The 60,948-nt window shown below is 36.9% G+C and overlaps 1 protein-coding gene across 1 annotated transcript; it reads right to left on the reverse strand.

Annotated features, from left to right (window-relative positions):
* Positions 1–38,523: 38,523 nt before the first annotated feature.
* Positions 38,524–42,715, reverse strand: LOC134529687 (uncharacterized). The gene is made up of 2 exons (XM_063364046.1): positions 42,550–42,715; positions 38,524–39,673 (listed from the first exon to the last, which is right to left on the reverse strand). Exons 1-2 carry the CDS (start codon positions 42,565–42,567, stop codon positions 38,948–38,950), a joined length of 744 nt encoding a protein of 247 aa, XP_063220116.1. The 5' UTR covers positions 42,568–42,715; the 3' UTR covers positions 38,524–38,947.
* Between the last annotated feature and the right edge of the window lie 18,233 nt (positions 42,716–60,948).

Here is a 60,948-nt window from a genome sequence, read left to right on the forward strand (position 1 = left end):
TCAGCACGGAAAAAATTGCGGGTTTTGGTATGGAAAACGATTTCAAGGTCCCTATTTACGAAGACGGAAAATTCGAAGTTAGCGTGCCACTGTCCATGCTTCTCGGATTCACAGAGGACTATAAAAAAATATTAATTCAAGCCCTTCAAGAACTCGTGCTCATTCTCGCGACTTCGCACCTTAACGCCATCATTGGAGCACCGGGAAATGACCCTCAGCCCGTGATAGTCACCGTTACGAGCATAGAATGGTTTGTACCGCACATAACCGTCAGCACGAAGGAAAGAGTACGACTGTTGAATTTTGTCAAGAAGGAAAAACTGGTAGAGATTGCATTCCGCACTTGGAATCTTGTAACGTGTCCTGTATTAGCTCAAAATCGTCAGAATCATTGGGTTGTATAAACGTCCTCCAGTATGGAAAAACCGAGATACATAATTTTGTCATTACAGACAAACCGACAAATGAATCCCAAGACTGACAGATCGGTTTTCGACCACTGTTTCCTGGAAAACGTAAAAGGGTTTTTGAACAGTAAAAGTTATCCGTACATTGTCATGAACATGGACTTTGATAACGGCGGCATTTCTTTTCTTTTTCACATGTACTGCACCACACCTTACCTCTATTCATAAAATATTTGAGGTTATGAACAAAGGCAGGCGGATGCTGAAAGCTCGTGGACCAAGGCTCATGAAGTGTTTCGATGTGCAGAGGGGTTAGTTAGAGTATCAACAGGGCTGACTGGTCATGCACACTCACAATAAACTATAAGAGTATTATTCAATGATTAAATAAAAAGGACAATTTCAGATAAATAATTTTATTTTTTATGTAAATTATTTTTTTAAATCTCAACACTCTGACCATATTATATTATCACTAGTATTTTAAATTATTTCTTACATGATACTGATTTTATTATGTTTAAGTTTTATCTTATCTGGGGCCCCTTACAAAAACGAATAAATTTTTTTTGTTTACTATTAAAACAAATTAATAATTACATGATGAATTCCTTACAAAACAAAATTTTTTGTTTATCAAAATATCTTTAGTCCATGTTACATTGTTTCGTTGCTTGTAAATTACATATTTTAAATAGACTTTACATTGGTTCAAAAAAAAAATTCTTTAAGATAGAAGAGAAGACAAAGTTTGACGAGAAGTCCGATGAGGTTAAGTTCACGAAATTTTCACATTATGTAGAGTTGATTAAAAAAAATGTTAGTAGTTCATGCCAAAAATAATGAAATAGTCGTCGGCTTTCCTGAATTAGGTGCGGTCACATCATTTTGCTTCCGGGCTGCCGGGGACAGGCCCCCAACACCACAGCACAAGTTGGTTCAAGTGTACCGCATGACCGGTATCGTGGATTACCGCGTGGCCGGTATCGTGGAACCGCTAATTAACATAAAATAACAAAGAATATTAACACGCCCGGTGTTACAAATATTACCCTACGTTATTGAGACATAAAACAACAAAACTTACCACTTAGTGCGGTTGTAGATGCTTAATGCATCTTGAAAACTTTAAATCACACAAGAACGAATTTTTGAGTTACTACATCATGGCGTCAAAAGTGCTGGAAAAGACCGTTTGTGGTCAGTAAGTGCAAGACGAAGAAGGACATTGAACATGGCACTCGTAGAGAGTACTTTTTAGAAAATCAAAAGATCGATAATACATTAATTCTATTACAAAAAGATTGACTTATAATTTGATTAATATACCTTCACATATTTACCATAATAATTAAATTGTAAACACATTATTCATAATAGATTCAAAAAAAAATACATTGACACAATAAAAAAAACTTGATGTTCAAACATTTAAATTACACATAATTATAATTATTACAACTTCGTTCAAAATTAACCTTTAAATCTTTAAATGACATATTACCATTAACAAATACCAAAATAAAACACTGAAAACGTGTGGAAACCAGTTCGCCCAAAAAAAAAAGAAAAAAAAATTATAAATAAACAAGTTGAGCAAGTGCCACCAACATTACAACGGCACATACTCCCCCCCTCAAAGCAGACGCTACCGGGAGACAACAACAAACTACACCATATATCCCACAAAAAAAAATTAAAACTAAATCCTTGACCACAAAAAAAAAAACAAACCCATTACATACATATCATAATAAAAAAAATTACAAACTATTCCACATTGGAGGATGAAGCTACGGGTATTAAGATGGTTCCCGAAGGGATAGGAGGTGAGGGATTAGAAGGGGTGGTCGAGATGGACCTAAACTTGAACCATAGAGTAATACATAGGATAAAAATGCAAAGAAAAACGAAGACTGACAAAATCAAAGCAATGACATTAAAATGAGAATTAGTTTCGACATACTGGTGAGGACGTAAAAGCTTAACAATGTCGTGGAATGGAGCACCACTAGGCTGAGAAATCAAAAGTTTGTTAATATCTTCCACAATTGAAAAATTGAAGGATACATTTGGTAACTTGGAAAATGTCAGCTGACTTAAATTGACATTAAATTTAGGTACATGTACAATGGGTAGAGACATATTAAAAGTGACAGAGGAACTGACTGAACCAAAGGTTTTAAAGAAAGGACTAACAAGGACTAACAATGTCACCACGTACGACGAACAAGTGGTAAAGACGGAGTTAGTGGTAGAAACGAATGACCACGAATATGTTTTTGTCAACCAGATTATGGTAGACCAAGATCCAAGAGCCAAGATCTTGAACTGGATGCTAGAAGACCGGGAAAATGTTTTGGTGCAGTTCATAGATTATGGTAGACCTTGATTTTGTTTTGCGAAAAGTATGAGTAAAAGTACTCCTTTTGTTCCTAGGAATTTTTTGAAGAACTACAGAATCAAATTTCCTGCCTGGTGTCAAGAAACAGCGCTGGAACAACAGTCAGAGATTTATCCAGTTGATACTGTTTCCACCTTGACACTACTTAGGCGAGCGTACGATGACCACATACCTCCGAGAAACCAAACTCGAAGCTAAAGTGGGAATTAAACCCGACGACGAAGACGAAGAAGACGAATACGAAGACGAATAAGACAACGAATGAATGAATAATTGTTTATGATCTGTAGGCTACAAAACTTTCCTTGAGTTGATGAATAACGACGAAGACGAAGAAGAATACGAAGGCGAATGAATGATTTCAAGAGCTGTTTTCACTAAGAATGACATTGTTGACCTGAATTACCTTATTTAAATCTGATTCTAAGTCCTTGTTTGCATGTTCCAACTGAAGCAAATTGAAATTCAATACAATAGAATAAAAATTGTCTGAAAACAGAAGATCATCTTCTTTTTCAAAGAGAACACCAGTATGAGTTGTTGTTACCGTAATGTTAGCTGAAGTTAAGGCGAAGACACAGAGAAGAATACCAAGTGGTCCAAACATGGTGTACAGACATCAATCAACGGAGTGGACCAAGAGAGCGGACCGCTGCACTAAAACATAAAACATAAAGAACAAGTGCGGATAGCATTGCATTAGGACAAAAAATTCTAACATCCTCCTCTACCAATGATTCAAAATAGAAACCTATAAACAAATGAATACTTGAACATAACACTTCAAACTAGGAAAACCCTACAACCAAACTTATTCCCCAAAACTAACATACAAATAATTAAGACTTGTCGCGCGACAACTTAAAACTAGGTACCATGGTTTTTTATATTTTTATTTTTTATGTGCACATACATGTTATTACATTACTTTTACCTTTCTTTTCTTAACTTTATTCATTTTCTTGTGTAGTTATGTATATTATGTATATAGATATAGTGATATAGTAATATAGGCCTATATTGATTTATTAAAAAAAAGTTTCTTGGGACTCAAAGACTAGGATCGGTGGGTGATCAGGCCACGATCGCCTGAGCCAAAGGCCCAAACAAAACTGGGGTGCAATTTCCCCTAACTTACTGAAGATGATGAATGATATTTCTTTAAATGAGAAATGTGGGCTCTGGTAACATAGGATCCAGTGTCTGGATCGCACAAACTTGCCGTAACTGGGGTTAGAAAACGCTGTATCTGGTAAGGACCTGACCAGCGAAACGATAACTTTGCCATTCTTTTATCTACTTTTTTACTGATTGGGTGTGCTCTGCACAAGACGAGATCACCTCGTCGAAAAGGATTATCAATTCTGTTCCTGTTATATTTGACTCTATATCTCTCATGAGAGCGCTTGAGATTTCTAAGGGCGGCTGCCCAAACTTCCTTTATGTTTTTTTGGTCATCTGGTAACAATTCATTTAAAGACCAAAGATTTGCTAAGGGATTATTAGGAGTGAAAGTGAACATCAAATTATATGGTGTAGACTTATGTGATTCATGTCGTGAGTAATTAAAAGCCATCTGAAGCCAAACTAAATGTTTGTCCCAACTATTCTGATCTTCGGCATGAAAAGCGATTAACGCTGATCGGAGGTTTCGATTGAACCTTTCCGCATGCGAAGGTGGCGGATAGTACGGAGACAGACAAATGTGACGTATACCATGGGTGAAACACATATTCTTAAATACTTTAGAAGTGAATTGAGATCCGTTATCTGAAACAATTGAAACAGGTATACCAAAATTTTGAAAGATATTGGTTTGAAGAGCTTGTATTGTTGAGGGTGCATCAGCTTTCTTTAACGGGATCAACCAAACAAATTTTGAAAATGCATCTACACAAACTAGCAACATATTATTTCCTTTTCTACTTCTTGGTAATGGTCCCACAAAATCGATAAATAATTTCTGCATTGGTTTATCCGAAACTTCTGAAGACAACAAACCTAAATGTGTATTTTGAGCTGGCTTACTAAGGGCACAAAGTTGGCACTGCTTAACTCTCTCTGCAATTTCACCATACATGCCTTTCCAAACAAATTTTCTTCTGATAGCCTCAATTGTTTTATAGGTACCCAAATGTGCACCAATGGGTGATGAATGAAAATACTGTAAAACAACAGGTTTCAAGACTTGAGGTAACACAATACGTTTCTGATGATTTCGAATTCTAGAATATAAGACACCATTAGATAAAAAATAAGATTTTTGGGGTATTCCAAATTTTAAATTTTGAACAATCTTCCATAATTCTTGATCCTCTTCTTGATGCAATTGAATGTTTTTGAATGTTAAAGGAAAATCTGTTAGAAGAACTTTACATTTGTTTTCCTCCAATGAGGGATTATGTTGTGTCTTATCAAACATACGTGAAAGAGCATCTGCAACAACATTTTGAGATCCTCGGATATGTTGAACTTTAAATTTTAGTGAAGAAATTCTCATTACCCAACGACCAATTTTGCCTAACTGGCGGGGATGTGCAAGAAGCCATGATAATGCCTGATTGTCCGTTTCTAAAAGAAATTCAGCATGTTCTAGATAGGGCCTAAACTTGTCAATACCGAAAACTACTGCCAAACATTCTAATTCATAAATTGATGATTTCTGTTCTTGCTGAGTGAGAGTTCTAGATGCGAAGGCTATAGGTTGTCTAACACCGTCAAATTCCTGGGCCAAAACGGCTCCTATTGCTGAACCAGATGCATCTGTTTGCAAAATGAAAGTTTTAGAAAAATCCGCCATACGAAGAACTGGTGGACTTATTATGTCTTGTTTTAATGATTCAAAAGCCTTTTGTTGGTCATCACCCCATTCAAACTTTGTGTTTTTCTTACGTAGCTTATTAAGTGGAATTGCCTTTTCCGCTAGGTTAGGAATGAATTTGCCAAAAAATTGTATCATACCAATAAAACGTGCAACACCTTTTACATCTCGTGGAGGAGGAAACTCTCTAATAGCTTTTGTTCGTTCAGGATCAATGGATATTCCACGTGAAGAAATTTTATGTCCTAAAAATGAGATTTCTTGTACTGCAAACTTAACTTTCTGTGGATTAACAGTAAGACCAGCTTTTTCAAGTCGAGACAGAACTTCCTTTATGTGTTGGAGATGGTCATCAAAATTTTCAGAGTAGATGACGAGATCGTCTAGATAATTATATACGAACTTGAATTTAACGTCATGAAAAATTTGGTCGAGTAAACGGGTGAGAACTTGTGCGCCTGTTGCAAGACCAAAGGGCACACGAGTGAACTGATATAGGTTCCATGGTACACAGAAACTTGTAATAGGTTTAGATTCCTGTTTTAGAGGTATTTGGTGATAAGCTGAATTTAAGTCTATAGTAGTGAAGAATTTGGCCTTGGAAAACCAGTGAAAGGCTGAATGTAAATCTGGTAATGGAACTGATTCAATTTCGATTTTTTGATTCACACGGCGGAAATCAACTACCATGCGTTGTTTACCATTGGGTTTTGGTACTAAAAATGCAGGACTTGCATACTGAGAGGTAGATTGTTCAATTACTCCTTTATCTAACAATTGTTGTACCTCTTTTCGTAGAAGATTCATCTGGGGTGGTGCTAAACGATAAGGATGACTTTTAACGTATCCATTGTCATGGAGTTTAATTTCATACTCGAGAAGATTTGTAAGTCCTAAATCAGAAGTGAGAACTTTAGGAAATTTTTCACACAAATTTTTGATTGCATTACGTTGATGCTCAGGTAGATGACTCAAAGAATCAGAATTTTCATCAGAACTTTGTTTAACACTAATTTCAGCAAGGCTATTATCCAACTGGGATACACCTACAAAAGGAACTTTGAGGTTAGGTTGAAATTTAAAGAAAATATGTTTCTCCTGCATATCAAGAATAAGACCGGATTTTGTCATGAAGTCAGCGCCGAGGATGACGTCTAAACCAACATTTTTTGAAACTAAACAAGGGAACATCCACGTGAAATGTGCTATTTTCAACTTTATGACAGCACAACAAACGATAGGCAAAATTTCATTAGATGCAGTGTAACACTTAAATTGACCATTATCAATAGATTTAACAAGATTAGCTTCTTTCAGTTTATTGAACAATTGATAAGAGATAATAGACCGTGTGGAACCTGAATCCACAAGAGCTTGTTCTACAAACGTACCAAAAGAAACACTGACACGAGGAACTGGAACAACATTGGATCCTACTAAATTAGGTGAACTAGAATGATTACCCTGATCTGGAACTTTTCTCCTTTTTATCGGTGTACCAAAATACTTTTGAAAACAACGTGCTACTTTCATCTGCTGAAAAATGTGAGCATTATATTGTCACGTGCACCTAGCCGGTGCCACCGCCATTTCTGTCACGATCCACCTTCAGAGGGGGGGGCGAGAATCGTAGCTCTTTACATAGAAACAACTCGCTTGGCATCAACTAGTCTTAACTTCATAAAATACTTTACTGTACCTAGGATCATAGGTTCGTCATCCCGTACAGGATGTCTGGTGAGAGCTGAACTAAGGAGTTTTTGCAAAATAACATAATACTTAATTAAAATTATTTTATTCTTAAAGTCAAATACTCAACATCATTTTAAAGAACATTTAAATAGCGGGATTACAATTTAAAACAATAATCTCTTTACTTCCTTAACGATTGAACGACCTTACAAGAGAGAGAATGAGAGAACTTCACTAAACACTTCCCTAGTCCTTCCGAATACCTCAAATCATAATTAATACTTAAAATTAAAACAAAGATAAGTCCATACTCACATTTTCCGAAAAGCCTTTCTTGATCGATTACTTAAAACTAACGTAGGGGCCTCTCCTGCCCTTGAAATCCCGAACGAACATTACATTTTAAAAACTATGACGCGTGACCCCTGACGAGGGCCATAGCCTCCGCCCGAAAGCTTGACGACTACATTATGACCTAACTTAAATTAAACGACTCGTGGCCTCTGGCGTCGGCCATAGCTTCCGCCCGAAAGCTTGAATTCCTACATCACGAACGAACTAACAACTCGTGACCACAGGTGAGACGCATAGCCTCCGCCTGAGTGAGCCTGAATTCCTACATCACGAACGAACTAACAACTCGTGACGACAGGTGAGACGCATAGCCTCCGCCTGAGTGAGCCCCGAGTCACCAATCACTTGCGCTTAAATTCGCGCGCCCTGCCGCGCCTAGCATAACAAAAGCTCGTTACTGAAGTCAAATTTACTAAACAACTAACTAGAACATCTGGGAAGACTACCCCCCCTCTACCCCGATGTGCAGGCCACACCGCGCGGCTTGTTACGACAGCGCGCCCCAGTAACTGCGGCCCGTGGCTGCGCCAGCGCGCGGCCAAACAAACAAACAAAATTCTGCAAGCCCGCAGCGCGCCGCGCCGGCCCCGTGCCCCAATTACATGGTCACGCCACTTGCGCTGACGAGTGAACAGAGCAGCCAGCCCAGAGTCCCGTCAGTAAAGTCCCTAAATTTGATTTCAACAACCCTGCAAAATTTCAACCCGCGACATAACCCTCCCCTCACAGAGCTCGAGCCCCATCGAGCTACCTCAAAATTACAAATTGTCTTTTTCCATTAAACCATAACTATAAATTCCTCATTTCACAAAAATAATAATTTTCTTAGTTCCTTGCTGTCTGAACATACATCTAGATTCTGCATAAGATTTATTTTAAAACAACAAGTATTCATAAAATTAAATGTAAAACTTTTATCTGGTTTGTTCTCACAGGAACCTTCAGAGGCTCGAGTTCTCAATTCTAAAAAAAATTGTTCTGTTAGTGAAGCTCTCTTTACAAATTAAATTACTGTTCTTAGTTTCTCAGTATTCGTTAAACAATGTGCAAATTCTTGACAATTATTAATTTTTTTTTCCAGTTTCCGTTTGTCACAATACTTCTTTTGTTCTTAAAAAAAATTAAGTGTCCTTACAAAATTATCAGTGTTTCAAATTAATTAAACTCTTATCTCGTGAAGGTTGGTGCAACTCCTCGAAGTCAGTGTTGTCAAGAAGAGTAGCTCCCTGGGCTGGCCATCAGCAAACACCAATAAACTCCAACAGCTACTGGACTGGCTTCCAGGGCAGCTCACAACTTCTCCCCACATCTGCTTCGGAGTTGTGCCATCCTCATCACGAACAGATTACAATTCTGAAACATCATCAACAGGCATTACCATCACGCCTGACAAATACAAAACTAACTACTAAACTGCAATCGATGGGCAAGGATGTAAACACACAAAAAAAATAAAATTAATTAATTCAACTGCTAACATAAAGTATCCCACCCTTAGCATAATCTAATCAGGCAAATAATTTGATAGGAAAAACTTAAGGAAGGGAAACATGACCTCCAATGATTTTCCCTAACTCTTGAGTCTTGATCTTCTCTATACAGCAAATAGTCCCCACGAAGTAACTGGGTTGAAGGTCACTTCACATGACCCACCCATAACCTTTCTACTCTTCTTTTCTTCTGGGGGCAACCACAATGCCCACCAATCTCTCTCCATGGTGCCGAACCAGCTATCCCATGAGAGTAAACAACGTAGTCAATAGAAGCGCAGAGGGGAAACACCAATCTCTGGCTTGTCGAGTCATAAAACTGCTTTATCTTCTTCTTCTTCTTCTTCTGAGTAAAACATCTGATTAATCTTGCTACTATTCTTCCCAACAATAAAAAAAAAGTTCATCAGGTATCTTCATGAAAAAACATTCTAACTAATACTAAGTCTTCTTTTTCTTCTTTTTTTTTCTTCTGTTAGATGTAATAGAAGGCCATGTTAGGGAGGTTATAGGGAAAAAGAGTGGCCAATTCCCACCCCATCACCCACCTAGATCATGACTAATTAACTTTTAAACTTTCTATTTCAAACAAATTAAAAAAAAACATTTTTTTTTATTCAAACTTTTAAACTATAATTACTTTTACTTCATAACCTCAAAAGCTAATCAATAATTCTAAATGAAATTGTGATTTACTGCATCCTTGTTCCATCCGATCTGTTTGTTTATAACCTTTCTTGTAAAGTATAAAATTTTCAAACATTACTAATTCAAAAAAAAAATTAAATTCTGGTGTCCTTTGAGTTACAATTAAATTTACTATTTCTTAGCTTGAAATAATTTAAGTTTTCAGAACTATTTCATTGTCTAACTCACAACACTTAAAAATCAACTCAAAACAACAAATCATCAAAATCAATAAGATCATCTGACCTACCTATCAGTACTGTGAACTTGAACTGTTCGTACACATTTATAATAAGCTATTGTATTGAAATTCCAACCTAAATAAGGTTTTAAAAAAACTACTAATCCCTCTGTAAATTAAGAAAATTAACTTTAAAAATTAAACTTAAGGTATTAGTTCTTTTTGACAGCTACCACAACTCACTAGTTCCATTACATTACTATAACCTAAAAAGTTCTGTAAATAATGTTTATAACAAAAAAAAACTCCAGTTACTGTCTTCCATAAAAAAAAATAAAACTTTACATGACCTTATTAATCTCCACTTGTAAGTCCATGGCTGCCAGCTTTCTCTTCTCTTGAATCTTCAGTCTTGGCTCTTGTTTCAGTGATCTTGTATCTTGTCTCTCGAACTCTTGTCATCTTGTAAACTGGACTGCTGCTCAGCTCATCTTAAGGAATCTGTAACAGTTTCAAAAATACATGTTAATTTAAATTACATAATTCCTGTTCTTTGGTCCTAAAAAAAAATTGTATTATTAGTACACATTACCCTGAAACAACATTATTATTCATTGTTTATTACTTAAAAAAAATGCTTTACCATAAAATCCTTTTTTGTTCTTTTCATTAGGCCTATTTATTTTCCTTCTTCTTAATTAAATTCTGCTTCAAATGTTAATCCTAACTTAAGACCTACCATCTATTTATTATTCATTACCTACATTATTTATGTTACCCTAAAATTCCCATAAGTTTCTAATACTTCCTATCAAAGACATTCTCTCTAAAAAAAAATTTACTTGTGACTCTTAACTTAACAAACTTAAAAAAAACTTTTACACTAGACTTAACTTATTATTCATTCTTAGTTACTAAATTTCTATATGTAAACTTTAGTACTTACAAACAAAAACTGCCTATTTCTCTCTACCTCTTAATCTCTTTCAATTATTACAATAATAATGTTACCTTGCATCTTTAAACTTTCTTCTTTTCAATTAAATTAGACATCTCATAACAATAAAAATTCTGCCTATACTCTTCTTATGGGTGTACAAACCAACAACAAAATTTCAAATTCTCAAGTTTCCTTATATTTAAATTATGCAATACAAATAACCTCTGCGGTGCCTGTACCATTTTTAGGCCTACCACCTTCTCCTCTCACAGCATGACAACTCTTATTCCTCGGGGTCTGTATTCACTGTTACAAATCAAATATCTCAAAAAAATTAAAAACAAATTTATTATTTTAAGAAAACAAAAATTTACATTGAATTTACTATGGAGCCTGGAAATCTTAATGTCTCACAGCAGCTAACATGACTAAATCCCATGGAACCCCAGGTTTACATAACCTGTGCCCAAAAATTTAAGCATACCAGGCTTTCTCTGCACTGGTTTTACAGCATCACACACTATTTAGGGCCCCTGATCTGCCATCAGTCCCAAGGAGTTTTCCCACAACCCCTCTCTACACAAGCGCCTACCGCATTCCTCTCAATTGGCTATCGGTTTTACGGCATTCTTTTGGGATCCGACCATCAAGTTAGGGCTAATCGAACACTAAACCTCCATACTTCCAAACTAATGTAAATCAATTAAATTTTCTCTGTAAATTCTAAAAATCAAAAAAAATTATTCCAACATGCCAAAGAAACTTCCAAAAAAAATTCATAATCTTATCTTCAAACCATTAAAAATAAAAATAAATAGATTACTCTGTTTTCTCCTTAATAACTGTAAACTGTCAACAAATATCATGTCGTAAATTTTAACTATGCTTACTGACTCTTAATCATAAAATCTCATTTGTCCTAATTAATAAACAACCGATTTCCTTAAAATCTCACTGTATCTCTCACACTCAAACTTCACTGGCTGAATATCTCAATAAATTCAAAAACAATTATCTAAACTCTTAAAGAAACTCCTCCCCAATTATTCAAATTACTTCACCTTATTTTATTTCATTACTTAAAACACCTTACTCAAAAAAAATTAATTAATTATCTAGCTATCTTCCATTATTATTTATTTACCGAACAAAACTTTCTCCTAAATTAATTTAGTAAAATTCAATTTCACATTAGGCAAGTACACTAACTCTCTACAGCAATGTTTCTCATTTCCCTCCTTCCTAACTGAATCCAATCTTACTTAACCTCCAGGGAATTTACCTCACAAAATAACCAAAAATTTCACTGTAGTGCCTATCTGCTATAGGCCCACTACACAGGGGGCTCTAACCCCACCAACAAACTTCATTGAAATGGTACCCTATCCCATACAGGATAGCCACTTCGGTACTACCATGGGGAACTCCTGCCCCAAACTACTCACAACTCTCAGGATTCTCCTGACCCTTAATTCCGTAGTCAGCCCATCTCCTATGGTCTGCGCTACAATTCCCTTTCTTCCCAGGGACACAACGCCTCACCTTAGGGTCCCTCGCCCTAATGAAAACATTAATTTTGTCTCTCTGTTCTTTTGGAGTAAATTCCCTCTACACACAAAATCTAGCCCTCCCAGTTTTCTTAATGCTTATCGATTTTATAGTGTACCTCCTTAATAATGTTTACAAATCCCAAAAAAATATTTTTAAAACCGAGGTAGAATTTAACTAACAAAAACATAAACAACTTACAACGAAACACTTCTAGCCTATACATCATACACTTCTTGAATTAAATTACTTACATACTGAAAGTTCCTCTTCTTCTAAAACACACTTAAATTTAAATTTATTTAACCAATAGTCTATTTTCTTATCGCTAAGTTACCGTACAGCTGATCAAAACAAGGTCACGGCCTGTCCACGTCTCCGTATGAGCCCGTGACGTCACCGAATTCCATCAGGTGCGCCAACCCTCGCTTGCGGTTCCTCCGTTCTCCGCTAGGTCTCAGCACCTCCCCGTCACGTGTTCACTCTGCCACGTCCACTGACGTGTCGTTCTGAAACAACTCTCAACATTTTTCTAATTAAAACAAAACATCACTATAAATTCTATAACTCTCTTTTACATAAACTCTCGTTTTCTCTTTAATTCCTTTCTAACGTTTATCCTTCCCTCGACTGATTTAATTCGTACGTCTCGTCTCCTACGCGCACGACAACAAAACAAACTTCACTTGAAAATAATTCCTATTTACGACAAAAAATTTTTATTTTAAATTATAATTCTCTTAACCTACAATCTTAAAATGAACTTCAATTAAATTAAACCACTTGCATTATCTCTAATAAGCATTTAACTTATAACGTATTCTCCTCACGTAATAATCCCCGATATAAATCTACAATAAATTCAACGACTTAAAACAACTTATCACTATAAACTTTATCCTTACAAGTATCCTCAAATAAACATCTGTTACGTCAAAAAAAAAATCTCAAAGACTTCCTCCTCTTAGATTAAATTCCGTAATCCTCTCCTCAAGTAAACTCTTAATAACCTGCTATCAGAAGCTGAAACTAACTTAATAATAAACATAAAAATCTACCTCTCTCTCTCTCCAGAAATAGAACCTATCCGGCGAACTCTACCATTTCTGTCACGTGCACCTAGCCGGTGCCACCGCCATTTCTGTCACGATCCACCTTCAGAGGGGGGGGCGAGAATCGTAGCTCTTTACATAGAAACAACTCGCTTGGCATCAACTAGTCTTAACTTCATAAAATACTTTACTGTACCTAGGATCATAGGTTCGTCATCCCGTACAGGATGTCTGGTGAGAGCTGAACTAAGGAGATTTTGCAAAATAACATAATACTTAATTAAAATTATTTTATTCTTAAAGTCAAATACTCAACATCATTTTAAAGAACATTTAAATAGCGGGATTACAATTTAAAACAATAATCTCTTTACTTCCTTAACGATTGAACGACCTTACAAGAGAGAGAATGAGAGAACTTCACTAAACACTTCCCTAGTCCTTCCGAATACCTCAAATCATAATTAATACTTAAAATTAAAACAAAGATAAGTCCATACTCACATTTTCCGAAAAGCCTTTCTTGATCGATTACTTAAAACTAACGTAGGGGCCTCTCCTGCCCTTGAAATCCCGAACGAACATTACATTTTAAAAACTATGACGCGTGACCCCTGACGAGGGCCATAGCCTCCGCCCGAAAGCTTGACGACTACATTATGACCTAACTTAAATTAAACGACTCGTGGCCTCTGGCGTCGGCCATAGCTTCCGCCCGAAAGCTTGAATTCCTACATCACGAACGAACTAACAACTCGTGACCACAGGTGAGACGCATAGCCTCCGCCTGAGTGAGCCCCGAGTCACCAATCACTTGCGCTTAAATTCGCGCGCCCTGCCGCGCCTAGCATAACAAAAGCTCGTTACTGAAGTCAAATTTACTAAACAACTAACTAGAACATCTGGGAAGACTACCCCCCCTCTACCCCGATGTGCAGGCCACACCGCGCGGCTTGTTACGACAGCGCGCCCCAGTAACTGCGGCCCGTGGCTGCGCCAGCGCGCGGCCAAACAAACAAACAAAATTCTGCAAGCCCGCAGCGCGCCGCGCCGGCCCCGTGCCCCAATTACATGGTCACGCCACTTGCGCTGACGAGTGAACAGAGCAGCCAGCCCAGAGTCCCGTCAGTAAAGTCCCTAAATTTGATTTCAACAACCCTGCAAAATTTCAACCCGCGACATAATTGAGAATTTTTGGGCTGGCCCAATTTGCAGGGGGAACCGCTCACCTTGAATCCCTGCTCCAGGCGTTTTTTTGTTGCAAAAATCTACAATTACTAACAACATGATTATTTCTTTTACAATTTGTGCAAAACAAGTTCTGAGGTGAACCTCTTGAGTTTGCTGGCCACTGAGCTCTGTTATGTGAATTCACATTACTGTTAGGGTAGTATCGGTTAGGTTGTGTGGTGTTGCAGGTATTAGTGAAATGTCTAGCTGGATTGTAACCTGAAAAATGGGGAGATTGCTTATCTCTGTTTCTGTCAGCAAATCTTATGTTCTGTGAGTGAATACACATCCTGTCAAGTTCAGCGAAAGAACATGGCTTATTCAAAAAAACTAAACGTGATCTTTCTTCAGGAGAAATACCATCAAGGATATTGTTTACTATTTCTTGTTCAGTGACTTTAAGGCGAAAAATAGCTGCGGCTTCCTTAACATCATTAACATAAACCGAAAGAGTTTCACCAGGCTTCTGTAGACGACTGAAGTGTGTTTGTTGAAGTTGTGTGAGCAATCGTGATGGAATGAAGAATGTAAGAATGTCATCATGATAACTATCAAACGAAAGATTTTGAGAAATAGCCGCTCGAGTTCGTTCGGCCAAGGGACCCAATGTAAAAGGGTAAATTACCTCCAAAAGTTGTGTTTCGTGCACACAATGACTCTGTCGCAACCTGACAATGTTCTTTAGAAAATTTAACAGGGGTGGAACATTAAGACCATCTGTGACTGGTAGTTCCTTCAACATATTTTCAAGAGGGTGAGTAATCTTGCCAAAAACATTAGGAAGAGAAAAGCTACTTGGTGTCGTTACCGGCTGTGACGTTCCAGGTGCTGTACCAAATACTACACGAGAATTAGAGCTCGTGGGTGGTAATGATGTTGTGTTGGTTAGGTTCGTGAAATCTACAACTTGATTAGTGGTACTTGGAACAGGATCCACATTCAACATGGAAGGCCCTGGGATGGGTTTGTAAGGAAGGTTTTCATTACTGGGAGTGGGCAATGCTAAACCCGCGAATTGGTCACAAACTTGTGCCATAGTGGCTGAAGGGGTAAGATCTCGCAATAGTGAAAATTCTGTTTCTGACTTGTTTACAATATCTAACAGTCTCTTAACCTCAATTATAACATTTTGTAAGGAGGCAACTTGGACCTCAGACAATACAGAGGCATGAACCTCTAAAAGCAATTGAACACGTCTGTGCAAATGAGATAAACGATTTCTGACTCTGGGCAAGGTTAGGGCAAAGTTTTCATCATCAGTCAAATTAGTGACTATCTCCTGTAAAACTAGAATTTTACTCGAGCACACATTGAATTCATGATTGGGGTCAATACTCTTTAAATTGTCTTGAACAATAGGTACATCATTATTGATTGCTGTGCGAAGTTTCTTACGCAAAACAGCTGCTGTGGCTTCTTGGTGCTGAACACCACGCAACTGACATTCAAATGTCAACTCATCCTTTAAAAGGAATTCTGGTACTACTGTCGAAGGCATGATTAAAAATACAAAATATAAACAAACAACAAAATAAAACAAATTAACCCAAAAGTGTTGTCACCTCCAGAATAGCACCGCTGTTGAGGTAGGGGCACATGCAAGACAAAATCTACACATGCACAAATGCACATCAAAACAACTTCAGAACCACAGGCTCTGCTACCATTACTGCACCACACCTTACCTCTATTCATAAAATATTTGAGGTTATGAACAAAGGCAGGCGGATGCTGAAAGCTCGTGGACCAAGGCTCATGAAGTGTTTCGATGTGCAGAGGGATTAGTTAGAGTATCAACAGGGCTGACTGGTCATGCACACTCACAATAAACTATAAGAGTATTATTCAATGATTAAATAAAAAGGACAATTTCAGATAAATAATTTTATTTTTTATGTAAATTATTTTTTTAAATCTCAACACTCTGACCATATTATATTATCACTAGTATTTTAAATTATTTCTTACATGATACTGATTTTATTATGTTTAAGTTTTATCTTATCTGGGGCCCCTTACAAAAACGAATAATTTTTTTTTGTTTACTATTAAAACAAATTAATAATTACATGATGAATTCCTTACAAAACAAAATTTTTTGTTTATCAAAATATCTTTAGTCCATGTTACATTGTTTCGTTGCTTGTAAATTACATATTTTAAATAAGACTTTACATTGGTTCAAAAAAAAATTCTTTAAGATAGAAGAGAAGACAAAGTTTGACGAGAAGTCCGATGAGGTTAAGTTCACGAAATTTTCACATTATGTAGAGTTGATTAAAAAAAATGTTAGTAGTTCATGCCAAAAATAATGAAATAGTCGTCGGCTTTCCTGAATTAGGTGCGGTCACATCATTTTGCTTGCGGGCTGCCGGGGACAGGCCCCCAACAGCACAGCATAAGTTGGTTCAAGTGTACCGCATGACCGGTATCGTGGATTACCGCGTGGCCGGTATCGTGGAACCGCTAATTAACATAAAATAACAAAGAATATTAACACGCCCGGTGTTACAAATATTACCCTACATTATTGAGACATAAAACAACAAAACTTACCACTTAGTGCGGTTGTAGATGCTTAATGCATCTTGAAAACTTTAAATCACACAAGAACGAATTTTTGAGTTACTACATCATGGCGTCAAAAGTGCTGGAAAAGACCGTTTGTGGTCAGTAAGTGCAAGACGAAGAAGGACATTGAACATGGCACTCGTAGAGAGTACTTTTAGAAAATCAAAAGATCGATAATACATTAATTCTATTACAAAAAGATTGACTTATAATTTGATAAATATACCTTCACATATTTACCATAATAATTAAATTGTAAACACATTATTCATAATAGATTCAAAAAAAAATACATTGACACAATAAAAAAACTTGATGTTCAAACATTTAAATTACACATAATTATAATTATTACAACTTCGTTCAAAATTAACCTTTAAATCTTTAAATGACATATTACCATTAACAAATACCAAAATAAAACACTGAAAACGTGTGGAAACCAGTTCGCCCAAAAAAAAAAAAAGAAAAAAAAATTATAAATAAACAAGTTGAGCAAGTGCCACCAACATTACAACGGCACAGTACTCGCAGTTACAATCTTCGTACTATGGTCGTGAGCCGTACCTGGTACTGAGTCCAGAAATGTATAAATCAATAGCTCCGTTGCTTGTGTTTGGCTTGAGCAGACAGGACGGATCTATATGCAATTCCATGATCGACTGTAGGCTGGAAATTTACACAAAAGTTAATGTACCGCCAAACACGACGGCATACTGCCTGATACTTCACAATCGAGTCATAAGTTACGACTCGTTTACAGGTCTCGTGAAAATTCTGTCATTAATACTGTTTCGTTTGGGATATTAATTTAGTTACGACCGAGCATTGCTAGTGACAAGATGTACTTACTGCAACATGCAAGGTTTCCATAGATTCGTGCTCAAGGAAATTAGCATCACCTCCGGAGACAAGACTCGAACCCGCGCGTTCCGATCTCCGTATCCCTGTAAATTCTTAGACGAAAAAAGTAAACGCACAAACGAATGGCTATGTAAATACTACCATGGTCTGGAGTGGGACGAAGGTAAAATTCCATACCACCAATTGAAAAACACTATTGAAGATTTACTAGTTCAAAACGAAATAATTTACGTTGCCGGATCTGAACAGAACAAATGGCTGAACAAGTTGTGTGAAGCACCTGATGAAATGGTAGACCTACAGACCGACTACGGCTGTCCTTCCCTGCGCAAGCTTAGTGCATTATATGACGTACAGCCACACGAAAAGTTTGAACGTGTCTCTGCCTGTACAAACTCGCAGCTAATGCAGAAATGGCACCTGAAGCAGGAATAATATTTTATTTTTAATATTGGCAAACTCGATTTTTTTTATTTTTTAAATATTGTCACACCTGAATATTAATTTTTTTTTAGTATAAATAGCGACTCAAATGGCTAGAGAAATCAGTTGACGTTCGGACGCAGCTACGATGATGCCGTTTAACCCGGAAACCGAGTACCTGAGTGCTAAACCAGACTACAACTGTGTCGTAAACAGTTTCCAGGATGAAGAATCTAATTTTCGAACGTACACGGAAATCTGTTATGGAGGAGTCTTACATTTCTTAATGGCTCATTCGCCACGCAGTTATGAGCCATCGCAACTACAAATAATGTGTACCGGTCCGGATACATAAGTCGTGTTTAACCTCAAACCACAGACTGTACTTCCATGTACCAAAGAACAACTTCTCGGTACAACTCTACAAGCATGTGCGACGCAGACCGAGGAAGACTCTGGACGCGGTGCACCGGACGAGTCTGAACCCAGGACATCGTTGGACCAGGTCAAGCCTCGAACCACCTGCCCTCGCCGCCGGTCTCGTCCCAAGCCAGCAACTCAGTGCCGACGCCCGAGACGTCGCAGCAGTGATCAGCCCCAGTTCTACAGTGATAATGCAACAGATTCAGATACTGTTATTAGTACCGCAGTTACTAGAAGAGTGTTTGAAAAACCTCTAAAATAAATTTTTATGTATTTGTAGTAGAATTTTTTTTCTTCAGATATGTACATACTTTTAGAAAAAATAAATAGAACGTATGTAAAACTATTGTAATGTGATTTTTTTATTTATTTCTCCTTCCGTTTAAAAATAATACTAATAATTTGTGGTTGAAAAGTTAATCATAAAGAAAATAATTTTATTAAAACTGTAATTTAGCGGATGGAAAAAATTTATTTTGCTAGTCAGTTAATACATTTTTAAAGAAAATGATGATATTTTACAGTCAGTTATTTAAATATGTTGGTGTTTAAAAAAACAAGTATAAAATAAATTGATGTAATTTATATAATTTGTTTTTAATAAGGTATTTTTTTTTCTTTGGAGCAAGGTGAGTAACGTGGTGAATCTTCCAGCTGCCAGGAGCTGATTGATTCTGATTGGCTAGTGAATATCCCCACCATGCAGTCGACACTTGGCGGGGATTGTTAGCCTCTCTCCTGATTTCCCCTACATCCCTCCCAATTTTTCCCCCTTGGTCTACCCCCGGAAATTTCCAATCACACTAACCATAGCATGCAAATCCCTCCCACTTTTCCCCTTGATTTTTCCCCCTCGTCCCTTCCCGTGATTGCAAAATCGCCCTGACATAGCAGTGGCTCCCACGGTCTCTCATTGGCTAGGGTGTGTGACAAAGGGGGGAATTTGTCTATAAATTAGCGAGCGGGAGCAACAGATCGCCATTTCTGCTTCTGCGCCCGGATGAGTTTGGTTGTGTTCGTGAGCGACTACCTTGCCTTCCAACTCTTTGACCAGCAGCTTGGTAAGTACAACTTCTCCGTAAATTTTAACTTTGAAATTTTTTCCGTGAATTTTTAACTTTGAACATTTTTTCGTAAATTTTAACTTTGAAATTTTTTGGATCATTTTCAACTTTGAAATTTTTCGGAACATTTTCAACTTTGAAATTTTCCCAGTCCCTCTTGTCTGTGCCCCGCTGCGTCCTTCACCCAGTGCGTAACAGCTGTAGTGAAGGCCGCCGCTGAGCCAGCTAGTACGTGTCAAATATATCACCTCGCCTCTCCCGCGCAGCATGGCGTAGAGGGAGGGGGCAAGAATGCGGCAGAGAGAGAGAGAAAAAAAAATGGTTTGGTTTTCGTACGTTTTCCTATCTCGGCTCACTAGTTTCGATGTATATAAATCAGGTAGTCGTCATCTTGTAATTACTTGTGAAAGGAATATGATTAATTTTAAATGTAAACTTTGTAGCATGATTAGTTTCACGTTGAAACCTGCAAATATATTTTGAAAAATTTTGTTTCTGTGTGCGAAATTTAGTCGGGTTAGTAAATTTTATAGTTGACATCTTTGAAATGATATATACAACAGATGAAATGTAATGTAATAAGGTTCGCGACTTACATATGATTTAAAAAATAAATCACGTTAGTTCCGAAGCGTGTAAATTACGATAGATTCGCAACCTAAATTACTTTTTTCCGTGATATTTTTTGCTGAGCTAATGTTCAGAATAATCTAATACGTGCATAAACAAGTTGGATGTCGTGCGAGAAAGAGATAGAGAGAGAGGACCGGCTACCTGCGGGGACGCTCGTAGGAGCTCCGTGCAGCTCGAGTTGACGTCGAGTAACAGGCGATTTGCCTAAAGGCGGTTTGCCTAAACATGAATTCGTTACGGCGATTTGCCCAAAGGCAATTTGCCTAAAGGTGATTTGCCTAACAGCATTTTCCCTAACGGAGTTCTGCCTGACGGCGATTTGCCTAATGGCATTTTGCCTAACACCGATTTGCCAAACGGCATTTTACCTAACGGCGATTTGCCTAATGGCGTTTTGCCTAAAATGTTACTATGATGACAAAACCTCGTTTTGCCTAACGGCGTTTTGCCTAGTGGCGAATTGCCTAACGTCGAATTGCCTAACGGCGTTTTGTCTAATGGCGAATTATCTAACGGCGTTTTCGCTAATGGCGAATTACCTAACGGCGTTTTGGCTAATGGCGATTTGCCTAACGGCATTTTGCCTAACCTAACCTAACCTAACCTAACCTTAACTAACCTAACCTAACCCATCCTAATGGCATTTTGCCTATCGGCATTTTGCCTAACGGTGGTTTGCCTAACGGCGATTTTCCTAACGGCGTTTTGCCTAACGCCGAATTGACTATTGTCGTTTTGCCTAAAAGAGGAAAAAGCATTTTGTTTAATGGCGAATTGCCTAATGGCGATTATCCTAACGGCGTTTTCCCTAACGGCATTATGACCAACTGCGTTTTTCCTAACGGCATTTTGCCTAATGGCATTTTGCCTAACGGCATTTTGCCTAACGGCGTTTTGCCTAAACGGCATTTTGCAAAAAATTAGGCAAAACGCCTTTAGGCAAAACGTCACATACCCGATGAAATAGCGGCTTGCGCTGCTGGTGGGACCGCGCGCTCTTCCCTCCCACCGGTCCCATCTGGCCCACGGGGAGCGCTCGTGTACTTACGCTACGTCTGTGTCCACCAGCTGACATAATTCCTACGCGAGCCGCATCGAATCCCCTGACGTGCAAAAAGATTACACTAGTAGTTTATATTATTAATTACAGTGAAAAAAAAGGATGTAGGTATTTCGATAAATAAAATCTCGGTAATGTTACATTCAAAATTTTCTTTTCCATTTTTTTACAAAAAGTTTATTTTTCAATATTAATAACAGTTTTTTATAATTTTTTTAATGCTAAATTAAAAACAGTATAGACAATTAGCACTTTGCTATCTATCCATACACATAATACATAAACACGACCATTTTCATTACGTCTACAACTACTTAACATCATATGTATTTTACACAGGTATTCAGCGTAGCCTCTCTTCATGTCGAGCTACCTTCGTGTGTGATCTGTGGAGAGAGCACCTGTCCGCCCTCTGGAGTCCAGCACCGTTCCTCTTCGTTTCCGGTCAGTACATGAGACAAAAAAATTAAAACACATACGTCCCCATCACTAAAAAAATTAAGTGTGCATGTATACTTAGCCAGGCGGTTCCTTTTGTGTGTTTAAGGTTCCTGCGACCAGCGTGTGCTGTTGAACGTTCCAGCCCTTCGTCGAGCGTGCGTGCAGTACACACAGTTTCGCCAGTTTTTTCTTCTGGTAAGTTTTATTAAATTTTTTTCATGCGTGTGTGTATTTGTTTCTGTGTGCGTGTTTATTTGTGTGTGTATGTCTGTGATTGTTTGTGCGCGCGAGTTAATTTTCTGTTAATATTATTGCTAAAAAACTTTCGTTGGTGTTACAGACTTCATCATGAAGAGGACTGCGTCTGGTGCTCCCGTTGCCGAGCCCTCGACTTCGGGAGCCTGCCAGCCCGCCTCCGGAGCCCTCCAGCCCTCAACATCGGGGCCAGCACAGGTATGTGCACCGTCATCAGGGAATGGGTGTGCATACTGTGGCAAATTGTTTTCTGCTAGCCGTAATGCTAGAAGGCACGAGATAGTGTGTATTGAAAATCCTGGCCGCTATGTTAACAATCAATGCCATATCTGCGGCATGGCGTTTTCACGCATAGATGCTCTCAACGGACACCTTTCAACATGTCGGGGCACCACCGAGCACTGCTTAGGCTTGAGATGCAAATTTGGCGGTCAGGTATTTGAACATAGTTGCCATGCCAGACGACATGAAAAGAGACAGTGCTCATTCAATCCTGGCCAGGGCGAGTTTACCCGCAAAGATAATTTGTTAATGCACAGCAAGACGTGTAATGGTCTGGCCCCTAAGAAACGCGACCTCTAGTGTGCAACAGCCCGGCCCCAGCACTCGTCCGCATTACGAGGCGAGTGTGCCCGACCATGCGAGGCGTGTCGGGCACGGACGACATACCCCTGTCGCACTCGGTGCATGCATGGTAGACAGTCTTGGATGTCTAGGTCTTGCTGTAGGTAAACCGGCAAGTATTTATACACATAACGTATTTCGTGTGGAGCATATACGAGCAGGAACTCCTTTGGTAGATAAGGTAAATCTGTCTCCTTGTCCAGAACTCCTAACGTACGAACTCTACCGTACGCCACGATTGCCGAAAGTATCTTTGCTCCGCTCGCACAACAAACAATCATTGCCACCCTCAGTAGACGACTGGTGCACGCGAGGAACTGCAGGTAGGTAACTGAAGGCTTCCCGGGTCCGGCAGCCAGTATGAATACCCTAAAAAAATTAGTGGTGAAAGGGTAGGGGCCGGAATGACAGAAAAGAGAGAAACGGAGGGTGGGAGGGAGGGAGGGTAAACTAAAACAGCGGTAGAGGTGGTTGTGAGGGGGGGAGGGGGTTATTACGATAAAAATAATTTTTTTTTAAATAAAGGGGGAGGGGGAGAGGGTAGAAGATATAAACTATGAAAAAATGTGGTGGGGGTCAGTCTGCCAGCAGCCACCATGGAGGAAGGATCGGTCGCCATTTTTTTTTGCCTTCACCGGATTCGAACCGAGGACTCCGAGCTCCATGTCACAAATGTATGTTTTTTAAATATTTTTTATAAAATTTATTAATTTAATTTTATAAATTTTTAATTTTTTTCATTAAAATCGAATAATAAATAAAGATTTTCAAGATGGCAGCAGTAACGGAAATAGCAACTGTGAAGACATAATTCAAAATGTCGAAAAACAAAATGCCGGAATGTTCAAGAAAACAAAATGACGTCATTCAAGATTATGGATCCAAAATGGCCGCCGGAGTCAAGGTCAAGGTCATGGTCGTCCAAGATGGCCACCGTGACGACATAATCCAAGATGGCGGTCGGCTCCACGGCTCCACACCCTGAAACCTGCGCTCGGAGGAACTATTACATACTACTGCCAGCGTACCTCAGTTCTTTGAGTATGAAGGATATCACTTTGATGCACGAATAGTTTCCTGCACAAAGCGAGCCATGTAGAAGTCTTAGCCGGTCAATCAATATTTTGGATCTCTCCATGATGTGTAATCAAACTCTTCTACCACCATCTTCCTTACATGTTTATTATAAATACTTTTAATATCACAATCGTCCCAGTGATCATAATAAGCTTTATCAGATTCATTTCTAGTAGATCCATCGATGTCCTCTATGCCGTAAGTGGGCTTGGCTTTACATGTTATACCATGTCTTTTTAAGCTGTCAATTCGTGTTAGCAACCTGCTATACCGATTACAGCTTAACATTTTGCGTAGTGGGTTTTTAACACAATCATTCTTCTCATGATATATAGAATTCCTTCTCATGACAAAATCCTTGCTACAGTATCTACAGCGGCTTCCTTCCGATTCAGCTGCAGATAACAAACCATGATCCATGGTAGATTCTGCGACAAATGTTAGATGCAAACTGACAGTTGGAACCATTACTTAAATATAATTTTTTAAATATTTCATCAGCGAGATTTAAGTTATCTTATGCAAAGCAACTTGTTGTAAGTAGTTTCTGCTTGTCAAAAACAGATGACGCCACATTTTTCTTGCAGGTAAATATTATTTATTTTATGTGGGATGCGGGATGCTCACTGACGATCGCAAAAGAAGGAAGGCTTCGCTAGACAAGAAGGAGAAGGAAGTTAACCTTGCATGTTAGTGCATCTCAGATGTTTCAGGACATATTATTTGACTAAGTAATGGTTTTATTCATTTTTGATTCCAAATGATAAAATTATTGTAAGTCACAAAACAAGGCACGAGGCTTTGAAGATTCATGGCTCCAACTGGCTACAATAGCTCCATTCAGCAGCGAAAGTTTATTTATCTCCTGCAAAAGAACTTGTTTCAAGTAGTCCCGATTATTGACATGAGATGTCCTCACGTGTTTTGTTGAGTCAAAATTTATCTAGTTCTTTTATGTGGGATGCGGGAGACTCACTAACGATCGTAAAAGAAGGAAGGCTTCGCTAGACACCAAGGACAAGGAAGTTCGTTTTTCTTTATAGTGTTTATCTTCCGTCTTATCACATATTTTTGGACTGAGTATTTTTTTTAATTCACCTTATAAAAATATTGTCAGTTCTGATTTAGTAGCAGAAATTCACAATTTAATTGCATCAAAGGATAAAATGACATAACGCATAAAGTAAAAAATTCTTCATGCAGAAATCAATTTCTCACAAATATTCAGGAGCACTCGGAGAAAACCATCATATGTCTAGTCAGGAATAATCAGAAGCACTTGGAGAAAACCATCAAAATATTGACGAGAATAATCAGGACCACACGGTGAAAACCACCATAATATTGACAAGAATAATCGTAATCTCGCCGATAGAACTGCCACAAGTTTTCTTTGATATCATAAAATTATAGAAAAAAAAAAAAAAAAAATAATAAAAAATTAAAAATAAAAACAAAAAAATAGATTCTGCTAGCTTATGAACTTCTCATTGTTGATCAAAGATAAGAGTTCTATTACAAGACAGAATATTTGTATTTTTTTTTTAACTTAAATTTTTTTATTAATTTATTTTTATTTTTAATTTTTTTTCTATAATTTTATGATATCAAAGAAAACTTGTGGCAGTTCTATCGGCGAGATTCCGATTATTCTTGTCAATATTATGGTGGTTTTCACCGTGTGCTCCTGATTATTCTCGTCAATATTTTGATGGTTTTCTCCAAGTGTTTCTGATTATTCCTGGCTAGACATATGATGGTTTTCTCCGAGTGCTCCTGAATATTTGTGAGAAATTGATTTCTGCATGAAGAATTTTTTACTTTATGCGTTATGTCATTTTATCCTTTGATGCAATTAAATTGTGAATTTCTGCTACTAAATCAGAACTGACAATATTTTTATAAGGTGAATTTAAAAAAATACTCAGTCCAAAAATATGTGATAAGACGGATGATAAACACTATAAAGAAAAACGAACTTCCTTGTCCTTGGTGTCTAGCGAAGCCTTCCTTCTTTTACGATCGTTAGTGAGTCTCCCGCATCCCACATAAAAGAACTAAATAAATTTTGACTCAACAAAACACGTGAGGACATCTCATGTCAATAATCGGGACTACTTGAAACAAGTTCTTTTGCAGGAGATAAATAAACTCTCGCTGCTGAATGGAGCTATTGTAGCCAGTTGGAGCCATGAATCTTCAAAGCCTCGTGCCTTGTTTTGTGACTTACAATAATTTTATCATTTGGAATTAAAAATGAATAAAACCATTACTTAGTCAAATAATATGTCCTGAAACATCTGAGATGCACTAACATGCAAGGTTAACTTCCTTCTCCTTCTTGTCTAGCGAAGCCTTCCTTCTTTTGCGATCGTCAGTGAGCATCCCGCATCCCACATAAAAAAAATAATATTTACCTGCAAGAAAAATGTGGCGTCATCTGTTGTTGACAAGCAGAAACTACTTACAACAAGTTGCTTTGCATAAGATAACTTAAATCTCGCTGATGAAATATTTAAAAAATTATATTTAAGTAATGGTTCCAACTGTCAGTTTGCATCTAACATTTGTCGCAGAATCTACCATGGATCATGGTTTGTTATCTGCAGCTGAATCGGAAGGAAGCCGCTGTAGATACTGTAGCAAGGATTTTGTCATGAGAAGGAATTCTATATATCATGAGAAGAATGATTGTGTTAAAAACCCACTACACAAAATGTTAAGCTGTAATCGGTGTAGCAGGTTGTTAACACGAATTGACAGCTTAAAAAGACATGGTATAACATGTAAAGCCAAGCCCACTTACGGCATAGAGGACACCGATGGATCTACTAGACTAAAGAAGAGTGATCTGATTTGCGACAATAATTTTCCTTGTCCTGGGAGAGATTATGTTCGTACTCTTCCGATCTCAATAAAGAACTTAAATTGGAGGAGGTTGATGATTGATGGAAGAATGAAGACAATGGAAGAATTCTTAACGTGAAAAGTGAGAATATATTCAAGCCGAATTCAAGTAGATATTTCCTAATTTGTAAAATGATGGACTCCTAAAAAGGAAGGATGAGGACGATGAAGACACTTCGATATCATCGATATCGAATTCTTACGGTAATCTGGGTGAAGACGATGCCTTCTACGGTGATTGCTACAGTGACTTTGAGGCTGTTGACAAAGGCATAGGCTGTGTTGAAGCACCCTAAGCTGACAAGATCGAAGAATGTGGCGGTGTCCTGAGACCGAAACGATGGAAACCACGTGTTATAATAAATTAATCTGATAAAGCTTATTATGATCACTGGGACGATTGTGATACTAAAAGTATTTATAATAAACATGTAAGGAAGATGGTGGTAGAAGAGTTTGATTACACATCATGGAGAGATCCAACATATTGATTGACCGGCTAAGACTTCTACATGGCTCGCTTTGTGCAGGAAACTATTCGTGCATCAAAGTAATATCCTTCATACTCAAAGAACTGAGGGAAACTGGCTTCATACAATAATGACTTGTTTTACTTGTATTTGTAAAATGTTGAGATATAAATTAAAATTTGAAAGTAAAAATTTAATGTTTCATTTCTTGTTTTCTGATTTCGAACTAAGACTGTGTTTCCGCTACTGTGTGTGTCATTCCGTTTCCTGTGTGTACTGTGTGTTCATTCCGTATCCTATGCGTGTACTGTGTGTACTGTGTGTTCATTACGTTTCCTGTGTATTTTGTGTGTTCATTCCGTTTCCTGTGTGTACTATGTGTTCTATCCGTTTCCTGTGTGTACTGTGTGTTCATTCTGTTTGCTGTGTGTACCGTGTGTGCATTCCGTTTTCTGTGTGTACTGTTCGTACTTAATGTTCATTCTGTTTTCCTGTGTGTACTGTGTGTACTGTGTGTTCATTCCGTTTCCTGTGTGTACTGTGTTCATTCCGTTTCATGTGTGTAATGTATGTACTGTAGGTTCATTCCGTTTCCTGTGTGTAATGTGTGTACTGTGTGTTCATTCGTTTTACCTGTGTGTACTGTGTGGTCATTCCGTCTCCTGTGTGTACTAAGTGTACTGTGTGTTTATTTCGTTTACTGTATGTACTGTGTGTACTGTGTGTTCATGGTCTATATGTCTGACATTGTTCATTACCCGGTCTGCGGTCCGAAGATGCTTGGCTTGTACATGAACATTTTAAAGGTTATTCTAAGTATCAAAAACTAGACTTTCATGTTAGGCTTATCGATTACATATTTAATTCGACGGACAGGTATATTGTCTTGAGTTGTTTTTTGTAGAGTGAATTATTATAAAACTCCGCGGAAGGTAATGGAAACCAGAATATAAAATTTTTTTAAATTTTAGTTTCACTTGTTGCTGTTCAATAATCAAACCGAGGACAGGAATCCATAGATTCAATATGTAAATTAATGAATTATTATTGTTTTGATGGATTTTGGAATTATTCCGAATTTATAGGTCAATTAATACAAATTTTCATGATGGCGTTCATAATGACATGCTGGAGGCTGGTAGTAGAGGATTTTAAGCCTCTTTAGGATTTTGAACATAATTAATTTTGAAGTTATTATTTTTTACATAAAATTAAATATATTGTATCGACCAGAGATCGAACCAAGAACAGGAATCGATCGAATCAATAATTATATTAATATTGCAAAATTTTAAAATATTTTTTTGGAATTTTTCGGAATTTCTAGCATAAAAATTACAGATTTATAAGATGGCGGCCATAACGAAACATGCAACAGTTACGTCTTAATACAAATGGCTGTTCTGTATCGAACAGGTGATAATATTATTACTTGAAATTAAAAAAAAATACAAGTAGAATATGCATGTTATTTTTATATAAACCTTATTTAATTATCAGTTTGGTAAATGTCTCGATGGTCGTGCGGTTTAAGGCGTATGTTTTCCTAACTAAAGATCAGAGCGGCAATGGTTCGAATCACAGCACTTCCAATGTATTTTGCATAAAAAAATTAAATTTAATATGTCGATAAGGACCATAATAGCTCTGGTAGGTAATGGAACATCGATCTTATGTGATGAGATAGAGTGATGCTGGCGCTCTCTAGGAACAAACAGTAGAAATAAAGTCGGCGGTATCGAATATGGCGGCCTCCAGCAGAACAGAAAAAAAAGTGAAGAGCGATGCTGGTGCTCTCTAGGAACAAACAACAGTAACAAAATCGACGGTATCCAAGATGGCGACCTCCAGCGGAACAGAAAAAAATTCAATTTAGCGGTCGTGGTGAAAATGTCATCAAGAGTGAGTGGGGCGATCGATTTAAAGGTGGCGGATCCAAGATGGCCATCAAGGTCAAGGTCAAAGGTCAAGATTAAAGTTCAGGGTCAAGGTTATCCAATATGGCAGCCGTGACGTCAGAGCAATCGGTCATTGACCCGGCACCCGGTCAGGGGCGGATCTAGGCTTTTTTTTTTTTTTGGGGGGGGGGGGGGTCCCCACCGTCTAATTTATCACCAAACCCTAAAACTGAAGCGCTCGTTCGGGGGTCTTTCCCCGCAAAAATGTGGATTTGAAGGAGCAAAATGGTGCAATTTAAGAAGCTTTCGTATCTTTACATTGAATAAACTGCTGGTAGAAATATTAACATTCTTTAAGTTGATATTCACTACCAATGATATCTATCAAGGTTCTTTATGTTCAAAGAACGAATTGTCCAGCATGCATAATGCAACCAACTACACAGGACACAGCACTACAGTTGTGTTGTGATGTCAATCTGAATTAGTTTGGAACATTTGGTTGTAAATAAATAATTATGCCATGATTGCCATGTTGGTTTGATATGTATATATTTACAGGATAAACTCAAGACGCCTTTTGCTGTTCTTTGCAAATTTTGTAATTATTGCTTCAATGTCTAGCTGAATGTCTTTGTGGATGTGCAGCAATGCGAGACCAGTAAGTCTTTCTTCTCCCATTGTTGATCTGAGCCATGTTTGGAGGCGACGAAGGGTTGATAATGAACGCTCTGCGGTTGCTACAGAAACAGGTAGCGTAGCTAGGATTTTAAGAAGTTTGTTGATAGAAGGGTACATTACTGTGTCGCACAAATCAATGATATGAGGCAGAGCACTTGGAATTTCAATAACACCCCCAGATTCGCGCTTCCATTTGGCGACCCAAAGTTTGAACTCCTCCAGGACTGTGGAGACGGGCACATTTAGGAGCTGCTTATACATCTCTGCTACCTTTCGCACAACTTCCAGATCTTCCTCAGTGTAGGTTGTGCGAGGCAAGAGTATTCCCAGACTGAAGATATCCATGACATCAGGACTGAGCCTCATCTTCAAATCACTTATGATATTGTCCAACAAGGAAATATAAACTACTCTTCGATAGTATTCCTCAGGGGATTGAGCTACATTTGGTTGAGAAAAATAATTTTCACGATATATCTGCCGTGAAACAATACGTGGTGTTTTCAGTTCCACATCCAACTCTCGTGCAAGATCTGCTGCTTCAGCAAATAGTTGCTGAAAAACTAAATCGGCTTCCAGTCTCTTCTTCTCCAGGACACTAATGGTGTCTGTTACAGCATCCATAGCCCTCTTCAAATCCAAGGTGTGTGTTTGAAGTAAATGGCTTAGTGACACAGTTGTTCCTGTACAAAGACAAAGAAAAAAACTTGCAAAATTTAAATCACACCCGAATAACATATGGCACCAGAAAAAGGGGAATGAAGTGTTTCTAAACTTACCTAATACATCACTCAGGCATATGGAAGAAACAATGAACTCTTGACTAATTAGAGCATGTCGAAGGCACTGGACATCAGATGCAGTTTTGCTGTCCTTCCACTGTGAAATCTCGTATAGAGCATCACAAATTTTTACCAGTGTGTCACCCTGGAACTGCAAGTGGCTGTCGTGCCTCTCCACCCAATGTGTCTCGCAAATACCCTGCAGTGAGGTCCCACCTAGAACTTTCTTAAAGAGTTCATGTCTCTTTGCCGAGGCATTAGCAAATAACACAATTTTCTTCATTGTCGCTGATGTGTTGCGGAAATGTACGACATTAGACGATCGTGCAAGTGAATTGTTCAACAAATGGTTATTACAAGGACAATGTTTGGCATGAATGGCTGTTTTGGCAAGTTCATGAACTGCACCCTTCATTCCAGAAACCATAACTGAGCAACTATCGGTGCCTATTCCAACACAGTTTGTCATATTTACATTAAACTTTTTGCAGAGATCAAGAACTATGTGTGCTAGGGCGATGCCAGTTAGATGAGTCTCCCCATCAACATCTTCGGAGCGAATCATATCATATGCATTACAGAATGTGATGAAGTCCTCTCTAACCGATCTATTGTGAAGGTAACGGAGATACTTAATGTTCAATGTGTGACTCATCAGTTGTTTCGTCAAATAAAACAGAAAAGAATTTTGCTTCTTTTACTCTGGCCAAAATCGACTCCTGTATTTCTTCTTTGCATATATCAATAAGTTGATTCTGTGTCGTTTTGCTTATGTATGTGGCATTAGCTGAAGTAGTTTCCAAGTGGCGGCGTAGGTTTGAGTCTCCAGAGTCAACTCTGAAGCGCAAGAGAGCTCTAAAGTTCCCATCATCTTCCACTACAGAACTGGCCTCTTCATTATTCGCATTTAGCTTTACATAGTACTGGGACCATCACCATATTCATGTAAGACTCCATCATCCCTGTGGCCACGCAAGGAAATATTTTGACGACCACAAAAGATGATGGTGCTGACAATTGGTCGTAAACGTTCTCGATTTTCTTTAACTTGTGCTTCTCTTTGTGAGCAAACCTGATTTGCAACTTCGAGTGATGGTTGGTGATATGTTAAAAGAAAGTTTTTTCCAGCTTCAACAGCCCACTGGTGATACTGGTTCCGCTGGTGCGTCATAAGAGATCCTTTTCCTCCAAGCAGATCATCGAAGGACTTCAGAGGTTCCTTGACCATCCTTCTAAGAGGGGTGTTGGTTTGAAGGCCACCCCCTGAGCCTGCAGCAAATAGGACACAGTACTTGCAATAAAGTCCCTGATCTTTGTGCGAAAGCACGAGCCAGTGAAATTTTTCCAAATGCGATCTCTGGGCATACTTCTTTGTCTCTTTCCCCTTCTTGGTAACAATACAGTGAGGGAAAACATAATCTGATGGTGGTGTCCAGTGTCGCTCTAATAGCATAGCCTTGGTGAAATCATTTAAATTGGTCTGGCCTGTGTAATATCCAATATCAGACGAAAACTGAGGTTGTGCCTGTGGCTTGTTTCTATTTGGCAATATGTGCTCATTAACAACTAAGGCAACAGGTTCAGGAGCTGGAACAAAATGGCAAATTTGATCCACAGATGTAGATGGTAGTAATGACGACGATTCACCTCTTGTCTCAGGCTCAGATTTTGACTTCTTACTGAAAAACTTGTCAATAGTTCTACCAGATGCACGACGTTTTGCTCGAGTCACATTCTTAAAGGAATCACCCTAAAATAAACCAAGGAGAGATAAAGTATTAATTGAAGTTGTTATGTCTGTATGGATTATTTTTAAACAATAGTTGTATCTTGTATGGTTGGCAATAATAATATATAAGAATAATAATAGCAATAAATCATTAACTTATTTATTTGTATGCTAAAATTAAGTACTTATTTTAAAATGCATGCAAGCATTCACAATGTCGCGTAGCATGCGTATGTACATAACAGAGTTGATCAACTCAACTTTCTACTTCGTACGTACGTGCGCTAAGTGGTGGTTGTGAATCCAGCAAGTACTACAAACGTAAGATTTAACACTTAAGATAATATTAATTATTGTTGCGAAATCATTTCGCTCTATGTTGTAATCTTTTTTTATCACTTCTACTAAAAAGAGTAATGTAAAATTAAGTATTGCCGACATCTTGTAAAGCAAAAGGTTGCGAATACAATCTCAAAAACTTAACATACGTGCGTGTGTTCATACGTTCGTTAAATGTGGTTGTGAATCCGCCTTTCTCTTACTTGCTTAAGGAATAAATGAAGTACTAAAAAAAATGTTGATTGTCATACCAAAACATTTTTGAGCAGTTAGTATTCTATTTCTATAATTGGTACTAATTAAGCTAGCTACACAATTAAAGTCTAACTAACTTACCATTATATGTTTTGCACTTGTTTACTTGTAAAACACATCACACTTCACACTGCAATGTTGAATGTTGTAATATTGACTGGATTGACGTACACAAAACAAAGAAGATATCATAATGTTTCATTTGTGAGCCTGCACAATGCTTCTTGATTTTTCCTTGCTATCGAGATGTGCGCACTATCTAGCGGCATGGGAGTGAAACATTTCTCATTTCTTGCTAAGTAGAGTGAAAGAATTTTTTAAAATACGCGAACAAGGAAAAAAAAACTAGCGAAAAGCAATTTTGAACTTGTTTGTATGTGTTTTGTATTAAATAATTGTAAGAATAATATATATTGAAATGACTTTCTGAAAATAACGAGAAAAGAAACAAGAGAATGGCAATGCTAGTCGCCAGCATGTATCAAACATAAAGTAGCCATCATACATTTTAATAATCAGTGATCATTGAATCGGCGATAGTTTTTGGTAATAAGCATTTAATTCAATTTTCAGTTCACTGCCTGGGGGGGGGGGGGGTCATGACCCCTGTGACCCCCCCTCTGGATCCGCCCCTGCACCCGGTGCCAGCACCTGGAGCCTGGCGCCGGACATACTAATACATACTACTCACTATACCATTTAAAAATCATAAAAATAAATCACCTATTTTTCTGGCTTTATGGCAATAAATATTTGCTATCATATTTTTTTTGCATGTATTAAGTTTACACCAAAAATATTTACTGTTCTATTAGTAATCTCATTTAATGTTGCAGTTCGCAGTATCGCAAAATGCTAACTGTTGCTACTAGAATCACAACATGTTTATACTTTACACATTATTCAAATAACTGAATATAAAGAAACATGAACTTTCATTTATCTTGTGACTACTACATTCATTACCATATATCCAATAAATTAACATTCATTAGGGTTTTCATAATAGTTTTACTGTTTTTCAATAGCCCTTAACACTGTGATTCATACTTCTACATACCTGAGAAACATTAAGAGCTAGGTGCTGTTACTATTTTGGTACCACTTCTGGTATTTATAAGTAGAAGTAGTTTTTTTTTAAAATTAATTTGTGTAGGTGCTATATTTTGCCATTTCATTAATTTTATTAAAATACCAAACTCTTTGTGATGTGTGGTTCATACGATACTTCCTGTATGTTTGACAAAAATTAGAAAAAAAGTAAAATCTGCGAATACATGAATAACAGTGAACATTTTAATGAGATAGTATAAATAAAATATAATAAAATAAAAAATTATTGAGCTTATCAAATCATACATATACTTAACATATTAAATGTAGTGTTGACCATCTGGTGTGTATCATGTGGCCATCAATATTATTTTTATGCTATATAGTTTCTGTTAAGTACTATGTATTACTTTATTGCTATACAGTTTCTGTTTTGGACTTTATCTCCAGATTGCCATTTATATGACTTATTATTTTCTACATTCTCAGTACTGTAAATAGTTTCTTTTGTTGCAGGCATGTAAAGAAATTAGAAAATGAGCTGAAACATTAAACTCCTTGGACACTCCATAGAAAGGAACAATTATTTTCTATTTGATGCTGTCATGTGAATACACTAGAACATTTGCTTGTAGATTAAATTATTTGGACACTCAATGAAAATTATTTTTTTTATGATTTTTTGTTATAACTGTGTTTTTTTTTATTTCGCCTAGAATTTTATTTCATTGCCATTTAATTGATTGTAACTAAGAAAATTAAAATAAAAATGTTTTATGGAGAAATAAAAAGAAAGAATGTTTTAAAAAATTTATATATTTCAACAAGACTGTCTATATCTTCGAAACTTACCTAACTTGGGTGATTCATATGGAAAAATAATGATGTCATTTGAATGGAAAGAAAAATGTAAATTTGTTTTGCTGAACGTCCATTATAAATAATTTTACATTTTAACATGACAGGTATCTTTAAAACACATTGTCAGTTATTGGTACAAGATAGAAAGTGCAAGATTTTATGCCTTTAAATTATTACCTAGTGTTTAAATATTTAATGTCTTCGTTTTTTTAAGCTACAGAAAATAAATGAATTCCTTTATAAAGTGTACACCAAAATTTAAATGTAACGTGTAATATTTTATGTGGTATCGCTTTCAAAATACATTCACCCAGTGTGTAGGTACATATCAAGTAAACCGACTAACAATTAGGAAAGATACATGGATAGGGTTTTTTTTATACAGGGATGTTACGGGTCAAGTAATACAATGGAAAGAGATTACTGTTGACCCAAAAAAATTAAATATTTAAGTTTATTTTCATTAAAAAACATATTCCTTAGTAACAATGTAGGCTGAAAATGTCTCATACATTACTGTATTTCTATACTGAGCATTACCAACACAAAGCTTACACAGTGATATTTCCTCTTTACATTATACCATCAGGTGACACTCCAAAGTCTAAAAACACGCTATTGTTTTAAACAAACTCTGTATCTACCTTTATGGACAATTACTGTTATGGTGAGAAACAGAATGTAGTAATCTGTGCATAAATGTGATTGTTTATTATTTTGGCCTACATAATTAGTGTAAGCCCAGTTAAATAAATTCAGTATATCAGTATATTACATACAGTTGTTAGTTGAAGTTTAGTACATTCTGATATATACTAATGAAAGTGTTATAATGCAATATTCAGTGTATCCAGTAAGAGTTTTGTTCGTGACAGGGTATGAGACATACACTCCAACATAATACACACAATTCACTTAATAGTCATACACTATGTCTGCACAATATGAATATCACAAATATAATGAAATCAGTTTTTAGTGAATGACCACAATATTAATATTCAGAATTTTCACACACATGTCTTTACATATTGTGATAAATGTTTTATAGACTTTCTCAACTCTAAATCTTTTTTCACTCGCTACCCACACGTCCCTGGGTCATCTTTGCGGAGCCGGGCTTATCCCAACCACCTTAAATTTAACCCTGCCACGTTACCACGCCGCAGTGTCAACAGTTACGGGACTGGCCGACTCCAGATGTAAGCGTTTTAATTTAATGTAGCCGTGCATATGTCTGCTGGCCCCAACAAAGACATTGTAAGCACTTGCAGATTCACGGCTCGCGGATCCCGTTCGAGTCGTAGTTCAAAAACTTACGGGCATGGTCGACGCTATTCAAATCTCCAACAAGTAAGGCAAGCACGCAACGCAGCAATCAGAAACTTTTGTCAGGGCAAAGTATAATGTATAACGCATAGTGTAACACCGCAACTCGTAGCATGACAATAAATGCTACAACAAATTGACAATGATTTCCAGTGCCCCCTTAAATAAGTTAGGCATCAGCCACCCATGCTGCCTGAGGAGTGTAATCCGACTACTGTAGTTAGTAATTCAACCACTGCCACGATCCTGGTGAACCACGCTGGGGCCGACGACCCACTCAACAGCAACCGTTAGCTGCACAAGCTAGCCTGGCACCCTCCCGGAAAGAAAAGCAAATTTTAAAGCTGTAAAAATATAAAGCTGGTTTATAATTTGTCATAAAAAACAATTGAAACATGCTATAGATACAAAGAGAAATATCATTATCTTGAAACATGTATATACTTACTAATCAAAATTCCCGCGCGTTCTGTTAAAAGAAAAACAAAGTCCCGAAGTTGGCCGAAGGTGAATTCTTCAGGCGCGTTCGGGTAGGGTCTCAACCCTGTGTACAACTTAGGCTCTCCTTTATTTAAAGGAATACGTAGTAGTTTTGTAGTTTGAAGACTCAGAATAATATTTCATTTTGTAACTTCCAAGCCTAAAATAGAAACGTAGGTAGATTGGCCGAAGTTGTAAGTGTTAGTAAGTGCCAAAACCTATCATATTTAGCTCAAATTTTTGGCTGAGGTTAAATTCTTATAGTTTAGCTGGCTAGTCGTGTTTGTAGAGACCAAAAGCTATAAATGTACTAACTGCTATAGTACACCAAAGAATAAGTAAATTATGCAGGTTCGCAAGCATATAACTGTGTACTTGAAAGCGTGCCTGATTTTTATGTTTATTTAACATAATAACCAAAATCTCCAAAAAAAAATGCAATATTAATGATAGGATTTACTCCATAATAACACTAATATAATTAATTTTTTAAAGACTTTAAACATTTTCTTAGCTAAATTGTATATGTATATATATATATATATATATATATATAAAGGAAATTTTTCCATTTTTAAACCAATATTTCATCTGTAAAATTACTTTTTGTAAAATGTTGTTTTTAAACATTAAATAATAACATACAATGTACCTACTATGTTTCAACTTATAAACAAAGTAAAGTATTTTAAAATATAGTAGGTATAAAATTGTAGATATTTTCTTTATTTTATCGTAAAAAACTAAAACATTTTACAAGTTTCTGAACCATTTGCCTACCTTTTGTAAAAACTTAGTGACATTTCAAATTAAAGAATTACATTGTTTCATATTTGAAGGTTATAAATAGTTTGAAATGTTTTCAGTTAACTTATGATTGAGCAACATCAGTTGAAAAAACTTGCACTATTTTTATTCTCGAATTTCAATGTTTTTAAAATTTTCAATAATTTTCAGTGATCAGAACTTATCTTTATTGGATAATGCACACTAGTAATGAATCTCAATATTTTTTACTTCAAAAACACATAAAATATTTTTAATATACTGTACATTTACTTTTTGAAACCTGTTTCACCTATATAGGTATTATGAATTTTATTCTAATAATCCAAAAGAGGTTCAAATAATTTATAATATTTTAAATAAAAAATACATTTTTTAAGTGTTTGGTCAAAAATTTTAAAATGATATATTCCAATAACGCAGTACTGAATACTGTAAACTAAGATTGAATTTATATTTTTAATACTTCCAATTCATTTATTCATGCGCAATTGCAAAAACTAATGAAATGTAGCCCATTTCACTGCGATTGCTTGAAAGGCAAAATATATATTGAAAGAGAAATAAGAATATAATTAAAATTAATTTAAAAATTGTATTTTTAACTAGGCGTATTAGTCATATTACAAACTGCCTGTGTGTGGTCTCAGTTTACATATGTACTTATTACAATTTCCTTTTATGGTTATATGCGGTGGATTAAATAAGTAGATATTTTCAGAATACAATTTATTACGCTTCAAACAATCACAAAATAGTGTTTTTACATATATCATATAGTGTCAAAAATAAGTTACATGCATACATTAATCAGTCATATATGTATATATTTTTTCAGTAAAGTCAGCAAAGTATTTAATGAACTCTTGTTGCTAACACAATATTCGGATATCATGGTGTGATATGAAGTTCGTGACATGCTTAAAACAACACTGTGTTTGGAATGGTTAATTTTCCCCAAATTGACATTGGTTCAAAGCAATATGACTCTCAGTTTCTATTTCACATCGCCTGAAACTGAGTTGAAATTGATTGTCTGGTGCCGTAATCGATTGTCTTTGGCGCAAATAATTAAGAACATAATCTTTTTTAACGAGCTTGGTGTGTTCGTACCACAGAAGAGTGCTTCTCCGAGGCTAAAATCTTCGGAACAAACGGAATGATGACACAGCTCGCGCTCTGCTGGGAGGTAGGTACTCACGCTGTGGAGATGGAGCTGGGGGTGAGTACTGAGGTCCCCCAGGAGGTAGGTACTCACGGTTAGGTACGTCTTGCTGTGGAGGGGGAGGCGGTGGTGGTGGTGGAGGGGGTGGGGGAGGAGGAGGAGGTGGGGGTGGAGGAGGAGGAGGCTGATATTGTTGTTGTTGTGGAGGAGGCTGATATTGTTGTTGTTGTGGAGGAGGCTGATATTGTTGTTGTTGTTGTGGAGGAGGCTGATATTGTTGTTGTTGTGGAGGAGGCTGATATTGTTGTTGCTGTGGAGGAGGCTGATATTGTTGTGTTTGCGATGGTGGAGGTAGATATGTACGATCTGGTGGAGGGGGTGGGGGTGGGGGAGGAGGTGGGGGAGGTGGAGGAGGTGGTGGTGGAGGAGGTGGAGGTGGAGGAGGTGGTGGTGGAGGAGGAGGTGGCGGAGGGGGAGGAGGTGGGGGAGGGGGAGGCGGTGGAGGGGGAGGGGGAGGCGGTGGAGGGGGTGGTGGTGGAGGAGGTGGTGGAGGTGGTGGTGGTTGATACTGGGGTGGTGGAGGGAAAGGCACCGATGGAACCGGGTAATCGTAACCTGTATTACGTTTCCTTATTCTTTTTTCTGATAAATCAGACAATGATGAGCCAATAATCGCTGCTAGGATGGCCACCACGAGCTGTAAAAATAAGAAAACTAATGTACATAAAATACATACTACATAGCGGGTCAAAGAGATGGTATTCTAGCCATAAGTAAAATTCATGTTTTTTTTATTAAATTGTTTTTGAATATCTATATGAATACATAGATGTGTATAGAAACTAAATGTTTTAGTTAGCAGAAAATATTAATTATTTTCTTTATTGCAGGTGAAATGAAATTTGACACAGGTCCTACGAGTAGGTATACATTTTTTTAAAAATTTAATTGAAGATATGTAGGTATAATATATAAATCGTAGTTGTTTACATTTACATAGCATCTTAGAAAATAATTAAATAATAAACCTTGTCATATCATGTACAGTATTCATGTACCTACAGTTCTCTAAATACTTTTATTCTAAACCTTCTTATAATACATAATATAATTTATTCATCTCTTGTAGTGACATAAGTTAAATTAAAATATGGGAATTTTTTAAAAATTACAAAAAATAAATTCCCGAATCCTATATTTTTGTTTGGCATTCAGGTGATATCATCATTTTTTAAAAAATGAAAATGAGTTTAATATTCTGATGCATGAAATGTTTCAATTAGTTGATTTCTCATTTTTGTTAATAGCTATTCCGATTGTACATGTTTTTGTTTAAATTTCTTATGTTTTCTCCCTACATTAACGCGAGTACGTACTGTAAAAATTTAATTTTTTGTAACCTTTAATTAATATTTATATTAAACTTAATTATATAAAATCTGTAGGTTTTTCGTTAAACATATTCATGTTATGTTTGGTGATTAAGATGAAAGTAATTTATAATGCGGGAAAAAGATTTAATATCAAAAATGACTAAGTTATAAAAATATTTTTTTATATATTTTAAATAAGTATGACTCTAACCAATAATATTGTTTTTTGGTCTCCAGTGAACACTATGAAAAATAAAAACGGCCTTTAAGAGGATATTCTTTTATTTGATTTGAAAGTTTGATAGTTTCATATCCTGAAGTTCAAACTCAACTACACATTTCTAGATCTTTATCTATCGTGGCCAGATTTTTAACTACTTTTTGGATATTGGGACCGCGTTCGAGGAAAAGTTAATGTGCCCGACATTTTTTAATCACCTTAAAGGTGGCTGCAACATGGCAAACAGAAAAATCAGTCACATAATTATTTCTTAGACACGGTCTCGACCCAAAAGCCAATAAATGTTTATCCACGCGACTCAAATTTCATTACTCATAATATAATGGCTTTCAGAAATATAGGTTCAAACTGTAATTGTTTTTATCGATAAAAATAATTTGTGCAAATTTAAGTTACATACTTAGTTAAATTCTCGAGCGAATGAGAAATTTAAAACACTTTAAATATAAACACAATATGGAAACTTGAAAGCATTTCAGTTTCTGTTTCGTCGTAAATGTTATTATGATTCTTTTCTTATTGAGCACCTGAAAATTAAATATAAATTTACATGCATACATTAAAATTTATTTTAAAAATAATAAAAACCTCAATTGAGATATTTGTTTTAATTAAGTTTTATAAAAGAGATGATTTCTTTTTCAGAAATTCTCTTAGAAAATATGTGGTTTATTCCATTTTTTTTACTACGAAGTATTATCCGAAATTTTAAAATAGCTGGAAAAGTTTATTGATTGGAATATGCTCAAATAAACCATTTGAGAAAATTTAGTTTTCTATGATAAAATAAATGTTGCTTAATTTCGGTCCTTTATTATAGTTCGTAAGCAAATACATTTAACACTCTATTTAAATCCCTTAATTTATTTGAGTTAAAAACTCACGTTTGCTAAAGCTTACAAATAAAACATGTAAAAATATAATTATGAATGTGTACTTATATATACTTTACAAGATGTTTCTTTTAAATGAAATCCCCAAATAGGACATCACGGAAACAAAACTTGGAGATAAAAATTTTTCTTCTCAAAAGACAAACTTATTTTGTTTATTTATACCTATGGAACACTATTTAAAAGTTTTTAAACAAATATTTTCTCTAATGTTTAGTAGTGCCCAGTATATATTTTCTTGAATTGGCGAACGTTTTATAACACAGTTTGATTACTACTTGCTAGTAAATGAGCTGTTTTGATAAATTTAGGTTTTTTAGTTTGTAATTTATTTGAATGAGTTTCAGGAATTTTTTTGACAAGAATTTAAGAATTTAAGAAGTGGTTGTACACTAAAATAAGTTGGAAGATCTCTTTAAAGTGATACATAGAATGACTATCAAGTTTGTTACTAGACGGCCTTTTGAAAGATATAATGTACCGTTATGGAGTTATTTTTCTATAATAATTACTTATTATCACTTGTGCTTTACTGTGAATGTTCTATTAGAAATATGAGTCTGTATTACATAAACTAAAACCTAAGAACACTCTCACATTTACGGTATGATTTATTTTAAACAATGGTATTAGAAAATAACACTCTAGGGCATCTTTGGGTACGGGTGATTCAGAAGAGGAGGAATTATTTGTGTAGGTATGTAGATGTTTGTGCAGAATATTTATAAAAATAAAACCTTTTTTCTAAGAAATTATGGTTAAAACAAAGTCTCAGATATCACTAAGTCAAATACGCTTACAAATAAAGATTTTGCAGAATAAACTTTAGCCTTGCACGTAACCTATACATTTTAAATATATTTCACTATATATTAGCATTTTAAAATATAATTTTCATTTTTTACATTTTATTTGACCTTAAAAACTCTTTTCCATTTACCAATAGTATCAGATTTTATAATTAGAAAAAAATAACTTTTGCATATCCTACCATGGAGCCGACATAGAGAGAACCGTAGGCATAAGCACATAGTGATATACAAATTAGTAATATAAAAGCACATACCCATTTTGGTGGCCCCATTATAGTAGGGCGCCTTCTGCCAGACACGCCTGTCTTTTAAATGTATCGCTCCTTTCCTCTAGATAGAAACAATGTTTAGTTGATGCATAAGTCTGGTCGCGGAAAACCGTAGCACAGTGGTTCTTAAACGCTAGCAGGATACTGACTGGCACAAACACATCCTTACCTGTCTTATATACTTAACAAGCTATGGGAGAGAAAGATGAGACTTGAAATATTACAACAGAAAAAAAAATATTTAATAACGTTGTTACCACTTACAGAAATATCGAATCACATTATTCCTCCTCTCCAGTAGCGGTTGGAGTGGAACGGTCTCAGGGTGTGCGTGGTTTCGGATTGTTTGCACAATCCAGTGTTATGAAAGCACGTTGGAATTACCCGGCCGTCGTAATGAATTCACACGCCGCCGAAATACCTCCTCGGGCGGGACTGTGCCAAGGTGAGGAGCTCCCGACTGCTCTCTAGCGGCGCGCGATGAAGTAAAGCGGGTACGTCACGACAAGCGGTCCCCGGAAACCTCCATGGGCGCTCCTTTTATAGTGGCACGCATTGCTCTTTGGAAATATTCCTGCAGGTGCAGGGGTGAACATGTAGCCAATGATCGTCAGGTGACGCTCTGAGCGATAAAATATGTAAGAGCCCGTGACGCACTTTTAAATACGGAAAAATTTGATATTTTTAAACTGTAGCGTCATTTTGCCAAATTTATCAACACCAACACAATAAAATTTGAACTTGTTTATCATGATTTTATTATTATACCATATAATATTTGTTCCTTTTAGCAAATTATATAAATAAAAAAATGTAACGTAAAAATAAAATGTTGTTTGTATGTTCAAACTCAAAAACTGTTTATAATATTTATTTGATACTCACACAACTTTATGAAGTAACCCCACGAAAAATTTATTAATTTTCTTTTATATTTCCAGCTGTATGACAATAATTATATGTAGGATATTCCAAAACATTATTAAAATGGCATTAGTACATCAGTACTAATACTATACATGTAGCCTACATCAGTACTACCTACCTTATCATAAATTGGTTTTACCATTGTAGTAATCGTTATATTACTTATAAAATACAACAAACGTTTGTAGCTAATTGAACTCGCTTGAGGGTCACTGTAACAAAAGCAAAATTATAAAAGTTTATTTTATAAGTGGATGTGCGGAAGTAGAAAAATATTATATACCAAGGTCAATCACACACGCAAACGAACCATTTAAGTTTAAAATATTACAATTTACCGTAAATTCTGATTTTAAATGACAATAAATAAAGTACATAGGTAGTACTTTTACATTTTTTGTAAATATAAATAAACTGTGAAACTTCTTCTGTTCACAAGGACAAAGTTGTTAGCACATATACTAATAAATATTCATGTTCTTACATAAATTAAAGAATAAATTACACTTATAATAACTGTACGACGTAACTGAATGAATATCACAAAAGCTATGCATGAGTGAAGTATCGTGTGTTTGGAGGGGGGGGGGGGGGGGGGGGGCGGCTGAATTGTATCCCCTTGAAAAGGGTACCTTTCATACTTTTGGTGGCGATAATGTGGCTGGGTAGAAACTGGAAAGGTACCCTTTCCGATTTCTTAAAATGTTTCGGTTTTAATGCAAATTTGCACTGGAAAGGTATCCCCTCGGAAAGGGTACTTACCTTTCAGGATTTTCTGTAAAATGACACAGCAGAAAATAAACTGGAAAGGCACCATTTCCGATTTCTTAAAATGCATATTATTTTCTGCTTTAAAATCCTGAAAGTTATCCCCTTGGAAAGGTAACCTGTCCAGTTTGTGATATGGTTGTGCTCGCTCATAAAATCCTGAAAGATATCCCCTCAGGAAACATATCCCAAAATGGCTGCCAGACAAGTATTGTATCGATTCAGGCCAGGTGAATGAATGGCATGAAATAAACACATCAGTAAAAAAAAATCCTTAGCGACAATTTTACATTTGATAAATGTTAATTTATTAACTCCCTATAACGTTTGATAGAGGTTAGGTTAGGTAAGGTTAGGTTAGGTTAGGTTAGGTATTCTGTGGACACTCCCTACCAGCGCTACCTAGTATGAAACTGAGGAACTAAGTGCTTATATCGATACATTACTTGTCTGGCAGCCATTTTTGGATATGTTTCCAGAGGGGATAACTTTCAGGATTTTAAAGCAGAAAATAATATGCATTTTAAGAAATATGAAAGGGTAAGTTTCCAGTTTATTTTCTGCTGTGTCATTTTACAGAAAATCCTGAAAGGTACCCTTTCCGAGGGGATACCTTTCCAGTGCATATTTGCATTAAAACCGAAACATTTTAAGAAATCGGAAAGGGTACCTTTCCATTTTCTACCCAGCTACACTACAGCCACCATAAGTCTGAAAGGTACCCTTTCCAAGGGGATACAATTCTGTCGTCCCGTGTGATGTGATATTCGATGGAAATTTTCACAGTTGCTTGTATAGAGGCTAGAGCGGCCATGGTGCATGAACATCATTGTGTAATAGAGTGTCACAATTGAAAATTAGGCATAACATTCACTCATTTTACGCTTTAACACTCCAAACAGAATCTCAAAGCGGGAAAACTATGTTCTTCGAATGCATAAAACCAAAAATTCTTTTTAAAACAACAAAAAAATTGAACGCGCTTGTGGACACTTAAATATTCGTTGCATTCTCACTCTGTACACGCGACTAGACTCATCAATGTTTTCTGATTGATAGGCCATCTAGATTTTTGCTATTTCATGTCATACAATTTTTCTTTAACCTGAAATGTTCGATAGTATGTTATATGGAGGCAAAACCCATCAATATAAAATAATGATTTAAGCTCATTAAAGTTCACTATTTAAAGCACTTAATCAACCTCGTGATTAAGGCTAAAGTGTACTTGCAACCTTGCGTACTTTACTAGCCCTTGAGGCGAGGCTACTTGACGAATTCTGAAAAGGGTTAGATGTTTAGCCTCTTAAAACGGTATTAGCCTGCAAAATAGTTTGTGTACTTTAATCAGCATTAATTTTTTTTAGAAAAAGAAATTATTAAATTAAAAATAACATTTAAACTCTTCATTAGTGTCACGAATAAGGTCATTCATTTAATGAATCTGACTTTTTTTCGTAGTCAGGATCGGTATGTATGAGGATGTATTTGTTGATACTCCGATGTAAATTAAAAAAAAAATAATTTATTATTTAATTGATTAAATATGTAAGTAATAACTACTGTAATTTACTTAAACTTTGTATCAAATAAAACAATCCAACAAAACGTATTTCCAAATGGTGCGGGGGTGCCGACCGTCAACTTTGATTGTGACGTCACAGCGACCATCTTGGACTCAAAATGACTCAAAAAAAAAACTCAACATTATTCCAAAATTACTTAAATGACTCAAATTCCTAAAAATTTTCCATTTTCGAGGGAAAAATTCCAGTTATGCGGGAAAATTTCCTGTTTGTGGCTTAAAAATGCCACTGGCTTTAAATGTCCATATCGAGGCTTCAGAATCCATATCTACAGCCTCCGATAAGCCTCTGACGACATCATGGATTATTATGTAACTGTTACAATTTTTCGTAACGGCCGCCGTCTTGAATTTCCGTAAATATTATCAGATTTTAATAGGAAAAAATTTAAAATTCATAAAAAATATTTAATAAATAAAAATCATCACACCATTTTGGATTCTATATATTTGCATTATTCGTTACGGCCGCCAGCTTGGAAATATGTAATTATTATGCTAGAAAATCGGAATTTTTTTTTAATATTGATAACAAATTTAATTTTTAAAAATTTAATAAAAATATTTAATATACAGTTGCAATTTTTGTTATGGTCGCCATCTTGGATCCTAGAAATGTTGTTCATTTCGTTACGCCCGCCATCTTGGTAGTGTATGACATAATCGTTGCATGTTTCGTTACGGACACCATCTTAGATTCTAGATTGTTCTATTTTTCGTTACGGTCCACCATCTTGAAAATCCATAACTTTTATGCTAGATAATCGGGAAAAAATTTAAAATTTATAAAATTTTATAAAAATTGATATAAAACACTCCGCCATCTTGGATTATGGCACCACGTTAGCCATATTGAAAATCGGTAATTATTAACAGATTTTAATGGGGAAAAAAATTAAAATTTAATAAAAAATTATTTAATCCAATTTTAATTAAATATTATGTAAAACACACACGTCCTATGTTTGAACCCAGCGAGGGAAAAGACCTAAAAAAAAAGGTACATCAGATCCTATCTCCACGGAAGCCGCAGGTAGACTGAGCTCCCACCACTAATGACAAGGTATATTTATATCCCCAGATAGTATTTAATTAAAAAAAAAAAATCTGGCCTGCACTAGAACTCTATCCTTGCTCAACAAAGGAGATGTTCACAAGCTGGCAGAAGCTTTTTTGGAATTTTTTAAATTTTGTCGTTTTTATTTTTATTATTTTTATAATTATTTTGCATGTTTTATTTATTTCGTTTTCATTATTTATTTACTTTTTTCAGTGATTTTCTGATATTAAAGACAAAGCGCGTTAGTTTTCTCTGTGAGCTCCTGATTATTTCTGCCAGTATATTGTAGGTTTCCTTTGGGTGCTCCTAAATATTCCAGGCTAGACATCTTTTGATGATCTCCAAGTGCTTTTGGTTGTTTGTAAGAAATCTATCACTGTATGAAATATTTTTTACTTAAGAGTGTTATGAAATATTATTCAGAGGTACATTTATTGGTAAATTTCTGCTACTAAATCAGCAAATACAATATTTTTATCAGTTGGAATTGAAACAAAAATATCATTACGCAGTCCAATATTATGTAATAAGACGGTTGAGAAACACTATCATGAAGAACCAGATTCCTTCTTCTTGGTGTCTAGCGAAACCTTCCTTCTCTTGCGATCGTTCGTGAGCATCCCGCATCCCACATAAAATAAATAAATAATTTTTACCTCAACACGTGACGATAACTGTTGGTCAGAATCGAGACTATTCGCAACATGTTCTTTGCTTGAGATGAATTAACTCTAGCCTCTGATTGAAGCCAAAGACAGTTAAGAGTCATGTAGCCTCTTAGAATTGTAGCCTCGTAAACTTGATGATATATAATCTCGTAGCCTCGTAGCCAGTTGACGCATAGTAGTTTTGTAGTCCTGTAGTCTCGTAGCTTCGTAACCTCCTAGACATGTAGCCAAATAGCAGCTAGACCTAATACTATTTGGAGCCAAAATACTTTTGACACCATTGACTGTTAGAGCCAATGAGCGTTGGAGGTAAAACAATTTTGGTGCCAATGTCCATTGGAGTCAAAGACCGTTGGAGCAAAATGACTGTTTAGCCAAAAACTGTCGGAGCCAAATGACTGTTCGAGACATTATATCCTATCGTAAAATAGACTATCGCACCCTACTGAGTTAAATGTACTTAAAAATGTAACTCCTTTTCGTTAAATGCTCTTCCTTTTACGCAAATTTGTGTTCAAATGTGCGTTCTTTTTGTTAAATGCTTGACCTGCGTATACATTGCGTTTTTTGTGTACGTAATTTGAGGAGAAACGCTGCAAATTTTGAAAATAATCTGTAAAAAAATAATATATTCGATAAAAATTTGATATGCACAATGTTACATACACATTTGTCATTTATTAGAAAAAATACATATACTTACAAGAATAACAATATGTCCCGAAATAAGTAAACAATTTATAGGTCTTGTTTTCCCCCAGCAAAACGTTACCTATAGGAGAGATGCCGCATTAATGAGGATAGATGCCGCAATTTATCTTTCTTGATAACAGTAATATTTATCATTTCTTCTCTTCCACAATCATTACACAATGTGCCGTATAAAGTACATGTTTCATGAAGCCACTATGCACACATGCTGCACTGAATCCAGTCCAATTTGGAATTAATTTTGTGGTAGTTCTCCCAACATTCACAAAAAATATTGTCAATGTCAATACTTCTTTGAGTCATACTTTGATTTTTCATGTAATATTCTTTACGAGATGTTTTCTTCACTCCTTTGGAAAAAGCCACAGGTTGTGTAATTCGGGTGATTTTGGTATTAGTTTATTTTTCTTTTTCTCTTTCAATCTTTCTAAATTCTCTTTTGTGGTAAGAATCTATGCACATTGTTAAAATCTTCGTTTATGATGAGTAGTTAGTTGTGGGAGTAGGCTTAAATCATGGAGATACTTTGTTGGAGTTTCTACAGATAAGGATGGTATAGGAGTTGTAGAGGACTGTGGGGACTGTAGGGCTATGTCCACCAAGTACTTCAACGTTCTCAGTAGCAGCATGATTACATACCGTTTTTACAGAAATCAAAGATGCATAAGAAATTGAATAAAAATTGTCAAGAATCGCACCAGGATTTAAAGGGAAGATTACAGTCACCTCTAATCCTAAAATGGAATTACTAACAGTGGCATCTTTTTTTTTTTTTTGCCATGAATTACCAATGAGTTGTCCTGCTTGATATCTGGGTATATTCCAGCTTGGGTGCTGTCGCATCCACATGCTACCCTCTTTGTTGTATCTTCCTGTCAAAGGCCCATGAAACGAGAGATCCAGTGGTTGGAGTGCTTGAGTTGCATGGCTGGGTAAACAAACTATAACCACGTTTTCCTTTTCAGCAATTTACAAAAATCTAGTGCACTTACATGAGAAGCATGTCCATCAAGAATGAACAGTATTTTTCCTGTTGGTTTTCTTAATAAAAAATGTTCCACAAACCAACGAAGTAATAATTCAGCACTTATGTAGGAGGATTTTGGGTTCATGAACACATCTGATACAGCAGGCAGCCCATCACAAAACTCCTGTTTTTTTGTTTACACCTTTCATTATAAGGACAGGTGGTAAATATTTTCCTTCTGCATTAAAACATCCTATTAAAGTGATGTGTTCTCCCCATTCTTTAGGTGTCAATATTTGGACATTTCTAGAATTTTTGCTTGCTAGCACTTTCCCTGGTTTATTAATGAGATGGAATCCCGAATCATCAACATTAAAATGTGACCTGGTTTGTACATCAGGTTATAGCCTTCTAACACTGACTGTAGGATTCTGAAAAATTACCATGTCTCTTCACGATTCATCTCTATACCTTGAGCAATAGAAAGACCTTCAGCTTGCCTTGTCATTAGATCCAAATTTCTCTTGAGAAAGGAGTTTAGACAAGCATACCCAGCCATTTCAGCTTTCCTAGAAAATGTATGTTTGATGTTCATTTTTTTTTAATGAACTTGTAAGATAAAACATGGACTGTTTGTCTGCCAGGAGCAAATCCCACATTGGAAAGATTTTGTACCTAATATACCTCTTGGTCCAAGACCCCTCTTTGTGCAGTCGTTCCTCTAAATCCGCCGAGAGATAGTCCGTGCTGGAATGCCATAATAACGCTCTGCCTCCCTCTTACCTATGTACCCTTACTTCACTCTGGAAACGACATCTTTCAAAGTTTCTTCTGACTTGCTTGCTTGGTCTGAAATTCTTTGATACAAATTTGGCAATTTCCTAAAACAAATGCAAAACGTTTATGTTTGAGCTAAACTATAGAATAACATTACATACAAATAAACAATTTAGTTTTTATTACAAATAATAAAATATTCCATTCATTTACAGTAAAATCTAAACATTAATTTTATTTTTCATTTAATATTCTGCAAAATGGACCAAATCGTTGGTTGTTTTAATCGGAAAAATTAAGTTACAGAACTGCATTTCAGATTTTTAGGAACTATTTGTTGAGAATATTTTTGTCACTCGGTAAGTAAAGTAGCCTGTATTTTATAAACATTTATTTAGAATAAAAATAATATAAATATACTTTTCGATATAACAATCATAATAATTAAAAATAATTAAACACAGATGTGCAAATTTAATTTGATATGATTAATTTTATTGGATATTTTTGGAAATAAAAAAATTAAACTTATTGCAAATACATTAAAACTCGGAAAATATATATGTCAAACACATTAAATAAAGTATTTGAAGCTATTCGTAAGTAAATATTCATAAGAATTTATTTTTCCACTGCGGCATCTCTCCTTTATTTTTGCGCGGCATCTTTACTTATGTTGAAGGAGAGATGCCGCACTTACGGACTACAGTAAAAAAAGGTTCTTTTACCATGCTTGTACGTCAAAAGATTCACAACACAACACAGAAGTAAATAAAACCATATTAAGCAATAGGCCTATGCCTATGAAACACAAATAGTAACAAGGCTTTAGACGTACCTTCATTAAAGTATTTCGGGCAAAAACTCCTTGCTTTGCGTAAAAACAATTTGGCTACTACACAAGGGTGTCGCCAGGGGGGGATAGGGGGGTTAGGTGCCCCCCCCCCCCAGAGCCTTAGAGATATAAAATAATGTAGCCAAATGCAAAAAAATACATACGTTTCCCACAACTTGCCCCCCCCCCCCCCAGGCCGTCGGGGTTTAAAGTCCGGAGGGGACGGTGAGGGGGAAGGTCCGCCACATTGCTTAGTGAATAACATCGTTGATTTCGCCATTTGATTACATTGCGAGTAGTTGAAAGTTTGTTAATTTATGTATCGTTAATTTGGTTTTTGAGTGTTGTAGGTGAATCTATTGTAATTTCTCAAAAGTTTGGTTGTTTTAGAAGTAGAATGGGTGATTTTGAACCAGTGTGACAATCTATAAAGCATGATATATTAATATATTATGGCATCGTGTGTTGCGTATGGTTGTGTGAACAGAAGTTCTAGGAAAACTGAGAACCTGTTACTGAAAGAAAAGCATAAGAAGATAACCTTTCACAGGTAAATTGTGTTTGATTATTTTAGTGAAATACTGTTTTTATCGGCTGTTTAGTTGCTATCTATATGATATTTGAGATGCAATAGACAATATCGCAATTCCGTAGGACCAAATGTAATCAGACGGTATTGAAAACGCAGTGTTATGCATAAAATGTTAATAAATGTTGGACGGATTCATTGTTAAAGAACGAGATATTAGTGTGGGCGATGGTTACCCTGAATTGTTGGATGGGGAGGAGGGTTCAAGGTTGATGGCATAGTTGGAATTTATGGATACGTAACCGAATAGAAAGTGTTCAGTTACCTTTCTTTGTTTAAACTACATCTGGGTTAGGTAGGTAATGATGGAACTGATTATTGATCGACTAATCCCTCTTCCTTAAAAATAAAAAAAAATAAAAAATCGGAAATACTTTTATTTCGTGCTACAAAATTTCCTCTATTTAACACATTTTGTGGAGATAAGAAATTCCAACTCGTTGTAACACCCCTCGTGCCTCAAAATAGAATTATTTGGAATTAATTAAAAGAGCCTTGGAAACAAGCTGGAAAAAAAAATACGTTAAATGAAATGATTTACCAGAGGCGACACGAGGTGGGAACAAACACAATTTAGGAACTTCCTGTAACAAGCAAGGGGGAAGTTGGGGGATCGTTATAATCAATAAAATAAAAACTACACGATTAACTTGATCTATAGTTTCCCTGTTTTATTTGCCCTGATGAATATCATGTTTCAATTATTTTAACATACATACAAAAGATTAAACAATTTTCCAAGATTAACAAAAGGAACACGAAATTGGGGCCGGCCCGGCTTACTGAGCATAATTAACATTTTTAGTTTGAACTATAAACATTTGCATTATGAGTTTTACACCCAAAGTTGGATGGATCCGAGGATTACATTGATAATTAGTTCGATTAGTTTTACATTTTCTTGAGAAAAACACTGGTCGCTGGTGGGTTGGTCATCCGGTGAAGATAGTTCGTAGCTAGGTAAGGGGGAAATGTTGAATTTACATTACCACCTGGGGTCTTCAAACGATCACTTCGGGTGGTAGAAAAGTTTCTTCTAATGTTTCTTCCCACGGAACAGGGAAGGGGGGGAGGACACGAGATGAGAGCATCAATCTCTCCCGGTCATCGAACCCTGTCTGCAACAGTCCAAATCAAAACTGATTAGAACTGGTATACAGGCAGTCTATGGGGCAGAAAATGCCCGGAAAAAAAAATTTAAAGGGAAAAAGGAGGGTTCGCGAATTATCACTCACCAAAACAGGGGAGTTGCCCAGCACGCTGCAGTCGAGGAGTCAGCCAGGCTCGGGAGCTCGCGAATTGCGCGGCAGGACGCGGATGATTTCTTCATAATAATAAATTTCAAAGAGAAAAATTTCTAAGGCAAATAACTAAACTATGCAGACAGACTAATCTACTAAAATGGACTTGAGGGATAGCATCCCTTATACAAGGCGACTACATATTCGTTAACGGTCGGATGAAATCTACCCGATTCGCCGATACTCGATGGAGGACTGTCTGCAGCCGTGACGCGAGTTTATCTGTCTCGCGGTAAACGGCGTCTCGTAATTAAAAATTGCCCACCGGCTCTAACAGGTGGAAGGGGGGGGGGTGTCTGGCCCGCCGAAAAATACCGAACTTGCCCGAACGCGGGCGAAAAAAAAACTCTAGCAGGAGTCTTGAAGTTGGCCACACTGGGCGACCGTAGAGAACTCTGTCGAAGCAGGTCTGAGTTGAAAACAATCGACTCGACCACGGCGTCCATATAACTCAAGGCAAAGCAGGTGCTGCTCTCTGGCGGCCTACAGGGCAAGTTGGCTGGGTGGTTAGCGAGTTTGCCGCTAGGTGTCGCGGGGTGGTCCATCCTGGCACACACATTTTTTTATGCAAGGCATCCTGGGAAACGGTCGCTGTTGTCCAGGGGGTTACGACCGGTCATTGGCCTTAGGCGAATTCTTAGAAGCGAAAGAGAGGGGGGGGGGGGAAAGTGCATCGACACTGAGAACAAGCGTCCATGACGTGCTTTTCGAGGAGAGAACCTAATACGTATTCGTGACCAGACTTACTTCTCTCAGCAGCTCTCTGAGAAGTAGCGGCTTGCAGCCCAGAAGCTGCTCTATGCAGTTAGGGTCACGAAGAGAAATGATATTACAGGCTTGAGGCATGACTGAAGGCGGGGGAAATATTAGCCAGAATGCTAGCCTAGCATGAGGCTGGGAAAGAAAATCAGCTCGCCTCTGAGAACAGAGGCTGAGGGCCTGGCCGTAAAGAAAATAAGATGAGAGAAAAAAAAATAATAATATTTCCAAAATATCTCAGATTACAAAATTTTTAAATAAAACGTGCCTAAATACTTAATACACGGCACATCGTTTAGGAGATATCGCTGTTTATGAATAATTATTAACATGTACATTGGTGTGGAATTCACCATTTATTTTTGCCATGTGTCCGTGTATGTTTGTTTAGATCAACTCATGATAACTAATGTTTGATTAGGTTAGGTTAGATACAATATCAATACCTACTTTACAAAATTGTGGATGGTTGGTTATGTTAGGTTAGTATAGCTACATTAAAAATACTATCAAATCATTTTAATGGTTGTTCAGGAATTTCTTATATAATATGTAGCTATCCTGACCTAACAAACCATTCACACAATCTCCCAATCTTTTTAATGTAGCTATACTAACCTAATTAACCGTCCAAAATCATTATTTTAATGATTTTAATGGTTTTAGAAGTATAACAACACGTGTGTGTTTGTTTGTTGTTTAAAACAGCTGTTCATGTAAACAATTTCTCGGCTACATAGGCGCCATATTGCTTAGTGAATGCCAGCTTCAAGAAGTATCGGTTATGTTCCATCTGGTCCATTTACTTATCTCTGTACAAAACGCACATTCTGCTCGATCGGTGCTGCGATCTGTGTAGGAGTGCAGTAAATAACACGGGTGTGGCATCTTACCTGCCACGGCATCTCTCCTCGAATTACCCTATACATTGCGTGTTCTGTGTGTACATTGCATGTTAATTACGTGTTATGTGTACATATTGCGAGTACATTGCGTGTATTGCGTGTGCATTGCGTGTACATTGCGTGTCCACTCAGTGTACATTGCATGTCCATTGCGTGTATTGCGTGTACATTACGTGTCAATTGCACATTAAAGCAATTGGAGCACTTGGACCAAATTGAGCATTGGAGTACTTGGAGCTTTGAAGCAATTATAGCATTTGAAGCTTTTGGAGCGATGGTATTACGTAAAGCGGTTGGAGCAATTATAGATTTCGAGGTCTTGGAGCATTGCAGCTCTGGGAACAATTGGAGCTTTGGAGTTTTTAGAGCACTTGGAACATTGGTGCAGATGGAGCCTACCGTATATTGGCGAGATCGTATTCCGTGATGAGATCGTATTACACCACATAGAATTTTCATCCATATGTGCTTCCGTTTTTAATGTGCTTGCTTTTTAAATGTACTTCCTTTTTACTAATGTGCTCTTTTTAGAAACTGCTTCCATTTTGTCGATGTATGAGTATAGATATGTCTGCACTCAGGGCATGATTGGCCTCATGTTCGGAGACGACTGGTATATTGTCGTGACATAGAACATGACGTGTTTAAAGTAATGGTCGCATTTCGGTGAATGAAACCTTTTGGTACGGAGACGTTTGGCCTATGCGTATGATTTTGTACATGGACTGTTTAAAATGTTCACCGAGTATAGACGAAAAATATATTTTGACTACTGACTGGATGTGTTTGACCACCTACTGGATTTGCCTGGCCACCGATTGGATGAGCCTGACCTCAATCTGGAAGTGCCTAACCACCAACTGGACGTGTCTAGCCAACAGCCTGAATATGGTTGTACGCTAACTACATGTCTACCACTGAATATACATGTCTGGCCACCTACTGGACGCGCCTTGGAACCTACTGGAAGTGCTTGACCGACAAATACGTGCCTGACCACGGACTGAATATGTCTAACCATTGACTGGATGTGCCTTGACTCCTAGTACGTGCCTGGCTCCTGACTAGAAGTGCCTGGTTAACAAACTGTTAATCAACTCGAAAAACATGACAAGGCACGCAAAGGACTCGCTTCGCCTTCTCAGCAGACTGTATAACTCGAGACACTCTATTAATTAACTTGTTTGTATTTGTAGAATTTTTGTAATTCATTTTTTATATGAACTTGTGTTGCTTTATTTCTCGAATCTGTAACTTTTATGATAATTTTAATTAAATTACTATGCTTTTTACTTAACTTATAATTTTTGCATTGACGAAGGACCGAACCAAGGACAGGAATCGATCGATTCAATCATTGTATTAGCGATTGATTTTTTGATGATGTTTTTTTAATTTTTCCCGAATTTCTAGCTACTTATTTACGAATTTTCAAGATTTCGCCAAAATTTCAAGATGGCGGGTGCCACAGTAATAATAAATTATTATTGAACTCTAGCGGGTAAAAATTAAACAAACATGGTGGTAGAGCACTCCAGCAGACGAAAACCAGATGGCGGATGTGACGTCAATCTAGCTGGCGATATATATACCTTTTCATTAGTATTCAATGCAGAAATACCGCACAAAAACGTAGTAAAATATTTAGGCGTACATATGGATCATAAATTACTATGGCGCGACCATATAGAAGCAAAAAGAAAGGCGGCATTCACGAGATTAATGACACTCTATCCAGTCATGAGTCGACGACGAGGTAGCTCAGTTAAAAACGGATTAACCATATATAACGCGCTAATTAAACCCATTATTACCTATGCGGCACCAGTGTGGGCAACAGCAGCAGAATCCCATCTGAAAAAGCTACAGAGAATACAGAACAAGAGCATTCGTATCGCGACTGAAGCACCTGTGTCTTGTCCCGTTAGGGCCATGCATAGGGAGCTAAAACTCGAATTATTAAAGGACTATTATGTTAGGACTACTCAGAAATTCTATGATAAATGTAAATTAAGTGAAAATCCGTTTATTTCCTCCCTTGGCGACAAAGATCCGGATTTGCATCGGAAATATAAAATACCAGTTTCAATCCTGGCTCACAGGCCCCCGTAGCTGCGCTGTGGTTGGCCGACTCGTCCGGCCAATGAAAATACTACTCGTGAATTAAAATGAAACTTCAAGTTAATTTATACTTAATTACAATAATAAATAGTTAGGCTACCAAACGTAGCGACAAAGAGTGTCGTACTGCATTGAACCTGCCCTCTGCCCTCGCATTCAGTGAAAGTAAACACCGATCGAGCTGGGGATGCCGATACGAGTGGCATGCTGCTTGCTGCCGGGCATGGTAGGCCTGTGGTGCGTCGCGACGATATAATTTAAAATTAGTGGTAGAAGTCGTGTCCTGTGATACGTGTTTGCCCGGATAGTTAGTGCAAATAAACACCGATCGAGCTGGGGATGCCGATACGAGTGGCATGCTGCTTTCCGATGGGTACCACTGCTGCAGGGCATGGCTACTTAAAATTTTGAATATTTAAAACAATAATACGAGTGCTCTGTTCCCATTCGCCTGTGACTTTATATGTTGGCAGTTCTACCACTATATTTAAGTGCGCAGATATTAAGATACTAAATAAAGTAATATAATATATTAGGCTAAGAGAGAAAAATTAAAAATAATAAAATAAAAAAAAATCAAATAAAATACCAAAAATATAATAGTTTAATTCATATTAAGTTATTAGCTTTAAAATATCTTAAATAATGTAGCCTACGCTCCGCACTAGCAGAGCGTACACATAGTGAAATATGTTCTGTTTGTGTATGTTTAGTAAGTAAGGTGTTCTAATTTTCTTTTAGTTTAGGTGCTACTGGAGGCGGAGTGGGTGGCCCGGTGTGGCCAGCCACCACCAGGGGCGCTCGCGTCCCTGGTCAGAAGATCCAGAACTGCAGAACAACAAACAATGCGGACATTTAAGTCCAAGCGCCCAAACCCCGCATGGTAGACTCTTTCTGCTCTGACCAACTCTTCTTCCTGAACCATCCTTCTTTCTCCCGTATTGAACCTGCCTGAAATTAATGAATGAAATTTGGCATCCCGCATGAAAGTGCCCAGGGTTTTCCCTGTGTCTATGCAGGTTTTACCTGGGCCCAACTTATCTAGTAGTTTAGTCTAGAGTTAAGAGTGAGGGGAGTTAGTCATGGCGCCAATCGCTGCCATGGCTGGCCAATCCCTTCCTAGCACACGATGCATGCGACCCTCTCCCTGCATGGCTAATCCCAGCATGACTAAGGCGTATAGGCTTCGGCCTGAGACGCACTTAGGTCCCTCCCTAACCCGGACCCCTCCCAAATACACTTAGTTTTAGTTAGGTTAGGAAAAAAAAATATATTGTTGGGAGGTTAGTCTGCCTGCGGCTTCCGTGGAGGTAGGACCTGTTGTAATTTTTTATGTTTTTGTCCTGCAGGGTTCAAACATAGGACATAAGTGCGTGTTTTTAATAATATTATATTAAAATTTGATAATTCTTTTTTTGTAAATTTTTAATTTTTCTCCTATTCAAATCGGTTAATAATTACCGATTTTCAAGATGGCGATCATGATGTCATACTAGCTGTCGATATATACCTTGGCATTAGTGGTGGGAGGTCAGTCTGCCGGCGGCTTCCGTGGAGGAAGGATCGGACGTCATTTTTTTATTTTTTCTCTCGCCGGGTTCAAACCGAGGACTCCGAGCTCCACGACTTAAGTGCGTTTTAAAAATAATATTTCATTAAAAATGTATATGTTAATATTTATAAATTTTACATTTTTCCTGATTTTCTAGCATAAATATTACGGATTTCCATTTTGGTGTTCGTAACGAAAAGTGCAACGATATAGATTCCAATATGGCGTAAGGATTTTTTATTAATGAATTGTTTTATGAATGAAAAACATTTTGCCGTTAAAATCTGACAATAATTACGGAAATTCAAGATGGCGGCCGTTACGAAAAATTACAGCAGTCACATAAAAATCAATGATATCGTCAGAGGCTTATCTGAGGCTGTAGATATGGATTCATAAGCCTCAATATGGACATTTAAAGCCATTGGCATTTTTAAGGACAAAAACGGGAGTTTTTCCCTCTAAAATGGAATTCTTTTAATGAAATTTGAGTAATTTTGAGTAATTTTGGAGTCATGTTGAGTCATTTCTGAGTAATTTCAAGTCCAAGATGGTCGCTGTGACGTCACAATCAAAGTTGATGGTCGGCACCCCGGCCCTAAGCCTTGAAGCCTGGCGCCGGAGCCCCTATTATACACTACTGGTAATGTTTCTTTAACTCGAGCGAGAATTAAATTTATTTGTTTACTTACTCCCAGATCGGACAGCCCCCCGTGATGTGATTTCCGGAATCAAGTAAATACGAATATGCACATTAGGAGAACACGGACACTGCTTAAATAGGGACCTCAAATTCGTAGAGGCTTAGGGTATTTAATTAACAGATTTGTGTTTGCATTTCAAATCCTCAAATGATGATAAGTCATTGTGCTCGTTTCACAGTGCAGAGGTTTTGGATAACGCCGCGGTGTTAGAAGCAGGGTGATGCTACGACGCGGTTGCGTTACGTTCCGCAGGGTGGAGCTAGGGACAACACAGCACCCAGGTCTGAATCCAGGAAGGAAATTTTCCTCAAGTGGAAGTTCCTGACCCAGTCAGGGATCGAACGCGTATACTCCTGGCTCGTTAGCTATAAGCTCTAACCGCTGAGGAAATATGCCCGACAAAATCTTTGATAGCAATGTAAATTAATCTACTTTCGCTGACTTGGCATTCCTGCAACCAAACTCAATAAAAATAATGTATCTAAGTCAATAAATAACAAACAATAAATAAACTTCTGGTTTGTAGTAGGTAAATCAAACCAAAAAATACCTACATATTAATAGAGGTTGTGGCCAAGTATGGATAACATTTTAACCGGCCGAAGCAGTTTTTTTATTAGTTCATGTCCTGTGCCATGTTGGTTAGACGCCCAAAACATTGGCCTGTTTTTTTGGTTCACATTTGAAGAAGCTTTTAAAATGGTTTAGTTTTTTTATAGGAGTGACTGTTTAACGGCGGAGCATTAAATTCATACTTACTACCATCATCAGACGTGGTCGAGCACTGTTTCCACAAGGTTTTGGGCGTTACAATATGGCGATGACGAGGTAAAAAAAAACTGCTTCTGCTAATGTTTCCAGTCGAAACATCGTAGGATACGCGCGGCCGAAATGTTTTGCGCTTGGGGTTAATCGTTATGAGACACCTCTCTTGGCGGTCTAGGCCTATACGCATGCATGCAACCAGCTCTAAATGCACAAACGAACGTTACCCTCAAGTGTTACATTTCTGGTGTGCTTCACTTGCGCAATCAAAGTTAAGGCATAAGGGATTTTTAAGTTTCAGCTTCGCCCCCACGCTGTGTCACCGCAGTTTCACGTTGTTCTTTTATGTTTCGTTGCATTCTCAAGTATTTTAGTATAAGTAGTATATGAAGAATTAAATTAAAAAAATGAAAATCATCTCGCCTGTGGTATGGGGCTGACACTCGTAGTAGCCTGAAGAATGTGAAAGGGGAGATGCTATTGATATAGAGCTTTGATGGAATTTGGAGTGCTCTGAGAAAACCCACATGCAATGGCAACGTCCACCACGTTTCTCACTTGCAAAAATCCGAATTGGATCGCGCTGGGAATAGAGTCCCGGTAGCATTGCGGAGAGGCGAGTGTTTTAAACACTCGACCACTGCGCCTACTATATGACTAGTAATATATAGCCTACTTATTATTTGTCATTAATTTTGCACCAGTGTGTTTGTGTCAAGTCAAGTCATGTCAGGAAAATTTTCCCAAAGAAATTTTTGACTTGACTATTATCGTCATGGACAATCACTATGAAACTAATTTTGTTATTTGTTTAAAAAAATTTCTTGTGCATTTAGATTTTCTAAATATTTCTTCGTGAGGATCTAGAACACAACAAAATAATCAATCATGGTGGATGAAGCCAAATTTTCAAGAGTGTTTCACAATAGCGAGTCAAGTAATCGCGACGCGATGCGATAAGCTGCAGCCAACCAGAGCTCTGACGCGTGCGACGTGCGTCGAGTGCGTCAATACAAACGCTTACGATACGTTCGTCACGCATCGCGTGCAATTTTTATTATAAACAAAAGCCACGCGAAAAGTTGAGGTTAGTTTTAAAAACGCATGAAATTCAGCAGTTTGCACAGGTAATGATTAGAGACTAGGGGGTATTTTACGCTGCCTTTCTGTACAATTCATCGATTTATGGAGATAGCGTTCGTTTTTTATAATGTAGCAGCCGTTAAGTATCGTTGTGTTTTAGGTTTTCTTTGAGAATTATCTCGTCTTTGATAAGGAAAATTGTTTTTGCAGCTGACGAGGCACTCGTCGTGGGACCCATGGAGGCCGGCGTCGCTGCTTAAGTACTGTGGCACCCTTCTAGAACCGACGAGAGCAGCAGTGTCGAGTC

Source organism: Bacillus rossius, chromosome 1 (genome assembly GCF_032445375.1).
Source record: "Bacillus rossius redtenbacheri isolate Brsri chromosome 1, Brsri_v3, whole genome shotgun sequence".
Classification (NCBI taxonomy): domain Eukaryota; kingdom Metazoa; phylum Arthropoda; class Insecta; order Phasmatodea; family Bacillidae; genus Bacillus; species Bacillus rossius.